The following is a 72089-nucleotide window of genomic DNA, read 5'->3' as shown; positions in this document are numbered from 1 at the left end:
ATACCACCCACGCATGATTTCAAAAAGTTAGTGTAGAATGTGGAACAAGTTGCAAATTAAATTTTGTTCTGAATAATTTTTAGTGTCCTAATTGCCAAAAAGCTTCCACTGACTATATAGGTAGGTTTGAAAACACATCCAATCGTGTATTGCCAACTTTTAACCTTTAAAATAATACATATAAATAATATTATTACGTAATCTGATCGGTTTTGTAGCTATACAAATTATTAATAATAAACCGTAACGCATGTGATGACGTACATGTACGCTACCTGTATTGCCATAAACTTTTAAAATGTAAAAACAAAACAGGTCAACCAAATATTTCAGTGATAAGTTACACGTTTAAACACTTCACTTTCGATGTAATATGTAAAACACGCAATGTATTAATATAAAAACGTATTGTTATTCGTTTGAAAATCATAATAATTAACACATTTAAAGCAAAAAACATTATTTAGAGCTTTTAATTTAATAATAATGATAATTCATGATGAAATAATTGTACACAATTAATACTATTACTATAATATTGTCTATTTCTTATACGGAAAAAAGGATTTAATTTTTTTATTAGAAAACCTAACGGTATTATTTAACTCATATGTTTTATAAGTTATGCTATTATTCTTCTTTTTTATATTATTCATTGACCATTGTACCTAAGTCGATTCAAAAATTATAAAAACTATTTTACTAAAAAGATTTTGAATATTTATGTACAATCAATAATATTACCAAAATAACTATAATATCAATAAGCGGTCACAATGAATTATTTAAACATCAAAATAAACACTCTATAAACATTAAAAACTCGTTGATGACATTTGTAGAGTCAAGTGTTTGAATTTACGCGCATAAATAATTGACATATTATAAACTGAAAATAGATGATGGTCATGACAATTGACTATTATAATTATCCTTGACCCTTTCATTTCGAGTAGGGCCTGGTTACAAATTAGATTTGAAATCAATATTGATATTTTAGTAAATATTTACAACGTTATTCGTTCCTGCCAATATATTAAAACATAGATATATACATTTATACCCTTGGTTGCCATGATGACGTTATTACTGAGCTACACAATAAATTACTTGTATACATTTTACCATAAAATATATTATTATATTCAAAATAAGCTTAGACTTAATTTAAGATCTGCTCACAATCTAAAAATGATACATATCAGACGTGGATCTAGAAATCTGAAATTAAGGGATGGCTACATTATTTACAGAAAATATACAATTATAATTTTAGTATTAATGGATTATAATATATAACTTTATAGATATAATTTAATAACAATATAGGTTATTCACAATTTTATTTGTTTTAAATTGATGGATTATGAGGCATATGAACTACCTACTTATAATATAAATAAATTCATTATATTATGTAACATGCCCAAAGGTCCCCACGGGCAAAGCCCCTTAGTCCTCCCCCTAAAAGATCCGTGGCTGGTACTTATCATATAGATAACAATTAATGCATTTTTTTATACTATCAGAATTGAGTATGCAAGCTTAATGTGAATGAATAAGTAGTAGATATTGATCTATGAAAATAATTATTTGTTTAGTTAAAAACAAAAATTTAATTTTAACTGACAAAAGTGGATTATTTTAGATATATAAACGGTTCAGCAAGCAACCTATAAGTTTCTATTTAATTTTTTTCAACGCGGCTTAAGGAGGTTGATGGATTACTTTGAAAGTTTCACATATCCAGCTCGCTATAAATTGGAAATTGGACGCAGATGGTATTTTATTGAAGTAGTATTTTTCAATAAAACTGAAAAAACTGCAGTTACCCAGTATTGTAATTAAGATTATGAATAATAATAATCCTAGATGTCTAGATATTTCAAATTTCTGGACGAATACTAAAGATAGCATTTCACAGATTTAATAAAATGCTTAAAACTGTCAATAATGTTATTTTTATTTATAAAGTTTGTTCAAATAATTTTTTATCGGTAATAATAAAAACCTTTGATTAGATATATTTAAAAGATCTCATTTAAATCAATAAAAATGTAATTAGTCTTATTGAAACCTTAATTGTTAACTGTACCTTATTCAAATTAAAGGTATTTTTAAAATAATATAATCCTTGGTTTTTTATGATCACTTGACATTTTAAATACAACACTGAACATATACATTAAATACAGTATACTTAGATACTGTACAAAGTAACTACTCAGTTAAGAATCATTTTTCCGAATGCGATGATTATCATTGCTTTTAAATTATAAATAACAATTATAATACGACATCACTATCCTTACTGAAGTACGCACTGAAAGCGTAACGAATGCTCAATACCCACTCGGAAGCCTACCCTTATAATTTATTATTCATGTACTATTTATGCAATGCATAACATAAATATAAAACAATGTGCAATAATATCATTCCGTTACTTTTAATCGATCAAAATTAATATTTAAATGTATTATATTATAAAGTTTTACATAGGTATTCTTCTGTATTAGTTGTTAGTTATTACCTACATATCAAAATTCAAAAGTATTATTAACGAAGTAATATTTCCATTAGAATAATTTATCTTTTGTTAATTATTTTTAAACGATGTTTTTGTATCAAAGTGAAGAGAAAATAATTGTTCGTATTAATGTAATCCCGCATTTTTTCTGTTCCTATACAAATATCGATTCAATATTATGTTTTCAGTCGAGTTTTTAACTTGGTTAAACAGCTGAAGTATTAAATACGAAACATTTGAAAAACGGATCAAAGGGATAAGATACAACGTATTTTTGTATATTATATTATAACATTATAATATTGCTTTATACTTAAGCTGGGCATATATTTTGTATACAGACTATTACAGTGTAATAGTGATCTATACGTGTTAGTTTTCATCTATAATAGTGCCATAAAGTAAATGTGCGCACGTAGGGTGGTGGGAATAAAATTCAAAAATATACCTGTTGGTTTATTCGTGACTGAGTTGCAAGCACACAGGTCATCGGCCATCGGAATACATTTATTTTCGATGATGCTGATTTTGGAGTCTGTGAAAGGCTGGCAATATAATAATTATTATTATCAATTAGGCAATTGCGAGTGTCGTCTAAAACCGATTATCCCTGCGGAGTGGATGACCGGACAGCCGCTGTATCTATATCATTCATCTGAATGTATATAGTAGATACTCATGTCCCATATTCATATATATATATAATGCATTATTAGTGTAGGTACCCTACCCTCAACATGTCCTCATATTAATAAAATATTCTACCTATTCTAGCAGTTCGGATTCACATTAAACGGAATATATTAGTTATACTATATTTACCTATATACTAGGAGTAGCGTATAACATTATAATATATTATTTTGTTACGTTACAACGGCAATCAGTCTGTCGATGATATTATAGTAAAATCGAGTTTGGTAAATTAAAACTTAAAATACTTGTACTTTGCATTATTTTACAATTTTTAACAGTCTTAGATTTAATGATTTAAAAAACCTTGTGACCTGAATGTGGTCTTACTCTGACTCAAGAATACTTCAGAAATGTCGTGATTCCAACCCCTTATTATCTTTAATCTGCACGACCCAAAACAACAACCCTCGCCAATAAAATGTTTTTTAAGTTTTAAAGTGTTTTCTAATGACAAGTTTCCAATTAAGATTACTCCAGTAGTTACAGAGTTTTAGAGTAATACCGTCAGCGTAGTTAGAATTTAGTAGGGCCAAGGTTATCGTCATTAAAATGTAATCACTCTGTGCTCTTTCACTTTAGATTTTTTTTTTGCAGAATCGAGGAAATTCCTTGGTGTTTAAAATATATTATAATATAGTTGTTTTATGATGAATTTTACGCAGACTTGTTACGTTGATTGTTGTTATTTATTTAACTATGTACTCTTATTATAAGCTATAGTAAAGTCTGGAACAATATATTATGAAACGTACCTACGTCCTACACGATCCATTCTACCACAGTGTCAAAATATTTTATTATAACCCATTAATAACGCGTAAAACCGGTCGTTAGATTTTTCAACTTACGCCATTATATTGGGAATCATAATTGAGTCAATCCGCTAATAAAAAAATGTAACTCATTATTTCAGTTTTATCTTGTCTGTTTTTTTAAGTCATAAATATGAAATTTGTTGATATTTATCGCTCATTAAAATTTCTGCTAGGGGGGGGGGGGGGGGGGTCGTTGACTTCTCTGAATTCGGTGCCGGCATAACAGCCGCAAAGCGGTACACTATCCGATTCCGCGATGGTACCGTAATAATATTATTATACCTATCTAATATTTTTATCTTTGAATTGCGAAAATCGATCCCGATTCCGGCGGCGCACGGGTCAACAACGTATACGGTCCGGATGGGTCTAGGGGTGGAGTCAGTGGGTGGGCAACGGCGGCGGGGTGGTCGTTCGGCGAGGAAACGAAAATCACTTTTAAACGGGAAATTATCTGACAATTTTGCGCGCGATGACGGCCAATTAGCAGAGTACTATAGCCACTATACAGTGGTAGTGGTGGCCTGTGCGTGCGTGCGTGTGTTTGACGTCGGTTTAAAAACCTTCGTCGTTGTCGTCGTGAATTTTACACCCACACATACGCACATATTTATATACATCTACACGCAGTTTACACACTCACACACAGGCGCGTGCGCGCACAGCCCGAAGCCGAACGATGCGTTAAATCCATTATATGGCCACTGCGTTATTTACACCCAACCCTTCGGCCGACGTCTGTATGCACACAAACACACACACACGCATGTATATATATATATTTATATATAGCTTTATTATTATTGTTATTATCATTACCGCCGTCGGATATTACTTACTGCAGTGCCAGCCGATATTTACCGACCAGCTCCGCCGCCGTCACAATGAACCACTCGTGATGTATAACGCGGCGTATTATTATTGTCCGCCGGACGAAAAAAAAAAAATCGGTCTGCGCCCGGAAAAAAATATATATAATATTATATTATGTACAGTGTAATGTGGAGTCGCGACACGCGCCTTGTAATTATGCGGCCACGTGACCGACGTGCACGACGGACATATGGTGGTGTGCGCGACTTGCCCCCGCGTGTGTCTGTGCCGATGGCAGGCCATCATCATTAATAATAATAATAAAATAACGCGTCGTGTATTATACTATGCACTGCAGTACACACACACGTATATGTATTATATTATTATTATTATTATAAATGTAGAGAAAACGGCAATAATACTTGAAATTTACTTCTCCTCCTCCCCCCCCCCCCCCCCCGAAATCACGACCCCCGCGAAAATAAACACGTACGTGTACACACACACACATACGCAGGCGCGTGTACGACGTATCAACGGTTATAGACGTTTATTCGTGTTCCCCGGCCGAATGTGCACAATGAAATCTACACACTTATGTAGGATATTAATATTATAATACGGTACGGCATTTTATTTTATTTTTTTTTTTTTCCACCGGGTGATGGTTAATATTATGTATCGTACGCGTCATTTACATCATAAATGCGAATCGTGAAAAAAACGCATTATAATCGATTGCGATTAATCGCCCGAAAATGGCAATGATGCTACAAAAGCGATTCAAAGTCACTACGATTAATTATACGTATACCTACCGTTGAGGAGATCTATTGATTTTATTTTTGAATAATACATTTGTATGCACGATTATAGCACACCTCTCGTACAATTTGTATTCCCCTGGTTCTATGGACAAATTGGGGCCCCTAAATATAATATAATATATTTTTTTTTTTCCATTTTTATTGTTATTTCTTAACATAACTATAATATGAAATAAGATAATTTTAGAGCTTAAAATATAAACAAAATTATATGATTTACTCTCTACTGAGAAATGATTAATATTTAACACTTATTTATGAGGTACTTAATAAGAATGTTATTAGTACTTATTACTAATTATCAACAGTATTCGTCCCTTCGTTTACGCTTTAATTAAAGACAACCGTGTTGCTAACTACACGTAGACCATTGGCGGAAATCAGGAAGGCTTGAGAGGGCATATACCCCCCCCCCCCTCCCCAAAAAAAAGTCCATCAAGCCCCTTCTTTTTTAGTTTTGTAGGATCGAAGCCCCCCCCTGAAATTGTAATAGATTTCCACTTATGAATAGTACTTACCTTTGTGTCTATAAACACAATAATAATCCTACAAATACAATAAATTCGCTTCTTAACAACACCTAATAAATAGTATAATACTGATTATTATCTATTATAAATTATAATGTATACATATTCGATTTATTTTGTATAAAAACAGTATATTTATTTTAATGTTAAGTTTTTATTTACTATTTATAATTTTTTATCACGGTACTGTGATGTTGACTGTTTGTTTATAATTTTTTTTCGGGCCTTCCCACAGTCCCTTCGAGGGAAGAGGGCCCCAGGACCAAAGGCTACACTTCCTCCCCTTTGTATTACTCTGTGCACGATAGTTAATTATTATTATTTATCGATGATAATTCATCACTGTCAAATTAATATTTTTGTATCTATATGAATAAAATGTATCAAACCAATCTTAAAATATTGTGTTATGAAAAAATATACACAATGTACCTAAAATGGGATTTTTAAAATTAATTATCTAAAAATAGGATTACTATTATGTTTACAATTGTATGATAATAATTATATTGTAAGTTATAACTTAAAATAATAGAATATTACAATGATTGTTAATTGTTATTCGATCAAATTATAAATTAATTTTTTCATCTACCCATTAAACGTTTGTCACATAATTCGTTAGTGTGATTGGTCGTTTGTTGACAATTTAGTGACTTGAATACTCTAAAACTTAAAAAGTTATAATACTTAGTTTCAGAAAATGTACTTGAGATTACGGTTTATGTTGCATACACGATACACTGTGATACATTTATAAATATTATGATAATATAATATTTTATATAGTAATATCTTTAAAATTAAAATGTACTGAATATATCTTATGCTAATAATGTAGAAACACGATTTTCCGTATAATTCAAATAATCCACAGTAGTATAATATATGTATAGTTTCAAAAACAAAAATCTTTGTAAGGCAAATACGTACCCTACCTACTCAAGAATATAAATCAAAATAATATTTTGATGTCATTATTGTTTGGTATTCAACGAGTTTCAGTTTTATGTTTTACGAAACCCTAAAAATATAAAGAACTTGAACGTATAGATAAAAACATTCTTAACGACACTTTTGTGTGCCGATAAAAGAATGTCACCGTAGACGTTCCAAATAATATGTCATGGTGTAGTAACAATTGAACAGTGGTAGAACCGTATAGAACTATAATGATATACAAGAAAGCATATTATAAGATTATACCCCGACAAGTAGCACGCACTTCGAATTCAATATTATGTTTTCAACGATTTCGCTCAAGTACTTTTCGGAGCTGTATAGGTACATGCTAACTGATTAAATTGTACTGTTCGAGGTTTATCGGACGGTGACATCTCTCAACAATGGCCACAGTAGCATTTCTCCTTTTTTTTCATCCTTATAATAATGGGTACCTACCGTTTTTGTTGATGACTGGATATAGTTATCGAAATAATATAACCAGCCAGATAATATCTATTATCATTATTACTATTATTATTTTTTTTATTACTCTTTCCTCAAAAAAACGGCCAATGACGACTATTTCATTGACGACGACGACGACGACGACGACAACGACGAAGATTTTCCGATAGTAGTATTGCAGTCTACATGATGGGCGCCGAAGGCTTTTGTTTTGCGCGAAAAGGAAGGGTTGTGGGAAACAAACAAAAAAATACAAAACACAAAAAACTTCATTATATCTACCCTAGTGGATGGATTATATAAAAAATATCCAATATTAGCGCAGTCAGTGTTGTATTATAAATGTATATACAATATACATATATAATATGTAGGTACCAGTGTGCAGCTATCATACGCTAAATATAATGACGTGCACGGTTGCGGTTTTGTTGCGATAGATATATATTATTATATACACATACGCTGTCAGATGCTGCGGGCCGATAATATGGAGGGATGAAACTAATCGTGTTTGAAAGGAGGCCCCCAGGTAAACACGAAAATAATAATATAATGTCTCGTCAGCGAGGTTTTTTGGCATTTTTTTTCCTACCGATCACCTACCGCCGAGGCCGTCTGTCGACAATGGAAACGTTTTCAGGGAGGTAAAATCGAGTGTTAACCAAAGTAAAAAATGTTTCCATGCACGTTTTATATACATTGTATATATGTGCATCGCATACTTATATGCACACACGTCACATATTGTTTGCCAAGAGGGCTTATAACCTATGCCACTACTTGCGCCGTCCACAACCCTTCTAAATGCATTATCGTCCCAATACTGAACAGTGTAAACTGTAAAGTATATGATATTAAAGTAGCGCAGCCGAACCGAATTTCGTCGTGAATGACGTGAGCATACTATACATACTTACAATAAATTGGTGTGTACGGGAGGCGCGGGGAAATACATTGCTCATGTCAGGACCCCAATAAACAATAATATAGCATGTTTGAAATCAGTCCGTCCGGTTTCGTGTACAAAAACATATTGTGTTCTAAAATAATAAACAAATTATTTACGTATCGTGTAACCTACCTATATTATTTGTTCATACACAAAAGTGCTTGGAGTTTTGTCCCAATAATTTAAAAATATGATATAGGTATGTGATTGAATTAAAAATTATAACGGTCAAAATTATGATACGGTTTGTTTCACTTTCTGGATCCTGCGTGACAGGAGTGTCCTTGGTTAATGATTGAGGAACGGGGAAGAATTTAAAAAAATGCAAATATGATAATTTGAAACGAATATACTATGTATAATATTATCTTATATTCTTATATAGGAAAATGTTATTAAATTTTAATTATTTAACCCTATCTGTCATATTTAAATATGATAATAAATATTACAATTGATATATGTTTGAATGTACAAAACAAAACTCAATCAGCTATAAAAAAAAGACCCATAAAGTACGATCACTCAGTCATCATTCTTTACGACTCCTTTTTTGCGTGGACATATTTTTCAGCCTCAGTGAAATGATTACTGATATAATTAGTTAGAAGACCAAGCAACATATTTCTATATCATTCATTACATAATAAAATGAATATAATACTAAAAACTAACATTAAAAATATTTGGCTTTAAATTAACATTAACTGTATAAATATAAGAAATATATTGATTAGGTATTAAAAATATAATGAAATAGGTATATTACGATTTTAAATGTAACATAATAATATCATATTATACTAGGTAGGTAGATAAATTACATTTACTTACAAGCCTTTAAAACAAAACCCTCATAATTGGCTTTAAAATTAATCCTAAAAATGTAAATTAATAATTAGCTAACTAGTTAACAAATATTTTCATTCATTTTTCATAATTTATGATGTAGAATTCATCATTAAACAATTTTTAATTTGTATAGAAGATAAATATTATATTAATTAATAGTTAATTATATTAAATTTCTGTATATGAACTCTCTAAATTCTAAAGTTTACCTGTTGCCAAAAAAAGTTTAATTAGAGTCTTTTGTAATACTTGACACATACGTCTTAATAATTCATATATCAAATACCACGTATTTTAAATAAATAAATAACATCCTTGTTCAAGAATGAACTGGATAAAATACCGGATATTAATATTGTTTTTTTAGCCTTTAGGTTATAGATTTCTAGATTTAAAGCACCAACTGTTATAAGTTTTTTTAAAATTGAACATTAGGTAACAATTAACTTATGACACTTGTTGTCAAAAAATATGAAATTCTTAAACGGTTTATATAACTAAAGAAAATGTTAAACATTAAAATTTAATCTATCAATTTAGTATGTAAAATATAAAATCAAAATAGAATACATTAAGAAGCTTATGTTTATACTCTAAGATGAGGTTTTAAATTTAATAATACAACTGATTGTGAATGGTGCGGTACACTTTTAATTTTATAAATTGAAGAAGATTGAATCTGTTTTGAATTATAACGGCAGAGAAAAATAATTCGGACACCAAATGTTGATGAAGCAAATGTTCTTAAAAGCTTATCACAATACTGAGAAAATGGCATTTACGAAATAAAAAAAAATAAGGATGCTAAATTAAGTCAATATTTTTTTAAAGAATTATCCTACCCGAACGTTTTGTTTATGTAAATTTTCAAGAAAATCTAAAAAAAAAATATTTTTATTTGGTTCAATACTATAGTTTTTAATATCAAAATACATACATTTTTAAAAATAATTCAATATCAAAGAGTTTTAAATTAAATATTAATACAAAATTAATCACGTATGAATACTATATTATTAGTGGATTGTTACATTGTACCTACACGATTACTTTTTATAGGACCTATGAGCTCATTGTCATATTACCATTTTTTTTATGTATTATACATACTAAAAAATTATGATTTTTTCCATTCATATAATACGCAAAATAAAATTATTCAATTTAATTATCTAGAAAATGTACCTGTTTGTTGATTATAATATTATATTAGTATGTAACATTATATTTACCTAATTAAAAATTAAAAGATGTACATTCCAACCTTTGTTATTAAATCACATTTTTTTTTTAAATATAGATTTATTTTAATTTTAAGATCTGTTTCTTCAGTTTTTCCTTATTGTAATAATAATATTATATATTAGGTATATATGTATTATGTATGATGTATCATAAGAAAATATTTATGGTTTTTATCATTTAATTTAAAACTGAATGCATGTGTATACGCTTCAGAACTTTAATAAATATTTAATAAGTTAGTTACTAACTTATTACATATAATGGATATGGCCATAAAAGACGATAGTTTTTATGTTATTTTTCATTTAATGGATCACAGACCGTATTCAAACCACGTAGTAATATTTTCTTTCTAGGACTGTGCATTTCTCTGTATGGTACCTATCATAAAAATAATAACATTTTGCGAATTGGAATCTTTTTAGAGAAGATATAGGTATGTAAATCATGTCCCTTGAATAGTTTTGATATCTGATGAGTCCTTGTAGAGAAATAAATTAAATCTATTTTTGAGGTTGTATAATTTTTTTATTCCATTCGTAGTTTTTTATTCCCTAAGCATTAATAAAATATGTGTATGCGACAAAAGGTATTTTTTGTCAATCCTTAAATTTTACAGAATTTTTATTCCGAATATTATAAAATAGGCTATATACAGGGCCTGTAGAGTAATTTAAATTACGTATCTTTTGGTAACTAAAATCAGTTAAAATCTTGTTATAGTTTTGAATATTTTATAAAGCACTAATAAGTTAATATCACTTTTATGAGAAAATAAATAATTAATTGAAAAATTAACTGGCAATTTCAGATGAGAAGTATCTCGTTTGCATTTAAAAGTAAATGTAAAAATGTATCTTGCTAAATATGTCAATTAATTAAAACGAACTCAACTTTGGTCTCCTTTATAAATAAATAAATATACCTAAAAATAGTTTTTATTTTTTTTATTTGGTTAGTTGTGTATAATATCCATGCAAATATAATATAACAAGATTGTAAAATAATTTAGCAGATTTTTTTCTGATGTGAAAATTTAGTTAAAAATGGGGTTGGTAGAAATAATCAAATTTACTTGTAAAATAAAAGTAAAACATCGAACACAAACCGTAGACTTTTTAATGCCATTACAACATATCTCAGTTTGGTTGTGCAATAAACCTACATTTACTAATTAGATTTTTTGGTACCCAAGTCATGAGGCATGTGTGACTTTTTCAACCGTAAAAGCCCGTCTTAATCAAATTTCCCATATAATTGTGTAAATAGTTCATCCAGTGCGTGTCTTGTGTCTTCGAGAACATTTCCACCCCATTCACGTACCTCGAAAATACGTTACTCGGAAATCCTATAGGTACGAATAGAATTTAGCGCTAAAAGCATACATCGAGACATCGAGTTGCTTTTAATCATCGGCAAACAGTTATTATCGTAAATGGTTGGATTCAGTGATTACACTGATTCCCTTGCGCGTTTCGTGATTTTCAATTTTCAATTACAATCATATTGGAAAATCTATATACTTTTTGAAACAATGCAATAAGAACAAAAAATTAGCTTAATGAATACCTGAGATTGTTCGTGATAAAAAAGCCCTCTCTCTATTTGTGGACACGTTTGATTGGGACGAATGCATCATTATAGAAACGAAAAAAGTAAGTGTAGGTTTTTCGCATTATTATTATTATTTGTTTGGCCGTATAGAGTGTCGGTCTCTCTTTCTATCCCTTCTTCTCCCACCACCAACAAAATGATTAATTCCACTCGTAGCCGTTCTCGTGTCGTCGTTTGTATGTCATTTTAATAAAATGTATACCTAATAATACGCCGCGGCGTTATTGTTGTCGACATTTACAAGGGGGGTTCGGACGATGACGATAATCGGTCGGCGAGGATGACACTAATAAAAACCGGTCATCTCGCGGAGAGCGTCGCGCGATCTATTATGCACACCGGGCCCAAGCCGCCACTGGTATCTAATATTATATTATATTATTATTGTACCTACTGTATGTATCGTCGTCGTATTTCGTCACGCAAATTTCGTTGAGCAACTATAATAATAATAATAATAATAATAATAATACTAACCTAACCCTACATCGGCGGCGACTATGTTTTCTGCTGCCGGTAGTGGCGGCGGCAGTATAGCGGCAAAGGCCCAGGGGCGCAATAATATTGAACGCTTTCGAGTGCCGCTGCGGCGTGTATAATTGCTTGTTACCGCTTTTCGAGTACTACTACTACCAATACTACTACAACAGCTACTAACTCTCCGCGGTGGACCCCTGCTGCAGCAACGACCCGCGAAAAACATTCACTTCGATCCCCCTCGGAAGCCACACCGGCCCGTGTATTTGTAAATAATTCACGATAATTTCACACTTGTCACGGGGTGAGCAGCTTTTTTTTTCGATTTTTTTTTTCTTTCGTTTTTTTTCCGTCCCATTCCGTTTTATTTCATTTCCTTTTATTACATTATATCATTATATTATATACCACCGTCGTCCCATTATTTGTCACCCGTCCTATATGTGTGTACTACAATAATATACAATACATTATAATATATATATATATACACATACTATATACGCTAAGCGTCGACTGCAGCTCGAATCGGTGTTATGTGTGCGCCAGCGATTACCCGCTGAGATTTTTCTGGTCAACGTCTCCGCACGCACGCACGCGAACACGTGCACTTAGGTCCACGGAAAACGCCTTTGGCACGCCTCGTTTGGCACGCACAATGTAAACGTCGTCGCAGCAGCAGCACCGCCACCACGGTTGCGGTCATGGTTTTAAGTCGTTTCGAGGTTTTTTTTTTTTTCCGTTAAACTGTCTCGACACTCCCCCCCCCCCCCCTCATCGCCTATATTTTTGGTCCTATATACTTGCACCCCGACGAGGTCCTATGTACGCTCGCCTCTCGTCGGGAGATTCCCCGTGTAAACCGCAATAAAATATTTGTCTCGAGCACGCTCGCCGTTCGACGACCGAATCGAACCAGCCACGGTGCACTTGAGACGCGCCTCGCATAGTAGTTAGGTGCCTAACACGCCACGACGTATTTATATTGTTGGTGTACAATTGTATGCGTGCTCGTCTGAGATATATTATTATTGTGCTGTACGCATTATAATAATAATATATTACGTTTAGGCGCAGTCGTAACGAGTTTCTTTGTGTTACCGATTTTATTTCAAACTTTAATTCGCACGGACATGACCGATCGAATCCATCTGCATTCTTCCACATTGTACTCGTGTATGCCTACGTGACGGGGATTTTCATATTATTTTAAACGATATCTACTAATAAGAGTACAATATGATAATATTGTTGAAATATTTCGTTGTCGAGGAAATAAGTAACAGTTTTTAAATTTAAAGTAATCGATCGTGACAACAAATTGCGGATTTATATTTTATACGGATCTTCAGGCGAGGTTTTCGGCCAAAAGCTACCATTTTGTTTCCACCCCAACGAGTTGCTGTAGCTAGAGTTTTCGAGTTTTGTTCCATAAAATGTTTTATTAGTTTTGATACATTATTTTATACTAATATATTTTATTGAGTGTTTATCTTTACTCCTATTCTGTAGGTACATAATGGTATTAGTAAATACTATTCAAACATAAATAATTCTATTAAAATAATATAAAATAACATCTTCATAACGTTCGACTAAATTTGACATAATGTATTTAGGTATAGGTATATGTATATTATATTATATAATAGTTATTATAGCATTATATTGGGGCGAGGTTGTGGTAATATATTTACGGGTTTAAGTATTAAAAATTGTCAATTATATTATTTTGTGAAATAATAATTGTGTATAAATAGAATATTACAAATAAAAACAAGTTGTTGTATGAAAAAATAAATTCATTTTTAAATTAAAATGGGTAATTAAACAAATGAAACACTTTAACAAATAACATTTTTATGGTTGAAACTTTAAATCCAAATACTGTTTTATCTACTTTTACCGTATTTCGTTAGGGTCAAAACAAAATGGTAGGTTGGGTCAAAACAGGTGCATTTAAATTAATTTCTGTTTCATGATATGGGTTTCGTCTGAAAATGTTACCTATATAGTGTATTAGTGTCCGGATAAATGACTTTGGTCGGCCGGTAACACCTTTCCCGTACTCTTTTTTGAAAATACGACAAAACACATTGGTTGCTATAATATTATGATATGCGTGATAACGGAATAAATGCTGTAACATAGTAATGAATAGGTACCTAAATGTGAAAAATGTGTAAAAACGCAAGTACTTGTGACTTGTGAGTTGTCAGTTGCGAATAGCAAGAGTTAAAAGTGTTTGAAACCTATATACCGTGGATAAATTAATATATAAAAAGAAAATGTGATACCTATTATAGTAGCGTAAGTCTTCTGGAAATACGATTTCTTGAACAATACCCCACACGGTGCTGCTAACGTACACAGGCTATATATTTCTACATTATATTATTCCATATACAGTTACTTAACTACGACGAACTAAACGGATTGTACAGAATTCAGAAATGAAGGTAATAATATATACTCGGTATATTATAATACATATGCGCACATAATATTATCATGCTATATGCATAAACCTCCTTCGCAGTCTTAACTCGCGGAATCGCAGTCTTGAATAAGACGATAAAGAATTCAAAGACATTACCGTGAAACGTTGGTAGGTATCTGGTATATATACACTGTGCTGTAAAAACTTCATAAGAATTTTCATCGAATATCGTTTTGTGGTTTTTTTTTTTTAAGGGTTAGAACGCGGTTTTAAAGTAGGATTTATTTTATAAGTAGCCGCATATAGTGAGTTTGTTTTTTTAAAATTTGTGTCGTATTCGTAAACCTCGCCGTTTCCCAACTACAGATTAACATTTTAGTGATTTTATTTAATTTTAATTTCTTACAAACGAAAAACAATGATTGGTAAGGTAATTTAAATCCGCCCTTTTAGATAAATTAAAAGTACTATATATGATAGTTTTTTTAACTTTTCACCGTAACACATATAGTACGTTATTATATTTTCTAATCGCCATAAATGCAATTTCGTACTATAAAAAAAAAGTTAGTAATTATTTAAATAGCTTATACTTTATTTTGAATTTTGTTTTGATAGTCGCTTTCTATAACATCTATAGCTAATTTTAGATTCTGAGCGAAGCGATGAATGTATTGATTTTACAATGATGTGTGTTTTTTTTTTTATTTTTTTTTTTTTGTGTCTGTCATCACCTTTTAGGACAGTAAAAGTGCTTGGATTTTCTTCAATAGTAACTTTTCTGATAGGAAAGTGAATCTAATTGGTACTTTGGGGGGTCAAAAGTAAAAATTTCCCAGTAGTTTTCACAAGCGATGTGAAAAACAAAAGAAAAATTAAGGAAAAACGGCAATTTTTACGCAAAATCTGTTTTCGAGAAAATCGATTTTGGTTTTTGGTGTAACTCTAAAACAAATGACCGTAGGGACATGAAATTTTGACTGAATGTTTATATTAGCATTTTCTATACACCATACAATTTACAAAATATTTTGACTCTTTTTGAGCTGTTTACGGCCATTGTCAGTTTTCAATTTTTTTAGTTTTTTTTTCTATAAATATCAATAAAATTTTATCTGTTGAATAAAAAAGCTTGAAAATTTAATAGAAGGCGCCTAGGTTATTGTTTCAAAGGCAGATGAAAAAAATTAAAAATCCTTAGTCACAGTTTTTATTTATAAGCATTTAAAGTTCAAATTTTGACAAAATACGGAAAAATCACGACAAATAGCAAATTATTTTGAGTTGAGAATTCATAAAAATTTTTCTTTTTAAATCTAAAATTTGAAAATGTAATATAAAATTACTCATAAGTTTGTCTACCTTTATCAAAAAAAAAATGTCTAGAAGAAACTAAAATTAAATTTTTATGAGCGTCTGAAATTTATATTTTTACAACATTTGATATTTACTCGATTTCTCATGTAACAATTTTCTTATTTTATTGTAATTAAAAAACGAATGACTGTAGATACTTGAAAATTTCACTGAATGTTTATATTAGCATTTTCTATACACCATAAAATGTTGAAAATATTTTGACTCTTTTTGAGCTGTTTACGGACATTGTCAGTTTTCAATTTTTTTAGTTTTTTTTTCTATAAATATCAATAAATTTATATTTGTTGGGTAAAAAAGCGTGAAAATTTAATATAAGGCTCCTAATATATCGTTCTAATAGCAGTTGAAAAATATTAAAAATACATATGCACAATTTTTTTTTATAAGCATTTAAAGTTCAAATTTTGACAACATTTATCAAATTTATAATTTATAAATTATTTTGTAGTTAAAAATATATAACTTTTATGGCTAAGGATTGAAAATTTAAAACAAGGCTCCACGTAAATAGGTTATATATAAATTACTTTATTCACAATAATATCATCAAATATACTTGGTAAAATCATAGGCTGACTGACCGTTTTCGCTCAGAATCGTTTTTCTTATACAATGATATTATATCATTGAATTCAAATTTGACACCATCCATTACAGTGACCCACTTGTATTCTACTGTACAGCAGAGCGACATCCACTTATCCACCTTTTTTATAAATACATTTTTATAGTATTATGTTTATATACAATACATTTATATAGGTTACAACTAGTGTCGATCAAATTACATAATTTAATTGTAATTGCTGACTACAACGCCTACACAGCACACGCAGAGCGAATTTCATTTAAGTATATCCAATCTGCACTGATCAGTTATCGTGTCACACGCACATTTGACGTATTAACATTTGTTTCTAATATTCAAAGCATTATGTTCGCTTTGATTGTTCAGAAAATGTTCGGTCGACTAACAATATTAAGTTATAATATTCTACTACTCTCGTCTGCCGTTTGTGGAAACTGTAAAATGTCGTGTCAAATTACATAATTTAATTGTAATTGTTGACTATAACGTCTACACAGTACACGCTAAGTGAATTACATGCAGCAACTCTGCAACGGATAGTAGCGATAGGATTAAGGTATTGAAACCAAGATTTTATGCAAATCCCATTTCTTTATAATATTGTTTTATGATATGTATATTAATATTTAATATAGATAAATAAATAATACATCAATGCATAAAAACAAAATATTAAAATTAAAACGTATATTATTGTGGTAGGCAGTGTACCTGATCGTTAAAATTAGACACAATAATAATGTTGGTAATGTTTGATGAATTCACTTTAATAGTATCGTCCTATTTAACAATCATAAAAATGTAACTATAAATAATATGTAGCTAATAGCTATGTATAAACACTAATTATAATTCAATACCTAGAAAATTAAACAAATATCAAAGCAATCATCAAGGTATGTGGGTACTTTTTGGTTTCGTATTGCGATGAATGCAATTGAAGTTTAGACTATAATATTATGCTTTCGTTTGATCTTGATATTGAATAATATTATATTAAAATATGGTAAATAACAGGACCCTCAGGTCAGATATCAAGTGATATCTGGTTATTATTGAATATGCGAGTTTAGTTGATATTTTTTATTATATTTTATTAAAAATATATTTATAAACAACACCTCTGTTTAATATTTATTGTAGAATTTTTGTTTTTGTCTAAGACCCAATGAGCTTGGCGCCTTTCTCTTCTAGTTTTAATGACAGAGGCTGACTGTGAAACCAAGCTTCATCCAAAACGGACTCTGGATCGGTTTCCAAAGCCGGGTGCACAGTGTTCGGCAGAGCCACGTTGTAGCCCGGGAACCAAGTGGGAGGCGTAGACCCCCTAAGCACAGCCGCCGATTGATGGGGCTCTCGAGTTTCCAACAACAAATTGTGGGGCGCCTCCTGGTCGTCGGTCGTGGACGCCTGTTTGTCGGGAAAACTCCCGCCTAGCAATACCTGCAAATCGTCGACATTATCTATTGTCGTCGCTTCCGCCAAGGACACGTTAATCCTGGGAATAATAGTGTCCAGGCGTGAGCCTGGTTCCATTTCCGGATCCTTTACGTTTATGACGGTCGGAGGTGTATGAGGTACGACCATATCCTACACGTAAAACAATTATTATTGTAAATATTGATATGTATGAAGCGTTGAATAGCGAGTGGGTATAATGTGAACCGCCTTACTTCGGTTGATATGGCTGCTGTAGGACCGATTCCTACGAGAGGAGCCTCGACATTTCCTTTGGCAAACAGGTGTTCGTACACTTGGATCGGATCAGTTTTCATGCTTAGTCCGTTCTCGATTGATCTCATTATATAAGCTAAATACTGTGGATCTACGTTGGTTTCCTTAAATATCGGTAATAAATATCGCCAGATGAGTAAATATTTAACACAATCTACAGTGGACAAGACAATGATAATATAAATCCCTTACGGTGTCCTCTCGGTTTTCTTTGGACGTGGCGTCGTACATGTCGATTATTTTCTTTTTCGGTCTTCGTTCATCCAGTATCGTGATGCCACCCAAAACTTCAGACAGTTCAATATCCTTGTTTTCTGCTTCGACCAACTTTTGTACAGTTTGTAAAGTTACTTTGCATTTTTCAGCGGGACATGGGCATGGGCAACAAGGCGTAGGACGGGCAGCTTTGGCTTCAGCGGGCTTTTTAGATGGATTGCCGTAGCATCGACAATCGTCAATTTTATATCCCTGCGCAATAAGTAATATATTATAAAAACATATCGTAAGTATTATTTATTTTCTTTTAATCAATTTATACTCACGGTTTCCATTTTAATTATTTTTAATATTTTTTTTGATAAAATTAAATATAAGAACAAATGAGCCTTTATATATTTATTTAAACTAGATTTCGGATTATCTATTATAAGTATATAATAATACTTCTGAAACTAATGAAAAATAAAATAATATATAAATTGTTTTGTTTATTATTTTTAAATAATAAATGTTGGTGACAGATAAATACATTTGAACTCCATTGCAACCAAATATAACTGTGTAGCAAATAACTTTTGAACCAGCGTATAAATATGACAATTCGAAAAATAAATTGAACAGAACAAAAAATTACCTTGAAACTAAAACCATTCACACAATTTATATATAATATTTTCAGTCTAAGAATAATAATAATATTACGTTTGAAACAAGGCATATTTTGTTTTTATTAAATAAACATTAAATGTTTTAATGTTATATAACTAGTATAATATAATAATATATATTCTATCGTATGTTTTTGTATATAATACAATATTACCTGCAGGTTTATTATCTTATTTATCAAACTGTTTATAATATCATAGTTGTACTATTTATCATCATGTTATTTTTTATATAGATCACAAATAAATTAATAATTTCAGAAAATATTTTTTTGAGCATATTCTATACAATAATTTATGCATGTTATTCGATTACGGATTACAACGATTGATTTAATATTTTAATATAGGTAAGTAGCATTGTAATATTACAAAATCCCTACTCCTCGTGTTCTTAAAAGGATATATTTGTTTTATTGTTTTTACTTTCTGGTGCAATTGTCTAAACATTTAGTACAAACCTGTGTTCACGTGTTTGTGCCCCGATAAACTTAAATCGTGTCGGTTCCGTTTTATCGAACCGACTTACACAAGTTTTTTTTGTTCACATACCAGCTACACACACAAATACATTTCTTAGTAGGATTTTAGTCTAAATAACGTTTTTCCATTGCGTTTAAGAGTTAAGACTGTAAAGCGTGTAATTCTCAGTCTGCCAGTTTTTATGCTCTTAACATCACGCGATGTTAAAACGTCGTCATTTGTATTTATTCGCAGGTATTTGCGTCCATTTGTCATCACTTGATATTCATGGTTGTCGTTATTGATGTTATCATCAGGCACTAGTCTAGAGAATCATAAAGAACGGCAATACGTCAGAAGGTTTTAGTAAGTGTATTTACAAAGGGCCGTCCCTAACGCAGGGCAAGCGGGGCCTTCACCCCAGGTTTCGCATTTTTGACATATTATACATATTATGCAATATATACTCCTATACAATCTAATTGTCAACCTTGTAGTATTTAGAAATATTTTAACCTAATTATAATTATTCAACATTTACATAGTTATAAGTTAATACAAATTGAATATTTAGTGTTCAAATATTATTTTGATCATCGCATTGGAAATCATATTTATTTAGAGGACGTCATACTCGCATGAGCTATCTCCGTTTTACTAATGCATACAACATTGCATATTTTTTTTCTAAAGTCATGAATCATAATAGAGAACACTCGTCCATCTAATACTTGTAGTAACTTAGTAAGGAATAAAATAAAATAATAAACATTTTATTAGCATCAAAACATAGTATGTGATATCATTCACAATGTTCTAATCGAATCAAAATACAATAAACAAGTAGTTGACATTAAAAATAAATCTAATATTTTATTTTTAATTATTCGAAATCAATTGTACGTCAAAAAAAAATATATAATTTTATCGTTGATTAAGTAGTAATAAATAACCAAGTATAAACTAAATGAAGTCTACGTAATCGTGTATGTATATATATACGAGTATAATGTTTAAATTTAAATTTAAAATATATAATGAAAAGTTTGCAAATGACTTGAGAGTCGTAGGAAATGATCGCAGAAAATAATTAATTGTGATAGTTGTCGGAATAAACTTTTTTTATTTATATAATCGTAAATCTTTTTGTCGATTTGAAGGTACCTAAGATTTGCGTATGTCTAAAAATAATAAATGACTGTCGGTGCTCCATCGGTTATCCTGTCACAAAAACAGTTTTTTTTAACCTGGATTTTAATGAATCTAAAAAAAATCATTGAATAAATAAAACTACGATCTGCAAAGAAATAGACAATTTTATACACAGTTCATAATGTATCATGAATATAATATAATGACACAGTTTCTTATGAACATAAACATTTTTAATGTTTTGCAAACTCTAATTATGAAAACTGTTTGATCATTATCTACCCTTTTTTCTAAACAATGCAATTCTTATGGGTACAGCTATTATATACCTACCATTACAAAGATATCACATACCTATATTTGACATAAGTATATTTTTGAGTAGTACAATTGTGAATTCTTAATTTTTAGTGTAATCAAATTATAGTAAATATAAATTTATTAATTTTAATGATATTGAATGGTTTAAATATGGAATTAGAATTTATGTCATAAAATTGAAAATAATATTTATACATTAACTTCTTATAAACACCACAAGTTTACTGAAACCAAATCAAAAATTACATTAAAAAAGTTTTATTCTATGGAGTATGGGTTGTTTCTGGTGGAAAATTGATCTTGTTATCATTTTGAGGAGTAAAAAATACATCTCTGTACTTTTAAAATTGACAGGAAGGACAAAAAAAATTAAGGAAAAACCAGAATTTGTACGTAAAACCAGTTTTTGGTCAAATTGATTTTGTTTGTTTTTTTGTCGTTTTAAAACTGATAACTGTAGAGAAATTAATTTGATTAATTTTTATTAGAATTACAAAGTTAATCATAGTATTCAAAGTATCCAGTTAAAAAATATTAATCAGATATAGTCACAATTTTACATTATAATCGTTTAAAGTTAAAATATATACGAGATTCATCAAAATCACAACAATTTGCAAATTATTTTTTTGTTAAAAACGCATAACATTTTCTATTTTAACACCTAAAGTTAAAAAATGAAATACATAAATCCTCATAACCTTTTTTACTTAATATTAAAAAAAAGTTTAGCGTTAAGCCACATAAATAGTTTATGAGCGATTTAAGTTCAAATTTTCACGATATTTTATACCATTCAAAAATGTAATAACAACTTATCCTCTAAAAGTCTAAAATTGTTTGTTATTTTGTTATTATTCAAAAAATATTAATCGTAGAAACTTTAAAATTTATTTTTAATAAAGAATGAAATTTTCAAAATATTTAGACTAATTTTAAGCTATTATAAAAGTAATAATTTTAAGTTCAAATTATGAGAATAATTGTTGATATTAATTTTTAGTCTTGAGCAATAAGCTTGAAAACTTGATACAAGATTCCACATAAGTTAATATAGCAATTTAAAACAAAATGGGAATATGGGCCGATGTTTATTGAAAAATAAATATTTAAGTTAATTTGTTGTATATCAAAAAATATTATTCGCGGGGACTTACAAGTTACATCTTTTAGTTATTATATGTATATTATTTCTTAGTGTTTACCATACACAATGCATTTTTCGAAGTATTTAGATTAACTTTAAGGTTTATGAATCATAAAACTTTTCGCGCTGTTAATACGTGGTAAATCGGTATATTGGCTTATAAGTTAATAACAGCTAATAATATCAAATAATATTATAATACAACTGACCGTATTATTAATAGAAAAATAAATTACTAATAGGTAGTAATATCTTCTTTTTATTCTTCACCCTTCACTCCCAACTATATATGTGTCACCTTTGTCCTATACCACTAATCTCTATATAGCTCAGTCCCCTACATCTCATTTACTTACACTGGATATTTTCATATAATTTCCTATTATATTTATCCATCACTTCTTTGGTCTTTTTCTCTCTATCTTTCCTTCAACATTTATTTCCTTGATCACTTTTTCAACCTCTTCTTATAATATTACCAAACCATATAACCATACCAACCTATTTCCCTCATTTTAATAACAATATAAAATGTATAATATATAATAATAATATTATATCCTTAGAGATGTAGACTGACACACAGTCTCCACCATAGCGTAATTACTCTATGGTCTTCACTCAGATTCGTTTTTCGTATGCAATGATTTATCATTGAATTCAAATTCAACACATCCATTACCTATTCAATCACGAGGTACACTCGACATCAACTATAAAGTTAACAGCAATTTAATTACCCAGTAACTTACTCGAGTTCTTTACATTTTTATTTTAAGTTTATAATGGTATAATATAATATGTATATTTACAATTATAAATATTCTATAAAATGTATAGAGTTTTTAAATAAATTCATGTTTTATATACGATATATACCCACGTCCCACATTAAAACATTTTATTTTTATTTTATTATATCGATTTGAATTAAAATGTTATATTAGTTAACAGTTTTATACGACATATATTAAATATTAATCAAACAGTCTAAATAATGACCATATATAATATTGGAGGAAATATTTTAACATTAAATTACGTAACTATCGCATAATCACATGATTCAAATTTGAAATTCACTGTAAATTTGTTTAATTTTGATCTAAAAATTGTAATTCTTATCATAATAATTCATAACCGTCCTTATGTAGGTACTTAATTAAAAATATGAAAACGCAAAGTCATCAAAACATTATTTGTGTCAAAAATCTGATAGTTTGAAATGTTTGAATAATTAAATGATGTTTTTTTTATTGCGAATGACTTATTGATGATAATAGTGGTTAATGATATTAGTATAGAGTAATTAAATGTTTACAAGTTATTTATATAAATATTATACTGATACTCAGTGTTGGGATTAGATAAGTACTTTTTTATCTAGATAAAGATAAAGATAACAGGACAAAAATGTATCTAGATAAAGATAAAAGATAACACAATTCAAATTTATCTAGATAAAGATAAAAGATAAATACATTTTTATCTAGATAAAAAAAAGATAATTTTTTTTAACACATTGAAATCAAAAACATTTTAAGACTACACCTTTCATACTACTTAGTACTTCAATATTATATAAGCACCAGCTATATGTTTAAATTAATGTTAGCAGTAGCCAGTAGACATTATATATTAATCAATAACTAAGTTATAACTGAAAAAACATTTTTAATATTAAGTATAAATATCAAGAAAAAACTACCTTTTTTACACGACTCGTCACTGTCAATTTTAATTAGTATAAACATTCACAATAGTTTTAGTATATATATACATTTTTTTAATAAATAAAAAGTTATTTTTACCAGGTTTAGGTTAGGTACTAATACCATGATACTATGTACATTGTATAAGTATTTACTATACAATAAATAAAAGAATATTTATTTTATGTTATGCTCATGACATAATGATATAATTATATAATAAAATTATAAATATAATATTAATAACATTAAAGATACAACAAAGATTAATATACTATATTTTATTACATCAATATATTATTTATTCAAACACCTACAACACAACAACATTTCAAATGTTTTGTCAGTAAGACGGTTTCTTCTTGGAGTCAATATTTGGGAACCGCTGCTAAACAATCTTTCTACCGGTGCGGATGATGGTAGGGTTGTATTGTATTTGAGGAAAACTTTTTTAACAATGGGTAACATATCTAAAATATTTAAATCTTTTTTTTTTGTATCAAAATAAGAAAGCGCTTGTACACTTGCTAGATTTGTACTTTTAGCATTACTTTTTAATTTTAAAGGTCTAACATCTTGAACAGAGCCATCTCCACTAAGAATGTCATAAAACTCATGGTCACTACAATCACTATCATCAGATTCATTACTCATATCAAAATTATTTTCAGTTATATTTAATACATTACATTCTGACAAAAATAATTTTTTGCACATTTCTAAATGCCTTGCTGGTACCCACCCAAGTTTGAATTTTGGGAGACTAATAGCCGATAAAATAAATGGTTTGCTTTTAGAAAGCTCTAAATCAAACAAATAATTGAATCTTTTTTCAAGACTAAGAACAATTGAAAATGCTAATGGCTTGCAATAAACTAAATGCGTTGCTTGAATTAATTTCAATCTTAAAGCAATTATAGTGGGTGCAACATACCCTAAAAAACATGTTTTTTCACCTTGTAACAGATCAAGTGATGTGGCTAGAGGCTCCATAACAGAACAATATTCCTCAAGAAAACTCCACTCCAAAGTTTTGATTTTTTTTAATTTTAGGTTATCAAAGGCAACACCCAATTTTTCCTTATTAGCCACAACTTTTCTGACTGCATGGAACATTGAGTTCCACCTAGTTATAATTGGTACGGGGAACTTACAATGGCATATCTCATATACTTTATCCGACGCAACTGAGCTTCTACTTAAGAGGTTCCAAAATAAATTTAATTTTGCAAATATAGCCTTGGAGATATTATTATATGACTTGTCTGCAATTTTTGCCACATCAGTAGTAGCGATTAAACTTAATGTATGAGCAGAGCAGGTCAAATGGTTTGGCAAAGTTAAGTCATCTTCAAAATCGATTGAATTAGACGGTATAAAATTGGAAATTAATTTTGTTACATCAACAACTTCAACCTCAGCACTTGTATCATCAACCTCGTCATCAGTATCACTTTTTTCACTACTTGATGATTCATCACTAGTACCGTTAAACCAGTTACTATTAGTAGTACTATCCTGATTATTATTTTCAATTGTGGGGGTGGAAAAAATTCTGAATGCTTTTCCAAAATTTGTGGCATTGTCAGTCACAGTATGTGAAATTTTAGAATTATTTATTTGAAATGTTTGGGTAATTGTACTAAAAACTTGAGCTATATTTATATATGTATGACTACCTTTTATTCGCCGACAACCTAGTATGTATGAGTGCCTGATAAAAGTATTCTCATCAAGAAAATGGCATGTCATTCCTAGGTAGCTTTTGTTGTTACACGACCATATATCAGCTGTTGTGCATATATATGTTTGTTTTGATATTAAGTCCGTCAACATTGTAACATAAGAATTATACCTTAAATGTAATTCTTTACTTATAACTTTTGTGTTGGGAAGTAAAGCAGAATCAGTTATTCCAGCAAGGCCCATGATAAGTCTTCTGAAGGATGGTTTTTGGCAGGTTGCGAGTGGTCTCATCTCTTGTACTATGTAGTCAAAGACTAGGTCAGTAATCTAAAACCAAAAATTAATTAATATATATAACTAAATAAGCAATCAACATAAACCAAAATTGTATAAATTGAATATTACAACTTTATTTCTCAAAACAGTAATATAAGAAAAAACACCTTTCAAACTTTGTAAACTTGATAACTTTCAGTTATACAAAATAATATTTAAAAAAATGTATACTTTAAATTGTTTTATTTACTTTTTTAATTACTAATTACTATTACTGTTTCTAAGAACTTTATTATTTTCATAGTAAGTAATTGTTGTATAAGGTATAACTGATCTATTAATTATTATTATATAAGTATTAAGTAGGTTCATAATATAGTATATACAACATTAAAAAATACCTATTTAATATTTTACTTATATGTATAAGTATAATGTACCTACACAGTACTTATATTAAATAATAGGTATATCAATTGAACATTATAAATTATTATACCTATGTCCTTGACTTTAATAAAATAAAAAAGTTTTTAAATAATTTATTAATATTTATTATTAGTTATTCAACACTAATTAACTCACTTTATTTTTTGATATCTTCTTTGACTGGCAAAATTGTAGTTGAATTTGTGACTGGCGATTTGATGATGTTACATCTACAAATATTAATAGGTATGTTGTAAATTATCATGCGGTTAATACAAAGATAAAAGATTATGATTAAGATATAGGTACAATTAATTTACTCACTTGAATCTGATATGGTAATGTTTGATTTCTTTTTCTCTTTGCTCTTTTGTAATTTTGTCAATATTGATGAATGCTTATACTAAAACAGCCAACAGATATAACAGGTATTTTATTACATTACTTAAGTATTATCTGAATAAATCTGATACTATCAGTATTCAGTAGTAATGAATACCTATAAACTTTTATTTTATGTTTTGTTCAGTTTCTCGCAATGACTATTAGTTATTAATTATTACTTATAAGGTACCTAGTATTGGTTATTGAGTATTATAATATTATATTTTTATTTGTTTGATAAATAAATTATAGGTTTACTGTATACACGGTGACACCAAACTCAACTTAAAATGGGGTGGCAAACTAGTAAAAAATTACCAAATACCCACCCATCCAGAACCGTTAAATTAAACATATGCGGCTATACCTCAACGTTATCATCAGACACTTTTGATTCCTAGTACTAATTTATTATGAAACACTCAGTATCTATCCGTCAAATACATATTATAGGTAGGTATGGTAATAGGTACTTACCTTAATATGACTTAAAAAATTCCCTGTTGAATTGATTTGACCCTGTATGGTTTTGGAACATGTTTGACATTCAGCCGTTAGTCTTTTCTCATCAACTTGTAAAACTTTATAAAACTGTCCATCAAATAAATAGTGGTTTGAAAATAATACATCAACATCAGTCGTATTTTTCTTTTGATCAATCTTGATAATATCGGTAGTTGTAGGCGTTTTAGCTGATGTAGGATCGTCAATAATCTCGTTGTTTAGTACAACAGTGGCATTCGAACTTGATAGATTATCATTTTTCTTATTTGGATAATTCACTGAACTTGTTAGAAATCGCTTCATAATTGTAACACACGATAAACAGACAGTGTAAATAAATACTTGAAATAATAATATTTTAAACTTAAAATACACAAAGACAAACACGTGTCAATAGTTGTCGACTAACTAACGGAGTTTGGACAATTTCTGATTCGTCAGTTGGATGACGACCGCACTCGCTACAGACTGTGGTTATATTATTATTTATATCTTTGTTTATACATTTATCGAACCGGACGATTTATAACCACTGCGGGTGTAATCGGACAATGTGTTCGCGCTCTTAAAGCTATATCCACTGTAATCAATTTTTTAAATAACAGTAATTACTATTTATAGATTTTTGAACCCAACTGTTGTGGATAAGTTTGATAAATGACAAAATGTGCAGAATTCCGGGTAAACAATGTACCTACACTGTTACAAATATAATGTAATGTGCTTACTTATTAGTTATTAGTTTATTACTGATAAAATAATAATTACGTAAAGTCCGTAAAGATTTATAATAATATCAACATGGCTTCGATTACATAAAATACTAATCATACCCAAACCCAATTAAAAATTCAAGACCCATGTCCCATTGCAGTTGGTTGCCGCAGTTGACCCGCATCGGTACAATACTCGTCGGGACTAGGAAAACACAATTAAATAGGTGGTATATAGCTCTTACTCTTCCTAAAAATAACTTATAAGACAGTAATCATTTACTGTTTACGAGTCACCAATACAAGATAACGATGCAATGTAGGTATATTTAAGTACCGTTTCCGGGCCCCTAACGAAAATATCAATAATAAAATATAATACCTACCTAATAAACAATATTATTATGAACATAATTTTTTTTTACTGAGATGACTCGACAATTCAAATTTAAAGTATTGGGTAATTATCATAAAAATAAATTGACAATCAAAATGAGTATTTTAATTTTTTGTTTAGAGATGAATTTATCTAGATAAATTTATCTAGATGGATAAATTATTTATCTTAGATAATTATTTAGATAAAATGCAACTATTTATCTAGATAAGATAAAAGATAACTAAATAATTATCTAGATAATTTATCTAGATAAATTTATCTAGATAAGTCTCAACACTGCTGATACTTCTTTCTGAAGCAAAGCTTAATCTTCTTATATGTATTTACAATAATGTATCCTGCAGTTGATATAATGATATAGATATTGAAATTTATTATAAGTGATGATAGATATATTTTTTTGCTATACCATTCGGCATTCAATTATTTTATGTTCGTGTATTATTTTATACAACATGTATTACTCAAGTAAAGTTAAAATGCATTTATTTATGATAACTATACTAAAGTAATTTTCGTTTATAACCATTTGAGATACTCTTAATATATAAATAGTATGTTGCACATTACCTAACGTCCTAACCTACCATATTATGTAACTGACTTAAGTCCAAAAAAAATGCATTAAGGTTGGTAGTATAAATTAAATATGCCTACACACTTAAAAATTAATGAAAATCGTTTTAAGCATCAAAACTTTATATGGTACCTATATATATTTAAAATATGTTGTTAGTATTCTTAATATTCTTAATGTAAATTAAATTGAATCTTAAAATCATAATATTATGTGTGTTAATGATAGGTATTAGGTATTGTATCATAATGTCTTCATTCAAACGAGTGGAATATACATAAAAATAAATAAACAAAGAAATGTATTCATTAGACAAAAACCACTATTGTATATTATTTGAATAGGTTTATATACGATCAGTAAGTGTGATGGTGATTAAAAATTATAATGTATACATATATATTATATTATTATATAATATGTATAAATGGTACCATGTTTGTTATTTATTTGATCCGTTGATACTGTATAATATAATTTGCAGTGGTCACATTGATTCCATATATTAATATATAGGTTCTCGTTAGTGCTTTTAATAATAGATAAGTAATGTTTAGTTTATTATATTATATATTATTTAATACACATTCTGTACTATATGTAGTGTATTACTTAATGCCACGAGTCATAAGAGTATATTTTTATTTTACTTTTGTTTTAATGTGTAAAAAAATAGAATTTTAAAAGTATTTATGACGAGATCTAAAAAATGAAAATAATAAATATTTCCGACTCTGCCGTATTTTATATGAGAATCGTATTTACAATAAAATTGTATGCAACTATGCAAGTCATTGATGTGGCATCCCCACATGGGTAATTAAATTAATAAAATGCATTCTAACGGTTGGTAAATGGGCACAATGCGCCTAGTTAGAGTGGTGTTGAATTTTAAATGAATAATTATTATAGTGTTCGTATACGGGGGAAGCGGAATACGTATATATATAATATAAATTCAACGAGCACCCCTAAAGTAATACGTATAAAAATTGCTTGTACAAAGAAATGTCAATTGTTAAACAACCCCAAAGAATTCAACCTATTGAAACGACGATGTTTAATTAAAACTTTGAAACGTTTAAATGCATTCGAAACGATATGGTGACGTCAACATGAAAAAAAAATACTGTGACTAAAAGAACTGTGAAGTTGTCATTAAAAGGCTTAGGTTTGTATAATAAAGAATTTCGAACGGGATTTATTGACCGTGAAGACTGCAGCTGCAAAAAGTTATTTGTAATCCCGTGCATTGACAATTAAAAAATATACTAGCTGTATCGGATGCTCAACTACTAATTTTCCATGGATATTCATCCTATCCTCCTTCAAATATAGCTGCAATAGTAAATAAATTGAATTATATAGATGTAATAAACATATCAAAATAAGCTTAACATAAAATGCAAAATGCAAATTCAAAATGCTTCATGTTATAAAGAAAGTAACAATATTTGTTGCTACTTCTATACCAAACCATGCATACTCAGAATTTAGATCAAACTCAGTTTATATTTTATGACAGATACTTGTATTATGCAAAATACTACATTCATACGTGTATGATTTTTTTTCAATCAAAATAAATTGCCTAAATAGTAAAATATATAGGTACATAATATTATATTAAATAACTAATTGGATTTTTTATGACTACAAAATAGTATAATGGCAGCCGGAATGTGAGTTGTAGAGTACACTGTATATATGAACATTAAGTCATATTCCAATCACACATCTTTCTTTAAGTTCATTTTTGCTTAATAATAATATATAATATTCACGGTGATCAGAATATCGTGTTACAAAAATGATTGTAGGTCATAACAATTATAATATATGCATATTTTATGACCAGTGGTCGCTCTGTATATATGTATACTGCAGTATACAAGTACCTATTCCAAAAAAGCTTACAAATGTAGAAGTGGTTGGAAGAAAAACGTATTATTTGACGTTGTTCGCTTATTTCCTTGCTTGTCTATTACGTTTGAATCAATTAAATACGTACAATGTCGAAATTATTTCACAAAATATAACTATTTAAGTAAGTAATAATAATAATAAATAAATAATAGGTTATTTTTTGTTAATATTTGGAATTAGCAGTTTGAACCATTTATTACTTAAAATTACTGCTTATAACAGCTGTATGCAGTAAATAATAAATATTATATATTTATCAAATTAGTAATATTATAATATGTCAATGTTAATGAGTAGTAGAAATTAATATTATAATTTAAGAAATGTACTTATTGTAACTATTAAAACAAACTCATAATTTCATTCTGCATAAAAGTAGCATAAATAGCATTTTTATAAAATAACTTATTCATTATTAACTTTGACGTTTTTAGTTTATTTATTGATGAAAAATAAATTATACACTATTCTTTTGGATCCAATTCCCATATTATCAGTTATCACCACATATCATAACCACGTCTGTGTAACAAAGGCCAAAGCACAACATTATTATTAAATAAATGAAAGACAAATAATTGTTTTATCCCGACACTGAAGTTCAAATTCCCCACTGTTTTGAATCAAATATTTATGCATATCGACGACTTATATAAAAGACGTATCATAATATAGTTTTGGAAATTATCATATGCATAGGTACTATACGGGTATTACGCCGAGTAGGTACCTAATTTTATAATACACTTAAACAGACTCTGTAAAACAAATATTATATAATATTATTATATCTTGTCGTTGTACACTTGCATACGGGATGTGTTCGTATGTTTATGTTACGAGGACGATGCGAATACTACTCGAACGAGCCTCGTGCACGCATTGGACTGCTTATACTGCAGGCATATTAGACAATATTTAGTAGGTATACAAAGATATATTGTATGTGAATATTAATATTATGTATGATGCATAATTAATAATATATGTTACGCAATAACTTCACGATCAGTTTTTTTCTCCGTTTGTTTTTCAGCCACCCTTTGGCGGTGGTGCGCGTGCGCGCGTGGTGATGATTTGCAGAAATTTACATTCTCAAATTACCTCTTGATCGAACAACAATATATGGTGACTAACGTGGGGAGCTCGGTGAGGGGGGCACTATACAATATGCAAATTTCAAAATCAGCCTGTAGCCTACAAGCCGGCGGCGGGGTGTGTGCGCGTGTGAGACGGATAGACGCGAGTAGGTATGTATACGGTACATGGAACGGGCAGAATTAATAAGGCTCATGCAGGACCACGGCGGCCGAATGAATTAGTAGATATTATGGTATAGAGCCGGGAAGAGACGGAGAGACAGACACACCGCCGCCGATATAATCGACGTCACCGTGACTCATCGCGAAATCTCGTTATAAACACACCTGCGTCGTGTGCCTATATATCCAGCGGCCGATTCGCACACTTCGTTAACCATTAAATCAAACATACGTGTAAATCGTATGTGATATATATTTAATATAATATACACACACACAGTATATCTTATATTATATTACACGTAAAACATACATATTTTGGAAATTTGGAATTATGGCGTAAGAGTCCTGTGCCGAGTACCGACTGTAAACTTTTTCCACGATGGAGTGCGTATAATATCATTATAACAATAATTGTGTTATTGCAGTTGCACAGCCCCCCGTATAAACCTAAGTCGAATATTGGCTGCAGGCACAATTAATTGAAGAAATTCGAATTAGTAAAAGGATTATTGTACAACACCAACAAAATTAGTGTTTTCGTAACAACGCCTTCTGCATTCAACTTACACATACAAACTTACACATGTCGAATTAGCAATGGATTAATTTTGAGTTCTAAAGGTTTCCTCACTATTCATTGGAAATACTGAGAGCCAATGGATACTTAAAATATGTTTGTAGAAAATTATTTTATTTTAGTTAATTACGAATCCAATTCGTCTTTAACATTTTAATAAGTCTACTGACTTAACACGAATTGTACGTAACCGATGAATAATATAAGTACAGAACTTTTGAATTTTCACATTGCAAAGTAGTTGGCACATATAGTACATAACCTATTATAATAATGCTGGTAAAATATTATAATAAGTTTAATAATATTTATAGCAATTACCGGTACATATGGATAAGGATAAAAAAGATATTTTAGTACATTCATAAATCAACGCAATAACTAAAAATATTATACCTAACTATGAAATTCGAATTAAGAATAAATATTTCTATTAAAAATATTGCCTCCGGGAAATCTACTTTGAAACATGGGTACTTCAGTACTTATGCCTATACGAGTACACCAGTACATTTACACTACAATAAATAATTGTCATTCTTTGTAATACTTACCAGTTACCACGTCCATAACAATAACGTTAATCGTCATACTGATGCATTGTAGTGCATTGTTGTTATGTTATTGTAATATTGTGGTTCAAAATATTTGCAATATCATTCACCAATCGGACGCTTGATTTTTTCTTCCTTAACATTATAATTTATCAAACAAACAGTTACGACCTCTGTTATATTTGATTTTAATATAATACGCAAGTAATTTAATGGCATATATGAAAACAATATATTATTATTACCTAGTTAGAGTCCGATGGCGACGGAGATTTGTTTAACATGTATTTTATATTTATATATAGTATTTATTAGCAGTGTTGGGTAATTGTAAATAACATAATATTGTTTGGCAATGAACCGAGTTTATTTTTATTTTAATAAATTATATCATGCTGTCAATGACTTTTTAGTACCAACTCAAGAAAATTTATTTGACAAATCGTTTGGCAACGCAACGGCCATTTTAATAAAGTAAACATCATAAAGAAAATATTACCCAAGCAAACTGCTTATAAATAATTCAATAAATAAATAGTGTTTGTAATAGTAATAATAATACATTGACTTTTTTTGGCAAAGGTGTGAAAGTATTCACTATTCTTTCGATTGCAAATTAATTGGTACTTTTAAGTAATAGGTTTTCATATTTGCTTAGTAGTTTTCATAAGCATATTACAGAAAAATTACAAATAAATGTTGAATAAACGAAGAGTTAATCTTAAACCGAGCTCCACTTAAAAACATTTTAAAACGTTATATTATAGAACTCGAATATAACATATCTGACCTAGAAGCCTACCCAACATCCCAAATCCTAGTTTTCTTTTGGAATTGGAGATTGAAAAGCTGCAATCTTCAGTTCTATATTGTAAGTTATTTAACCATGAAATTCAATTAATATAATATAAACGGTACCTAGATCATATTTGTTGGATAGTGGTGAATTTACGGGTCCACCAAAGAATTACATAATATATATTTAGCTCCAAGTTACTATATTTCATTACGTCTTGTGTACTAGCTCCTAGAGGTAAACCTACCCCCGTGTTAGATGTATTATTAAAAACATTTTTGAACTAGATTATACATAGTGCATAGGTTACAAATACATTTTATGGTAGTATAAAATATATTAATATTATTATGTATGCTATAATCAAAAGTATTATTTTATATGATAGGTTCTATCAATCCTGGATTAACAGGGGGCAGGAGGGGGGCATGACCCCGGGACCCCAATGGATATCAAATAATAGTAGCCCCAGGAGTCAAATTGTATTTACGGTGTTTTGTACGAAAGGTTGTACAGTCGTCAGGTGAAGTTATATACGCATAGGTATAACTGGGTTAGTGTTTTGTTTTACAGATATAAGTATTGAATACGTATATAATTAATGTTATAACATCCAAATCTTTTTTATCACTGAAATATTATTGCTTGTGGGTCACCAATATTTTAACTTTATTGTTTATAGGCACTTATAATTGTTTGGACCCGGGCCCAAAATTATCTTAATCCAGGCTTGGATTTTATTTTAATAGAAACACCAAGCTCTAATAATCTGCCAGAAATTGGGACTGAATATTGACATTGTATGTTGTTTTGTACAGCAGCATAGTAATAGCCAATATATCTGAATAGTTGACGACTAAACGGTGTATCGATAATTATTTAATATAGATGGTAGTAACGATGAAGTACTGAAAAATTATAAATATGTTATGAAAACGGATCGTGTGCGTATTTCAATTGAAAAGGCCATTAAGATGTGTATACAGTCGTGGCCGACCACGGACGACACTCGGACACAAACACGGGCTTAGGAAAAGAGCCTTTAGGATATAATGATATTATGTACTACATGGACAAATCACGTACTTGTACAGAAGTAAATAAGGACTTGTTTGATAAAGAGTACGCATACTCTAGCTCGATTACTCTGTATATTATTATAATAATAGAGAAGAGATTACCATTGTATGGACAATTCCTATTAAGACTTAGATTTCTTTGAAAGTTTTGGACTGTATTTACTATCTACTCAAGAATATACATAAATATTTTTTTGTACTAAAATGTATAATTCTACATTGTATAGACATATCTTTAATTTGTCCTCCATGGACAAGCATATATAAAATAAACACAGAATTGAATACTCTACGTAAAGAAAACACGCCTCCACTTATATACAAAAACCTTCTGAAAAATACTCTAGAGAACCAAAATGAATTTCAAGAACTATATACAGATGCCTCCAAAAATGACGAAGGGGTAGGAATAGCCATAATAAAAAACAATTCACAGACATCATTCAAACTACCATCGACATGTTCCATATATACAGCCGAAGCACTTGCTATATTGCTAGCCATAAAATATATAAACAAAAAGGAAAACCAAAAACATATCATTCTAAGCGACTCGTTAAGTACACTAATTAGTGTAAAAAATAAATTCAATCCGAGCGACATAGCAATTCAAATTCAGAATAGACTAGAGGAAGCAAACCAAAAGAACAACAATATAAAATTAATCTGGATACCTGGACACATTGGAATAATCGGCAACGAAAGGGCAGACAAACAAGCTAAATTAGCAATCAATTCACCGAATTCACAATATATTAACATTTCATCATACTCTGACATAAGAAAACAAATTCAAAGAGACACCACTATAATATGGCAAAATATATGGAACATCCAAAACACCAAATTAAACCAAGTTAAACAAACGGTCCAAAGATGGAGAAGAAATCCCAATATTAGTACCACAAATGAAAAAAAACTAAATAGGGCCAGAATTGGCCACACAAGACTAACTCATGAGTACATAATGATCCACCAATATGCCAATCATGTGGCACAACAATTACAATAAAACACATATTCGAAGAATGTAGAATTTACGTACAACAAAGAGAGGAGCTCAATATAAGCCACCAAATTGGAGCAAGTCTAGGCCCAAATCCTGAAAATGAGATCAACACCATCGAATTCTTTAAGACAACCAAATTACTCAAGCTACTCTAGTCAACCCCTTTTCAATGTACAAATTACTAAACGAACTAATCTAAAACTGTTTCTATTGTATCTTTTTGTATTTAATTCTTAGATCTGTTACCCACTATAAATATTATGTATCTATTATTTATAGTAACATGCTAATGACCAAGTTGTCGAAGCAGAAATTTTATAGATTTCAAGACCAATAAAAAAAAAAAAAAAAAAAAAAAAAAAAAAAGACATATCTTATTTGTCTGAATAGTAATATATCCCACACCATTATATAATTTATAAAATTAATTTAAAGTGATTTTTATTTCACTACTTTTATAACTTATACTTTTATAAACGAAAGATAATTATTAAATATCTATAATTATGATTCAATTTTTTTTTTTTTTTTTCATAACAATTAGGCAATATTATATTTTTTTTGTAAAATCAATGTATAACCGAAGTTGTAAATAAATAAAATAAATAAAATAAAACAAATAACAGGTACCTATAACCCATATATATAGTTAATAATTATAATTAAAAATTGTATTAAATATAATTGATAATTTGTATTATATTTTAAAACAATATACTACTTAGTGTAGATTGTGTTGGTTGATCATTTTGCAATCAAAACCTCTTCTAATATAACTAATTGTTGTTGATTGTTGTACCTACGCTTAGTGGCGTCTTAGGGGGGGGGGGGGGGGGTAGTTTACCTCCCCGCTATTACTTTTTTGCCCTAATAAATGTATTATATATATACAACAACTATAATAAACTTAGTTTAATTAGTTAAAAATGTTTATAAAATACTTAATAGTACGATTTTTTCTTGAAAAAAATTGCCTTCACTACACTTTGAAAATTAAATATATTATTAGGTAGAAAAATGTCTTTATTTATTACTTATTAATTTTTAAATGAAGACTTATTTATTATTTTATGTATACATTTTTTAAATATTATTTAATTATTTAATTATTAAAAGGAGTAGTTACAAATACTTCAAGGTAATTAACTACTAGATCAAAATTTGATGTATTTGTATTTCAATTCTCAAAATAATATTCATCTTTGGAATATAAAATAAAAATGTATGCTTACATTAAAAATAGTATTTACATAAAAATGCAGTAAAAAATATTGTCAAGTAATGATTATTAATTACGTATAAAAGATATTTCAAAAAACGTTATTACTTTTTGTGAAAATGAGTTTACCTTTAAAATAATCCCCTTGTATATCTGAATAAAATATTTTTTTAAATAAAATGTGTGTACCGAATGTCAACAAATACAAATTAGTTTTTATGGCGTAAAATATTTAGTTAGAATATAATATATTATAGTACATAATATTATACACTGTACCTAGCCGAATTTTAATTACTATAAAATCATACATTTTATTACAATCATAGAACAATAATAAAACATTATTTAAGTGTAAGTCTAATACTGAAAAATACTGTTTCCATTCAATTAAATACTCCCCATACTATTGTGAAAATTAGCTCTGCGGGGAATTCGCTTGATGGGAATAAATGTAGATAAAGACCTATAACATATTTTATTATATACATTTTATATTTTATATTTTATTAGAATAATTTTTCTATTTTCATTTGGATTTATAAATTAAATAGTATAATTATTTTTTCTTACAATTCTCTAAATTGTATATTCTATACCTAATTAATTCTAAATAATGTGAATTTATTAGTTTTATAAAACTTAATTCAAATCTTTATTTTATAATTTTCAATTGGTACCTATAAAATACAAATAATATTAAATTGGATCCGACAAAAATAAAAATAATAATTTTTTGTTAAAATAACAACAAGAAATAATTTATATTTATTACAATCATGGTCGTCCTCTGTTGTAGTTGGTTGTCTTATTGACCTGGAATAATACTCTGGAAAATAAATGTTTATTAATCAGTTTCATTAAGGTAATTACCACAAACAGTTATTTTTCATATGTCCCTCTTCTCTATCCTCTTGTGAAATTGTTACGGTAGCAATATAATTCCATTAATATAGTTATAACTTATAACTAAACTTAAATATAAAACATTGAATTAGCTTAGCAAACTACTTTATTATAATTTTAGGTGAGTACCTATGCTAATTCGTTTTTGATGAAATTCGGATAATGAAATGGTATTACGATAACTTACTACCTCAGAAAAAAAACAATTAGGTTTTATTGTTTTAGTCATTAAATAGGTTTAGCAATTTTACAATATAATACTCGTTCAGGAATTTTTTTGAATTTTTTAAATTATTAACAAACTTAATATGAACTTCGTGTAAGACCAGAAGTGATCTACATATATATTCAAATTAAATACTATTAGATTAGATAAACTGTGTATTATATATATAATATAAATTATTTTATATTATGTTACCATACTTCTCATATTGAACTTTTAAACTAAACTACAATGAGATTAAACAGAAGAACGTCTAATAAATATTGTAAGACTTCAAAATACGTTGTTGTGCATCAATTCTCGTGCTTGTGGCTAATGGGGTCACACTTAGCGCACATTACCAGAATGTGTTGTGTAAATTGCGGTGAGAATGACTCCCTGCGATGAGAGCATAAATGACTGGAGTAGTTTGGATCAATGTGTGTTAGCAATGTAACGGCAGCCTTAAGGATTGTTAATTGCTATTTATTTGAACCTTTTGCAAACAAAAGACGAACTAATAATCCATCAAGCTCAAGAGTACTAAAGCATTAGTTCGTTTAAATTCAAATCATTCAAATATTCATATGTTCTGTCCAACTTCAATGGGATTACCAATCTTGAACTCTCGTTATACCTTTTCTTCTATTCGATCAACACAATATTAATTCATTATTTCGTTTTAAATACATTGTGATGTTTTATAAAAATAATATGCATTTAAGTTCAAAGGAGTAGGTACATTTAAATATTTAAAATATTTAAGTTATAATTTATACCAATAAACTTCAAAACATAAAATATGAACATAACTTATTTATTATAATATTAAAAAAAAAATGCTAATAAACACAGTTTTAAATTTACGGCTCAGTTAAAAATATGTACAACGTAAATTCATGACGTCACAACGTGAATTGTTAATTTTCACTAACTGTGAATGAAACTTGTATTATTCAATAAATATCATAAATTATACAACATATTAAATATTGTATAATGCTGAGTTATTTTGAAAATAATTGTAGCAGAAAATATGAGTAAGCAAATCGAACAGATGTTAAAAATATTATGTTTAAGATGGGACTAAATTTAACTGGTGAAGTGATCAGAATACGTATTGACTTGCAGAGCCCGATTGACCTAAGGAAGATATACATTTTAAATCATGGGGAATATGATTATCTTGGACATAAGCGTCGCCAATGGACAACGCTAACATACAATTATTGAAATTGAAAATAAACATTTAAAAAAAAAAAATGGTTAAACTGAAAATACCATATACACTTTACAGAATTTGATAAAATGTAGTTTATTATAATTAGCTGGTTACCTAATATTGTTAGATTTAACAATATGTTAGATGCATGCACTTCCCCAGGATTAATTAATAAAATATGGAACACTGCTGTACTGTTTGTTTTACAACAAACCCCATACAAAATATATTAATCGTTTACCGCATGTGCCTCATTAAATTGCTCACGTATTGTTGACATGTTGTTGTAAACGCACCGGAAACAACTAACAAGAACACTAAACAACGGCAACAAGACAAAAGCAATAATAATCTGGCATAAGTGCCGTGCGACACGCCACTTAAAAATCCGGGGACACTGCTATTTTCAGGTGAACCTTATGAGTTATGACGTATGTGACTCAAATTCAGTTAATTTTGTAGTGTTTAAAAAGAACATCAGAAAGATTGAGTGTAAAATAAAATAAAACCCAACTTATTAATCACTTACCACTCACATACATCTTTTTGTGTACCAATACTATGGGAAAAGTCACCACCTCCATCGTTTAGTTAGCTATGAGTAATGAGTTATAATTGTCGATCTATTTTTCTTACCCATAATATTATTTGCTTAATTTTATGTAAGTTATATTTATATAGCCAACACAAAATAGTAAAATATATTTTTTGTATTGTTATTTTTTCACTGTTTAATCAAAAAAAGTAATACAGTGTTTTCCAACCTATGGGTCCCTATCGTAAACTAATAACAATAGGAAAATAAAAAGTAAATTTAAATTTAAAAATAAACTCTATATTTTAGCAGAATTTCATTATTCAGTATTGCAAATATTGCAATATATTAATACAATTAAATGGCTTGTAATAAAAATGATTATTAATATTAATATATTATACCAATATAGAATAATATTTTCATTTTTTTTTTTTGTTTGAAATTTTCTAAAAATAACCATAGCACGGTACTCGATATTTTTCCTTTACAAGGGAAGTCTATGAATCATATTATATATGTTTTTGTTAATAAGTAACTACGACAACGAAATCATGAATAAAAATCAGTTAGAAAAATAAAATATCTGTAACCACCCCCAAAAACATATACAGAGTGATTCATTAAGCGTAAAACACTCATTATCTCAAAAAGTATTAATGTTTTTGAAAATATTTTTTTACATAGTTTCAAGTTATTAAAAATTCATATTTTTTAATGTTTTTTTTAAGTTTTTACTTTTTTGAATGACAACATAGAGTTTTAATTTCATATTCCAAAACAAAATATTTTTCTTAGTATTTTGATTCATAAAAATCGAATTTAGGGCGAGTAGTTTATGAGTTATAAGTATTTAAAGTTTAGATAGACGGAGTGGAGTGGTATGGGGTTACTCCGCAAAATGTTTGTCCACTACTCCGTTTGTCTAAACTTTAAATACTTATAACTCATAAACTACACGTCCTAAATTCGATTTTTATGTATCAAAAAACTTGGAAAAATATTTTGCTTGGATAATTACATTTTTTTACAGTTGTCATTCAAAAAAGTAAAAAACTTAAAAAAATATGATTTTTTAATAAAAACGTTGTTTTTTAACAATTTGAAACTATGTAAAAAAATATTTTCAAAAACATTAATACTTTTTGAGATAATGAGTGTTTTACGCTTAATTAATCACCCTGTATATCAATATGTTAAAAAGTATATTTTGTGGGTGGCCAGAACAAAAAGATTGGGAAACACTACTAAAGTATATAGTATAATATGCTGCTCGGTGTAAACTCTAAAAACTGTAAATAAATAAATAAATAAATAAATAATTTTTAGAAAACTAAGTTACGCCATCATCGTACCTACCAAATCATATTTTTAGTAGGTTGTTATTTTTGTAGATCTTGTGACGTGCATTATATAATCGACTTAAATAATGATTTGTGCGATTGTGCACATAGGTAATTTAAGTAACACGGATTTCTGAATAATATTCAAAACAAATCAACTCATTTATTGATAATAAAATAAAATAAATTCCTGGATATTAAATATTTAAAATTAGTATAATTTTTGATTAACATTTTATTTGCGAATAATTAAATTGTCGACTGTGAGGAAGCAAACTATTAGATTTATATTATATTTGGGCTTTTTTCGTAACAATTGACATGGTGAATTAATTATATCGTATACATTTTGATTTATGATTTATCTTAAATATCTTATAACATAAACACTATTTTTAACATCAAATGACGTTTGTAGTTTTCTACAATTCCCATAACATTATTATAAAATATTTGAGAATCATGGTACGTACTACGTATGTACGAGTGCCGAGTGTAAATAGTCTGATAAAAATATACGAATTCATAACAGAATAATCGTTCTTCCCACACGATATTATGGTCAAGACCAAATATCTAAACAATTTTCATCACAATTATACATTATACAGTAAATACTATTCAGTGAATTTTGCGGTTCACCGCTACCTCAAAGGCATGCTTCATGGAGTTCCTATAAAATTGAATTTTTAAATGAGCTTCGATGTTGCTGTGGTGACCTTTTCCTTATTCAGAAGTTTCACATCCAGGTACCTACTATTGTATTGACCCTCCCCGACTCCCTCCCAACCATCTGATATTAATAAATTTCAATATTTTATTATTAAGGTTCGGCATTGCACTCGTGATATCATTAACGGTTCCATGATTTGTAGATACGTAGAAGCAAGACGAATAAATAAAGTGTTTTCCAAGAAAATTACAATATTCGTTAAACAAAAAATTATAAACGCAAATACGACGATAACAAGACTCGTTTCTACGAGATGTTGTTGCACTGCACAATACTTTATGAACTCGTGAAAACGGTTTGATCGAAAATCGATAAAACAGTGCCGGCAGACGCGGAGAAAAAGGACGTCGACCGCAATTTCTTCAGATTAACTAACTAACCAACGACGTGGAAATCATCACGGTTAGGTTACCGCCCGCGAGAAAATACTACCATAGAAAATATCACGGTCACCTACTCGATTGTGGGTAACGTTAAGCATATGAAAGACATGGTAATCTCGATCAGGGTATAATTTTGGTGACCACGGTCCACATTATACACCTATAGTTACGGTACTATCGCGATCGGGTAACCACAATCATTTCCGGGTAGTCAGTTACGTATACGTGCATTTGACCGGATCCGCTCGCTATGAACGGTCTCCCAAATGTTTCTCATCGGTTAAGATGGATTAGATCGGTTAGGATTGGTGACATATTAGTTACCTCATATATTCTTACGTTATTAAGGCGGGTTCACAACTGCCCGTGTCGTGTTGTGTCGTGTATTTATGCAATCATCGAGGACGTTCCTAATCAGGACGTTACCAATTAGGTAATCATAAATTCTAATATGGTACCACGGTACAATGGTTATAACATTTTCATGCGGGTTATTTTATCTTTGTTTATTTAAATACAAATATACAATATACAAAATTTTTGATTGAATATATAATATTATTTAATAAAATTTAATAAATTATTAAATAAATTTATATTTTTTACATTTTTTTCTTATCAAAATATAATAGATAACAGTAAACCGCACTACCACAGCGTGAACATTGTGACCAGCACGATCAAAAGTTGAATATATTCAACTTCATGGTATTCGCGGTATCGTGTTGGTCGACACGATCATATTTTTACAATCACATTTTGGTAAGCCAATCAGAAAAAAGTATTTTACACGACACAACACGGACGGGCAGTTGTGAACCCGCCATTAGTATTGTTATCAAAGTAGAGCCATCTACACGAAATAGTTGAAGTAGATCCAACTTCATGGTTTCATGGTTAAACGCGTGGTACGAACGTATAAACATTCTGGTATACCAAAAGCTTACCATGTATACCAACCAATCATAGAAAAGTATTTTTATGAACGTACACGTATGTAGGGGAAATCCACCTTTTGTCAGTCAGAAGAAAACGCTGCCGTTGCCGGCCTTTTTGAATTTTGTGTTGCGGCCGGTATGGCCACGGGTTTAATTTATAGTACAGACTACCGATAACATTAAACGATGCATAGATGTGGTTGTATGTAGTCGTTCAATAGTTGTTGTCAGTTAGTGCAATGCACAATAAATATTCAGGACGGCCAACAATGTTAAACGTGATTCGGTACCGAATATCGATTAGACACGATGCTACAATGTCGCAAAAGACGTATACCTAGTTCATTCTTCCTACACCAGCGGTGGTAAGTTTTTGTGCTTCGTGCTGTGGAAGTATTATTTAATTTAATTCTGTACGACCGCTTACAAAATATGATCTGCTGAATTCAGGATTCTCTGAGCCATATCCGTCGGTCCAATCAAGCTGAGTTAACCCATTTTACCGAGCCGCGTATAGATTTGAATATTATATAAAATTTGTGTAGGTCACGTGTTCTACCAATATTTTGTAACCTACGTATTATTGAATACACTGAAATTTGCTCGACGTAGTATAGTATGAATCAAGCTTTAATGTTGAAAACAAATGATAAATAATAGTTAATAATTTATAAAATACCTATGATACGGATACAATTTAATATCTAATGGGAATTAAACCATTGTTGACTAATATTTGGGAGGACAATTTTGGACATGGAAGCTATAATCTTCACCTTATTGACGTATTATTAGACTAAATTTTAACGATAAGTATGAAATCATTTTTTAACGTTGAAACCTGGACCTAAAAACCTTGCTTGAGTTTCATTATTTCTATTTAATTTTTACTTAGTAATGTTTGTTTTCAATTGTTATAACTGTAATTATTATATAGGTAACATGTAACTTAAGGCATATTCTTGATTATTATCGTTAAAAATATCTGTTGTACAATCGCTAAGTGAACAGATAAACCAAATACGCTTATTTGGATTTCTCATCCGTATATATATAAATGTTATAATAATGTGCAGAAATGTGATATTCTGCTATAATGGACCAATAACGAACGTTGATAGTTGATGAGACTCCGTCATAATTTAGTCATGGCGTTCTATTAATGTAAGTTACCATTAAATGTTCACAACCATAACTTCTGTATATGTATTTATGTATATTTGGCTACGTTTCAACATTAAAATATGGGCTTCCTTTTAAATTCAGGGTTATTAAAAACAATTACATAATGTCAATGCACCTAAATTATTGATGATGCAATTACTTTGAAAATGTAAGCTATTAATGAGATATTGCGATTCCATTATGAATGTAATATCGAGTGGTAATACCTATTTATTTAATTAATTTTAGCTTATTTCCAGTATCACACAAGAGCTTGTTTGATATCTTAACACACGATATTTAACGCGTACCTATAGGTTGCCTACTTGTTTGTTAGATGTATACTCAAGTGAACTGTAAAAATGGTAAGTTATACTGTTTTTTTTTTTAACAGAGGCTTTTATTCATTGCCCTTTAGGTGTAGAGTATCTTTATCTGCATTACGTGGGCTTGCTATAAAGTTGATATTTTGATATCGTTGACAAAGTATGGTAATAGCCAGTAGGGGTATAAGACTAGATGGATCGTGACCAGGTGCGTGCTTGGGTTAAGTGCTATAGAAAAATAAAAACAAGTAATTTTCAAGGTGCAAAACGTTCGTGCAGAATTCCTATTCGAAATCGGAAAAACGTAATTTTACCCTGGTGACACGTTGACATTTGCTATAAGTACTCGTATTAATTCGGTAAAGGGGTTTAAATAATTGGATAGCAGCTGGTAAATAAATTCGAGACTCATTAAGCGCTACGTCGCTAATGCACTACGAAGCGAACACATACAAACACTACAGGCGAATGATTTTCATATTGATCCTCAGAGTTATTGTAGAAAACTATTTTTAGGGTTATGAGAGAAAAACTAAAACAGCCATAAAAGTAGGCGTACTTATAATATCCTCTCAAAAAAAACCATCTGCTACACCAACAGTATTAATCTGATTGATTTCAATACATGTTTTTGATGTAGTATAACGTTTCAATACACTCCATTAAGTCAGTTGTGTTTATAGAATTTATTTTGTCTATTTAATTCACTTACAACATGATTTATCTTCCTATATACTAACATTTTACATTAAATTACCAAATATTATTGTCATGGACATAATTATTGTATTCGATTTCAAATTGTAGTTAACTAACTCAGACATTCTAGTATCTTACAGTTTTTACGTCGAATTATACAAAATACATTTTTAATTAGATAAAATATGATTATATAAATATATATGATTTATATATTAGATTTGTTATTAAATTATGCTTTTTTTTTTAACAAAATGGTTTAGTTTGTGGATAAAACATTGCTTTGAAACTATTTTTGTTGTACAGTTCAGGAAGGAATTATTCCGTAAAGTATTATTGTTGATAATAAACATTAGATCAATACCCATTTGCATTATTTATTAATGCAAATATAAAACACTTTTTAAGTTTTATATCAGAGTAAATCTTGAATACGAAAGTTTTACGACTACCACAATACCCGACCCACATTTCATTTATACGAATAATATTAAAAATATATAAAAGTATTATGAATATTTATTTTCATTAAAATATAATATTGTCATTTTTATAATTTTTTATAATAATTATATAGTTTACAATATTTTTTTAGCGAACACATGGTTTGCATACCTATTATAGTTGATGTTGTACAAAGGCAGATTAAACAAAGAATAAGTTTGTGTGCTTCAACTAATGACGTCGCAATAAATAACAGTAAGTTTTGACCTAAAACCATATATTGTAACTATTATATACCAACGACGTATCTATTATTTTTTTCATGATAGAGACTTGAATTTCATATGATATGTTGAAAAACTTAAGTTCATAGTATGTACGAGTACTTATGATTAGTATTTGTGATTTTTAGCATTTTATTTTTTTAATTTTCAATGATTTTTTAAATGTTATAAACATTTTTTATATTGCAACCCAGATAGTATATTATACCTTGTTACCTATATTAACCTTGTAACTATTATATACCAACGACGTATCTATTATTTTTTTCATGATAGAGACTTGAATTTCATATGATATGTTGAAAAACTTAAGTTTATAGTATGTACGAGTACTTATGATTAGTATTTGTGATTTTTAGCATTTTCTTTTTTTAATTTTCAATGATTTTTTAAATGTTATAAACATTTTTTATATTGCAACCCAGATAGTATATTATACCTTGTTACCTATATTAAATTTAATAATAATTCATATTTAATTTATGTAATAACAATTATACAAAATATAATAATATAATTATGTATTATTATTGAAATAAAAAAATTGTTTTAAATTTAAAACTGTCCAAACTTTCTATAACTCAAATTTGACGAACGTCGATTAAAAAAACTAATCGAAGTCACAAAGCAAGAAAAGTTAGAAAAGTACTGAAGATTGTAGCCTATTAGTCTCAATAAAATATAAATTTATATTTTTTAACGTAATTGAAGTAGATATTTTTTATTTTAAAATTTCATTCCTGTGCTTACCTGATTTAAACACAGTTTAGTTTGTATTAGTAAGCTCTTTTAAAGCTCTTCAGTCTTATAGTAAATCTAACTTTTTTTCACGAACCTGTTTACACATTCTCCTCAAGCTTTTTATATATAATCCTCTACTATTTTTACTGTTTACTTATATTTTATTCGTTTTTCTTAACATTTCTTACATTTTTATAAGAAATACTATAATAACACTGTTTTTGTGCATATATATAAATTATTTATTATAAGGTTTTTTACCCAACGTATAAAACAGATTTTACTATTATTAATTTGATCATCTAAAATAGTAATTACACCATCAAACATTGGTGATTATTCTATTTTATGTGATTATTAAATATTTTATATATTCCAATAACATTATTTTGAATATAATTTATTATGTTTTATGCAAGTAGAATCTGTTTTATTTTTGTAGTAATCCTATTGCTTAAATTACTTTACACAGTTATTTTAGATTCTGAGCGAAGCGATAAATGTATTGATTTTACAATGATGTGTTTTTTTTTTATTCATGTCTGTATACACGGAAAGTAGTATAAGAAATGTATAAGAAACTTCGAGGGTGGTTTCTGATAGAAAGTTGGATCTAGTTTGCGGTCAGAATGCGAGTGGACAAAATTGAATATTCTCAGTACTTTTTAACATAATTGGGCAAAAAACAAATGGTAATTTTTAGTTTTTACACATAACTAGTATTTGACAAAAATAACAATGTTGGATATTTTGTTGTAATTCAAAAACATTATTTACGGGGACTAATACAATTATACATTTTATTATACGCAATAACATTTTTAAAACGTTTGGATTAATTTCAAGCTATTATACCTACCTACCTATTTATTCCATGATCCTATTCATTGCACTGTTTTACGGTAAGGCTGTATTGACTCAAAAGTTAATAACAATAATAATATAATGTGATTGAAATAATATACACATTTATAATAATATTACAAATTAATTAATGTGGTTTGGTATACGGTGCGGTGGTTGCTTTCAGTCACGAAACATGTTCTGAGTGTAAGCACCAGCCGGTATCACTATTAATTAATATAAAAAATGAAATGTTGAAGGCAAACATTAATCAACCTATTGCAATACTAATAGTAAGTTAAGTTACTTATAGGTAGCAATATAAAAATAATATCATACAATTTACTTGATATAGGCTGATGGACCATCTCCGCTCAGAATCGTTTTTTGTATGCAATGGTATAATATAATGGAATTAAAATGTAATACATCCATTACAGTTACCCACCCGCCAGCTAATGTACATCAGAGCGGTACTAACTTGCCCACTTTAATTTTAATAAAATATTTTTTTAACACAGTATAAATAATAGCATTTGGTATACGTATAACATTATTGAAATTTAAAAAAATATTCGCACTGTTTATTGAAATATAAAATTGAATAAACAAAAAAATTGTATAGTAATTAGTAAGTAATAATATAGGTATGCAATAATGAAAAATGTTGAATCCCAAAAAATAATATTTCTTGAATTACGTGAAAATAACTAAAATCGTCATTGTTCAAATAACCAATTTTCTCAAAAATTAAAAAAAAAATCCTGCGAGGGACCTTCGTTGCTGTATAGTACGTGTAAATTTTAACTGATCATTATGATAGATATTATGTTAAATTTGAATTCAATGATAAACCGTTATATACAAATTATACGTTGAAACCGATTCTAAGCGGAGACGGTTAGTTTATTTTTTTAATTTGTTTTATTTTATATGTATACTGCTATTAGTACATAGTTTATTTTTCTATTAATTATTTGGTAGGTTGGAATAATTTTTACCAAATAAAATTATATAAACCACACATATTATATAGTAATTATTATAATACTATGAGTTATTATTAACTTATAAGTCAATACTGACATATCTAGTACCGCTAGTATAACATCAATAGATTCATGGTAATATTTTCTAACCTTAGATATTGAAATAAAAAAATATACATTTTTAACTACCAAAATTATTTGTTAATTTTCATTTTTTTGACGAATTTTGTTAACATTTGAACTTTAATGGCTTAAAAAAAAATCGTGACTGTATATTCCATATTTTAATCGCTGTAAGAATATAATATTATGAAAATCTTATAATTTATTTTGAAAAATTTTCAATCAAAAATTAACATTTATCATACATAAATCAAAAATATACTAAACGATGTAGAAAATTAAAAATATTTATATCTAGCACAAAAAGTTCCAAAATAGTTTGAAAGGTTTATCATCTATTACATAATGATATTATAAATATTTGGTGAAAATATTGATCAACAGTTAAACATTTTTGAATTACAACAAATAAGTAATTTTGATTTTTTATGAACTGGTTAAGCTTAATATTCCAGTTTTCCTATTTTTTTTCCCCAATTATGTTTAAATTTACTGGGATTTACAATTTAAGACTACTCTAAAGTACTAACTAGATTACACAGAAAAAAACTTATAAATCAATATTTAAATAATCAATAATTCTTTTAGACATTATTACTATTTTAAACATGTTCAAACTGTTTTTATGGCCAAATATATTTATTATTATTATTATTATTATTATTAATACATTCATTGCTCCGTGCATAATCTGAAAATGTTTCTTGCATATAATGTCACAAAATATAATAAATTATTTCAGTTATTTATAACTTATTAAAAAAAGCTAGAAAATACGTATGTATCATTTAGTATTAAAATATTAAAGGATCACTTGAATTGTTATTCATACATAAAAATATAATGCTGATTTTAGGACACCTGTTGTGTAATCTCCTTTTTATAAACCTATATAACATATCAAATTCAGGAGTTCCAATTTTGTGTTGTTTGCTTTAAGAGGATGTCACACCCGCATATGTTGTTTCCGTCTTACAAAATATGTACAATATATCAAAAACTATTTTGCGCGGGACAACTTTTCTCACACTATATTTGTTGTAGAACTACCAAATTTTCACAACACGTAAAGAAGAACTTTATCTGTAGCACAGCGTGCTTTTTTTTAATAGCATTATCCAATTATTTTTTATAAGCAAATGAAAAAAACAAAAAAACTAAATGTTTAGAAGCAAATAACTTTTATTGTATTTATGTTATCTAAAATATGGGCACGCTGTTGCATGGATTATTTTCCACACTATATGTTCAGAAATTTTGAAGCCACTACTACAAACACAGGAAGATAAAAGTTGTCCTGTGCAAAATAGTTTTTGCTATGTTGTACATTTGTAAGACGGAGACAACACATGCGGGTGTAACATCCTTTAAATATTTGAGTGAATTTATCTATTATCAAACTTAAAGGTAAAAATATTATCTGTGTTCCCTCGTTGGTATTTTTTATATTACAATTTTTAAGCAAGTTATGAGTACTTATATAAAATATTAAAATTAAAAAAGGTGGGTAAGTGGATGTCGCTCTGGTGTACAGTAGGTGACAAGTGGGTCACTGTAATGGATGGTGTTAAATTTGAATTCAATGATATAATATCATTGTATAAGAAAAACGATTATGAGCGAAAACGGTCAGTCAGCCTATGATATTACCAAGTATATTTAATGATATTATTGTGAATAAAGTAATTTTATAACCTATTTATGTGGAACCTTGTTTTCAATTTTCAATCCTTAGCTATAAAAGTTGAACATTTTATACATTTTCAACTACAAAATAACTATTAAATTTTGTCAAAATTCGAACTTTAAATGCTTATAAAAAAAAATTGGGGGACAGAGTGGCCGAGCGGACTAAGGCATCGGCTGCGACGCAGTCGACCCGAGTTCAATTCCTCGGCCATGGGCGGCATTTTTCTTCGGACAAGTCACGGTGTCCGGAGAACAAGTGTCACCATCCCCGACCCGGGCATGGCAGATACCTACGGGTGCCCAATTAAAAATTCTGCCAAACAAAACACATTCGTGTTCCTCCCCCTACCGACTTAATAACCTACAGTAAAAAACTAAAAATAGCTAATGGCTTCAGCTGTCGGGTTCAAGATCAATTAAAAAAAAAAAAAAAATTGTGCCTATGTATTTTTAATGTTTTTCAACTGGTATTGTAACATTATATCAGAAGCCTTGCATTACATTTTCACGCTTTTTTACCTAACAAATAAAATTTTATTCATATATATAGAAGAAAAAACTAAAAAAATTGAAAACTGACTATGTCTGTAAACAGCTCAAAAAGAGTCAAATTATTTTATAAATTTTATCGTGTATAGAAAATGTTAATATAAACATTCAGTAAAATTTTCAAGCATCTATACAGTCATTCGTTTTTTAATCACAATAAAATAAGAAAATCGTTACATGAGAAATGGAGTGAATATCAAATGTTGTAAAAATATAAATTACAAACGATCATAAAAATTTAATTTGACTTTCTTGTAGACATTTTTTTTTGATAAAGGTAGACAAACTTACGACGAATCTTGTATTACATTTTCAAATCTTAGATTTAAAAAGAAAATTTTCTATGAATTTCTAAATCAAAATAATTTGCAAATTTTCGTGATTTTTCAGTATTTTGTCAATATTTGAACTTCAAATGCTTATAAACAAAAATTGTGACTAAGGATTTTTAATTTTTTTCATCTGCCTTTGAAACACTAACCTAGGAGCCTTCTATTAAATTTTCGAGCTTTTTTAACCAACGAATAATATTTTATTGATATTTATAGCAAAAAAAGCTAAAAAAAAATGGAAACTGAAAATGTCCGTAAACAGCTCAAAATAAATCAAAATATTTGGAAAATGTTATGGTGTATAGAGAATGCTAATATAAACATACAGTCAAAATTGCATGTACCTACGGTCATTTGTTTCAAAGTTGCACCAAAAACAGATTTTGCGTAAAAATTGCCGTTTTTCCTTAATTTTTCTTTTGTTTTTCGTCGGTTTTGAAAACTACTAGGAAATTTTTACTTTTGACCCCCCAAAGTACCAATTTGATTCACTTTCCTATCAGAAAAGTTACTGTTGAAGAAAATCCAAGCACTTTTACTATCCTAAAAGGTGATGACAGACACAAAAAAAATTTTAAAAAAAACACATCATTGTAAAATCAATATACATTCATCGACGCGAAGCGCTTAGAATCTAAAATGATCAAAACTCCCTTAAAAATTATAATATAGTAAAAAACCCAACGAGAAAACACAGATAATTTTCTAACTTTAAGGTATATAATATGTCAATTATTAAGCTGTCAAATATTTTTCTAACGATACAAAATTAAAACAGCTGAACGAAAATTTCTTATGCTAAAAGAGATAACACATGTGGACGTGATGTTTTCTTTAAAAAATAAAATTGTAACAATGTAAACATAGTATTATACTATGCATTAATTTTAGTTTTTTTACAAACAGTTATACACCTTTAGGCTTCAGATGGGGTTTATTCATTTTAATAATATAATGTTTTTATATGTATAATATCTTAAATTTTAATTGAACGAAAACAGTTTCATTTATTGATAATAATATATTTTGAACATGATCTTATATTATGAACCTATTGAGCATAATAGATGATGGATACATTTGGAATTAAAATTAGGATACATGCTGTGCTATGTGCATTGTGCACACAGCTATAGTATTATGATGATGACAACTCTGTTAACGAGATTAATTTGTATCTGATCGTCCCAAATAGTGTTAATAGTTTAAGTCAATTAAAGTAACAACAGTATACGGGTTAAAATACTGGTATGATAAAAAAATAATAGTGACAATATCAATAAAAATAATAACAGTTAAAGCTACAAATTAAAGTATAAATGAAAACAAGGTCGTGTATATTCGTGTATAAGGTCGTGTAGTTTCAAAATGTATTATAATATATTAGTTTGTTACAAAATAATATTTCAATAACAATTAACTATTAACTAACTAACCAATTTGTACACATATTATATTGTTATACATAGGTAACTATAAATACAAAATGTAACTTCATAAACTGATACATGAACTTGACAAACAATATATTGTTTTGTACAGTTTTTCTAAAAAACGTTTTAACCCAAAGATGTAAATGGTCACCTAAGGGTTTACCAAGGATATAAATTTCCTAGAAATATTATTCTGGGGATAAGATCTCCCTTTTTCCGTAGTAACATTTTGGTTCAAAGTTTTTAAAAAATATACTATAATACATTTTTATTTTACATGACTATTGACTATATTATATTTTTTTATTATAATAATTATTAGTAACTGAATAATTAGTAGGCTGGAGTACGACAAGTAACGTTATGATATAGCTTCAATACGCGAGTTAAAAGTAGACATGTGTATATCTATATTTGTGCTATAAATTAAAATAAATAAATAAACTAATTAATTTATATTAAAACAAAATAAGTATTTGTTTAAAGAATACTTTGTAAAAATGCATTAAAAAAAATCAATTTGACATTTATAATTATGTAAATTAGTTGACATAATAAATAAACCAATAAATTATGTTTGACATTTTAAATGGTAATTTATTTGATCACAATTTCTATACGTGTTCAATCAATTCAGGTATGAGTACCTAGTACCTAACTATACATCAAATCACGAAACAATGTCTAGGTTTTCTTCTTTTACCTAACATTTAGTACACGTTATTCCACACCGAATTACGTAGTCCAGTCTACGAATGTATGTTGTGTAATTTATGTGAATTTCTTTGGGGGTTCTCTATATATTAATGTCTTATAGGCTATAAATCAGTATTTCATTGTAGAGTTACGCTTTCAATTATACTGAATATATTAACACAAATTAATTTTGTAAAATATTTGCACTGACGAACAGGTTTTAAAGCAAATTTCCTGGGAAAGCATAATATTATATTAAATTCACTATACGGGTTGGAAAAGTTTTAACGAAATAAAAAATGTAATAGTAGGTAAAATATTACATTCCACTTCGTCCACGTCGTAATACAATGTATAATAAATTGTATATACTATATACCTACTCTGAAGTTTGATGGACTGGTTGGTGATTTCGGTCTTATTTTATATTTTTTGACGTGTAAATGTATAGTAATAGTATGATATGATTTTAATTATTTGAAACAAAAATACAATTTTTAGTTCAATAAAAATAATTTTTAGCAAAGACTATAGAGTAAAGTTATGGATAAGTTGACGCTCCGTAGTTATTTTCAATAACTGAAATATACTGTAGCTATATTACTTTATATAGTTATATATATGCAGTACACATACGTGATACGTATTGTACACAATTATAATTTATTAAAGTAATAAATATAATAAATTAATCGTACCAATAATCGTTGCGGTACGCCGGTATCCGAGATAATATTATGAAGCGTTCATCTACAGTCTACATTTATATAGATATGCCTATAATATGGTTAAAATAAATTGATTAACATAAAATATTATAAAAATTAATTTTTTCTTATAACTGACGTCTGACACATAGGATATCAGGTAAATCAACCTGTTATATTATCGTTATCCATGCAATATTAGGAAGACAATGTCATTGAATGTTATACAATTTTTATGTAATTAGATATTTATACGAAAAATAAAGACTTTTTATTAAAAAATGTGGTTATTTTGTTAAGATTCAAAAAATCATTAACCAAAGAATATTGGAACATTCTACATTAACTTAAATTATCATATTTTTATTTTCTATATTAATTTTCAACGTAATTTCTCGGTAAAAATTTTGAAAGCTTGAATATAATGTTTCTTATAAGTTTTATAAGCATTTACAGTTTAAATTCGGACAAACCAAAATATTAAAACAAAGTACACCGATTTTAGTTTTTTGTTGTAATTCAAAAATATGTATCGTGGGGATTTTAAACTTGTATGTACATTATTATATTTTATATAGGTCAAAATTACTTTTTAATAACATTTAGATTAATTGTATGCAATTTTCTATTGGCTACCTATTTATACCACAAGCCTATTCACACCGTTATATGGTAAGTGAGTATTGTCGTATTGACTTATGACTTATACGTTAATAATAATAATATAATTATGATGCTTATAAAATATTTACTATTATAATAATTATATACCAATAGTTTAATAAATGCAATGTTTTTGTCGAAAATTAATTTGACTTACATATATAAATAACTAACATTAAATAATTATATTATAAATATATCATAAAATATAAATAGGATGATAGATCGTCTTTACTCAGAATCGTTTTCCGTATGCAATGATTTATCATTATATTTAAATTTCACACGTACTTACATAATAGTGACTTACACAAAATAAACGTTAACGTATAAAATATCACATACAATAAATATTAATACAGTAATTTATTTTAATTAAACATATATGAACACAAAAAAGGTGGACAAGTGGGTACAATTATGCTGTATAATGAATAAGTTGTCGAGTATGTCATTGTAACGGATATGTAAGACTCGAATTCAATGATAAATCTTTACATACAAAAACTGAGCATTTTTAGTACCCCAAATATTGATGACAGAAAAATAACACACATCATTGTAAATATAATACATTCATTTATTACGCTCAGAATTTAAAATAAGACGATTATTGTAGTAATAATATTTTGTGGGATTATCTATTTTGAATTGTACATGCTAAGTTTATATTTTTGTATTACACACAGACTTAAGTAAGGTATCACATTTTTATTTTTCAAAGGTTGATATTCCTCGTCGAGGGACATCAATGACTGTGTAATTATTATTTTCAACCAACATTGTCCCGGGAGACGACGACGAAACCGTTTTTCTAAGACGATTTACAACGCAGAATTGTGCTGGGAATTGTCGTACAAAGATACATTTACTCGGATATCTTAACATGTCTTGTACTTGACAGTGATCAATTATAAAGTGAGGGGAAATTTATTCTAAACAGAAATAATTGAAGGATAATACAAATGTTCACTGTTAGAAAAATGTATGATACAAATCTGATAGATACATATTATTAATATGTTATTTATAAGTTGATTTTAGTAGGTACCTTGATTTTCACCATTTTCTGGAAAATCAATAGCGGTTTAAAAATTGAACAACATTTACATGCCATTTATATTGAATTTTCAGTATTAAGACATAATATGTATGAATATCTACAGGCTTGCCTTACTTAAACAATTTATTTAGAAACCTTTGAATTAACAAAGTTGACTGAATATAATAAAATATTATTTTTAACAATAATGTTTTAACCATTTATAATCTTTTAGAACTTTATGTACATTATATACTATATAGTACAGAATATATTGTATTATCTAAATCCCGTATTAATATTTGTGATGGGTTAGAAATGTTTGTTACATTTTAAGTCGCATTAGGTACGTCAGTTTATGAATGTTTCTGTTTTGTTGTGACTTGAACTAGTTATATTATATTATCATTGTGTTTGTGTTTCAGATAAAATGAAAGTTATATTTTATATTAAACCATTAAATAATATATCATGTTGTATTACTATTGTAGTCTTATAATCTTATATGAAATATAACAACCAAATTTTAGTAAAATTATGATATTTTAAATTACAAATCATATTTCAGCATGATATCAACTTAGTTGAACTTACTGTCAAGTAAATATTATTATATATTGCCATACATAACACCTTTGTAGTTTCATTTTCCATAGTCAATTATTTATAACTCCTAATTAAAATATTTATAATATCTATAAAATATTCATAGAGTAAAAAAATTAAATTTACAAATTTCAAATTACATAATATTATGTTTCCTTACTCCTAGGAATTATAATATAATTTTTCTATTCTTCGTGAGCTAAACTATAATAGATATTAAGATGGGTACAGTAATTTTTCTATGAGGGGAGGCGGTAATTTAATTCATACATAATAATAAATAAAAAAGTAGGTCAGCGCATTTAACCTTCGGGCCTCGGACAGGATAGTGTAATTTTACTGTATTCGATTTGAATGCGATGATTGCATTCGATAAAAAACGATTCTGAGCGGACGAAAGAATCTTTTTTATTTAATTTTATTCGTTTCTATGGTGATAAACAAAGCGTTTTAAGAACAGCTTAAGAACGATTTATATAAATAGGTAATTTATATAATTATAATTATAATTTATAATTAGGAAATATCATAAAAATGAAAAAAAATATAAAATAAAAGAAGAAGCTCATAAGTCGCTTTACCATGTCTAGGTAAGGCTAATATAAGTAAACAACCCAAATTTCAAGTTTTTACGAATGTTTTTAACCGAATTACAACAAAAAAACTCCCAAAATTAAAATGTTTATAAATAGCTCTAAAATGGCTAAAATTTTCCGAACTTAAAACCGTAAGAAACAAAATCCAAAATACAACAAAAAATATCTCTTGTTATTTTTCATTTGAAGCAATATTTCTGGTAGAAAACGTCGTCTGTAATTATTTAATATTATAAAATCGTGAAATCGTACGTTTTTTCTCCTTTAACCGCTTTTATTTCGAGTAGCGTTTCGAAAATCGAAAAATGACTACTTTAAAGTACCAGCTCAAGAACATTACCTTTCAGAAAAGATGCTATACTTGATACTTTTGAGCAAGTTTACAGGGAGAAAAAGTGTTTACAGAATAAAAAAGAAAAAGAAATAAACATCATTGTAAAAACTATTACATTCCTCGCTCCTCTCAGAATCTAAAATATAATATTAATTGTTAACTTGGCTTAATAGAATTTGTTATAGTGGCGACTTTTTTTTGGTATAACCACTTTCAATTTTTTATATAATATTTTATCATAATATATTTAATTAAAATGTCCATACAAAACCAGGAGGACTGAATGCCCCTGATCCTCCCCCTTGGGATGCCTGTGCTTACCGTATTGACATACGCATTTTACTGTGGGTAGATAAGTAAGATGATTTTATTTAATTAAACGTTGACGGTTGACGTGCAACACGATAAGATTATAACATGGTATTACATTCATAGACATAAGATTATTTCTCTCCTTAAATTTAAATAACAAAAACAGTATAATGACATTTAAACATGGAATTTATTTAAACAATTTATACAATTCCATATATATGTTCAATGTTATTATTTCCTAATATTTAAAATACTTACACGCTATTATAATATTGTAGTCAAGTGTCTCTGGATGTAAATTTTAATTTAAAAAACGTTCTTTTATTTATTTTTATGAATTAATGTGATTCGTTTATCAACATATTTTACTGAATAATATACGTTATAATAATATTATATTCCACCACAACTGTTGCCCGATCAAATAATTTTGAACTAAATGTTTTTTTTTATTTAAGTTTTTTTTAGATAGTGAATAAAGAATATGTACTACCTATTATGATTTTACTTGTATTCTTCTATGCTACTCGGTGGTTTTAAGTTTTAATATTAATAGGTTATTCGGTTTAAATTTGAGCACGAGAATAGACGGACAACAACCTGTTAAAGTTGTTGATATATTATGATAAAATTCTAATATATTATTAATCTTTCATTGAATTCTCTTTACATCTCGTTCTACACACAATATTTTATATTATCAACAGATTCTTTAGTGTTTTCCACTTAAGTATTCCGCATTTCCACTGATGTCTTTAAATCTGGATTTATCGGAGTTAAATACGATAATTGTATAAAATTTTCTAAATTCTATCAGCTTAAACGGACGACTGTTATAATATCTTGTATAATAGTATCTATAGGAGAACCAAAACTACTTAAACAATTTCTCAATTATTCAATGAATTTTGTTGCAGTTGTACTTCTTCCCAAACTAAAACACTCAATCCATCTCATCTTAATGTGGTTCCACACATGTGAATATGCGATAAGATAACAATATGATATATTATCATAAATGTCATTACTGTTGAGTTCTTTATTATATGCGTAATATAAAAGAATATAATTAATGTTCTGTAAAAATATATGTACTTCATTAAATTTACAACTACTACGTGAGATATTACATACTGAGATGAGCGCTAATACTACATATTATAATAATTTTACATATGATTATAATAATAATTGATAACATAATATAGGTACCTACAATGTACATATTATGTGATATACTAAATAGTAGTTAATACATAACAATAATATACAAAATTAAAAAAAGGTGGGCAAGTGGGTGTCACTCTACTGTACAGTAGGTTACAAGTGGGTCACTGTAATAATGGATGGTGTTAAATTTAAATTCAATGATATAAGTAATAATAATATTATAATTTTATAAGAAATACGATTCTGAGCGAAAAAGGCCTATGATATTATTAAGTATATTTAATGATATTATTGTGAATAAAGTAATTTATATATAGCCTATTTACTTGGGGCCTATTTACTTGGGGCCTTGTAGTAAATTTTCAATCCTTAGCTATACAATTTGAAAATTGTGTACATTTTTAACTACAAAATCATTTTTTAATTTAAATTAAATAAACTTTGTCAAAATTCGAACTTTAAAAGCTTGTTAAAATAATTGTGCTTATTTTTTTTAAAAATATTTTTCAACTGTTATTGTAGCAATATAGCAGGAACCTTGTAATTTTCAAGCTTATTGACCCAACAAATGACATTTTATTAACAATGTTAGAAAAAAAAACTAAAAAAATTGGAAATTGAAAATTGAAAATGTCACTAAACAACTCATCAAAACGAATCAAAATATTTTCAAAATTTTATTAAGTATGGGAATTGATAAAATAAACATATGATATAAATTTCAAGTATCTACGGTCATATGTTTTAGAGTTACACCTAGGCCCGGCTCAAGGGGTAGGCGACATAGGCCCACACCTAGGGTTAGGTAAATAAATTAGAGTTAAAGCTCATTCCATCAGTGTAATGTATAGTTATAATGATTTTAAATTAATCTGAATTATAATGATATAATGCTCAGTTGTATTGATTTAAATTGTAACTCACCGCATAACACGGTAATCATTTTACTTGAAACGTTATTATTTTTGTGGTAACAAATATATCGTCGGTGTTTGGACGTATGGTAATTTTAACGAGCAACCATAGTAAAGCGACGCATACTGAAAATAATTTTGTGAGTAATCTAATATTCAGACGAGACGAGTTGACATTCTCGGGTTGACCATCGTGGCCCTAGGGGACGTATGGCATTTTAGGGTAGGTACCTATCTCATTCGATTCCCGAGCTCTAACAAATCCTAATTCGATTAAAGGCATGGATTTTGATGGCGTTTGAACGGAAACGAGAAAACTCCAAACAAACGATAGTTCTGATGATAATAACAATATACCTAATAACGTAATATTTTAAGATTGAAAACACTTTGTTGTAATACACTCGCGTGCAAATATTTCCTATTTTGATTTCAGATAGAAATTAAAATGTGAATTATACAATATTACAAATACTTGCGATCTAACCTATATAACTAAATAACTTTGTTGATGACTGATTACTATATAATATAATGTTTTACCTACGATATTATAATAATTATAATAATTAATATTACGTACGGCAGACAGTTTGATTGGTCGTTTGAGCATTAACTTTGATGCGTCCATTCTAAATCATCAAACTTCTTGATGTAAATCATGTGTTCTATTTTTTAATAATAATAATCATTATTATTATTTATAACTAACAAAGTACTTAAGTACATACTACATATTACATAAATCTAATGCTTGTATTGCTGTACAGTGTACACCATAGTGTCATACAATAATATAGCTGGTACAGTGGTACCTGCCTAATATTATATCGTAGGTATGTCGTAGGTACCTATAAGCTATAGCCTATATTACACGTTCACCGACGGAAGGAAAAATAGAAAATCGAAGGGGTCGTTGGGGAGAAAAAAATAAATAAACAGAAACTGTGGGCATAAATATTTATTACGTGACCGGCGTACGGGGTCGGGTGCAATAAAACAACAAAACGCGGTGGTGGGCGATTTTCGAGTGTACGGTATCCGTGTACATAATAATAATATATAAAGCCGCGGACGGACGGGAAAATCCCCACAGAAAATGAACAAGGTTTAACGAAGAATCACATAAATCAAACGTCCTTTATACGTTTGGTACATCAGTATATGTATATTTTATATATGTATATAGTATATTATATACGTATATAGTATGTAAAATAACCTTTGCGGCCGGTTTACGTGGACTACCGCTGTCGTCTACCACCACCAGTCACCACCGACGTACCCTCAAAAAACGACAGCGCCGATAATAATATTATTAATATATTATATTGTATTATATAACAGTCGGTCAGACTGTGTCGTGCGGGTTGGTATATTGGAAGGACTGGTACAACGGATGCGTATTGCGTAGGTACCTACCTATTATTTCGATACGTGACTCCTGCAACCTCCCGTGCCGCGTAGGAACGTCCTTTTTACCGAAAAGGGTATCTAAACTTTATTATTGTTTACCCCATTCGCATCAAACAAAACCCTCAACGACGTTTTTATTGGTTTTCAGAAAAGACCACAGGGTTACTCGTACATAATATTATTGGAAATATATAATACATATTATGTGGGTTCAGCGAGTACGTTTTTCTACTCTCAAAAATACGTGTTTATTATAGTTATACGCTATTACCTAATATTATTTAACACACTGCGAATATAAAACAACAAAGTGTCAGAGGTAGTCACTAACCAAAGCATCTACAAAATCGTATTAGATAATAGGTACTCAAATTAACTGTAATGAAAATTAATAATTATAAATAATTGTATACAAATAAAACAGGGAAATCGCTCGGCTATAATAATATAGTTATACGATATGTCATCTGTCGAGTATATCTTGTCATTGACTAGGTCACTGTAATGCATAAGCACAATTTTAATTTTTTTTTCGGGGGAGCTGAACAAATTAAAGCCAATCAGACCCGTAAGGGTACCCACACCCCCTGCATTACCTATACTTACCTTTAATACATTAGCACTTTTTACTGCATATTTTATTGATAAACTGTTAATATTACTCAGATTTCTTCCAACAGTGGGTGCAAGTAGGTGTCACCCTAATTTGCATTTATTCGTTATTTTGACAAATTTTATCATAAATAGAGCTTAAAAGACTTAAAAACAAAAATTGTGAAGTAGTAGTAGATTATTTCAAGCATATATATATTTCTTTACTTCTGTCTTCTACATCATGGTTTATATTTTTTTGAATATATATATATATATAAATAAACCTATAAGCTCTCTTCAATAGCGAAATAGTGGAACAATTTTGAGTGGCCGAGAGTGGCCGGTATTAAGAGGGTTTATAACTGTATCAATATTCATCTATTCACTCAGAATTTAAAAAAAAAATCTGACGGAATACAGAAACCGGAGTTTCGCCCTCATTTTACTAATATAATAAGACTGTCTTATTATAAGTATAATATAAGTTTATTATATACAATTTAAGACCAATAAAAAGTTAAGAAAATATATAATAATGATGATAATATGATACATTTTTAACCAATGGCTTTGTAAAATGTAACAATTTAATATTTATTTTTTTTTGACGAAGCTTATTTTCTTATTTTTGATTTGGATATTTTTATCTAGTAGGTAATTGGATGTGTATAAAATAAAAAATTATTTCACTTGATTTTTAGGAAGAATCAACAATGACAAATTTATTTACAATCTGATTAAAATATTAAAAAAATTAATATACAATAAAAAAAACAATTACACATATAAATATATTTTAGTCATGATGATTTAATAAACATAATATTTATTAAACTATATATAATAATATATTTTGTTCAAACAACGCGTATCAGTTGCGTCTTATTTCATTCAAACCCCGTCAACGCCATTACCGACGATTACTGGTTTATGACGACGCGCAGTACACTGAAAATTCTGTTATTATTTCACCAACTAATTAAATTCGTTACATTTTGAATAACTTAATTAATTCGCGTACACCGTGAACGGTTTAAAAATAAATTCGTGCTACAGTGTTTGATCGATGTCATTCGACCTCCACTCTTCATCACAGCCATTGCTCTTAAGATAATGTTTGTACTTGCCAAGGACGAACAATAAATTACATTATAATATAGCTTGTTCGCCTACACTCACGCCTAGTCAAAACGACCACAACGTTCATCATCATCGCCGCCCTCGGTATCATTTTGTCGACAACCGGACGTACTTCCGACCGCCGTGGACGACTGATGACACGATTTCGGACAGTTGCAGCATGGTGTGCCTGGTTTGGTCGATGACGTGGGTCCGTCTTCTTTTTTGTGCTTAACCCGTCTGTTCTGGAACCAAATTTTCACCTGTTTCTCAGACAACCGCAGACAGTTAGCAATCTCTATGCGCCTCAATCGTGACAAATACATGTTGCTGGAGAATTCTCGTTCTAACTCCAATAGCTGGTTACTGGTAAACGCTGTCCGGATCCTTTTCGAACTTCCGGAATCCGTGTCGCTCTCGCCATTTTCTCGTAGTGGGTCTTCAGTCACAACACAATCTGTATGAAAAAAAAAACAGAAATGTAAGTTGTAATTTTTTTCTAATGTTTTCTTCACATTATACGATTGACCCGAATTAATAGACTATAATGATGGTAATTATATTTATAGTCGCATATAAAACTACAGCACGCTTCTTAAACTATGACCACCGTAGCAAAATATATATTTTTCAAAATATTTAACATTGAGAAAGTAAATATTTCCTGTACAGAATTTTAAAAAAATATACAATTTTTAAAATATATTTACAAACATTATTAAAGAAATATTTATTCTAAATGCTGACTAGAATTACATAAAAAAAATTCAAGTAAGTATAATTATATTTGAGTAATTGAGACAGGGACGAACAGAAAGGAGGTTATGGGTGAGTGACACACTGATACCCCACCACTCTGCAACAATATTAAACATACAGTTGGCAATTCGAAATTTGAAAATTCGGCAATTCAAACTTTATACTCCCCCCTCCCTCCAACAATGGACTATTTTAAGATTGACTTTGATAAGAAAAAAGGAATTATTTTATTGGCATCCTCTTTAAATAACATAATAATATTATATATTATATTAATATTTACTAATTGGAAAGAAATCATTTTTTATAATCTACAATCATTAGTCAGTAATAAATAATAATTAATAAAGTACCTACTTAAAGTAAAGTACTTTCTCTAAAAGTTTCTCTTTACGAACATTTTAAATAATGTAGTTAAAACTAATTTTATTATATTAGATTGTATAAAAAAGTGTTTAAAATATTTCCAAACCTACCTACGCCATAGCCATTAAAGTTGCATCGTGTACCGACTAAGCAACTAATTAAATAACATATATATGGACAAACGATTTTGATTGTAAAATTATTTTTAAAATTTGAAGCTAATATCGAACTAAATTAAATAATATAAATTACATGTATGTGTGATAAGTGCAAAAATAAATTGGTCGTTTTGAATTTCTATAATCGAACTTTTAATACAACACTGCTTCTATAATGGTAATTTATAAACGATGATATTGATAATGAAATTTAAAATAATAACCAATCTTTCCGTTTTTAGTAAATATGAGTTTATCATGTTATACAACTTACCCGGATCGTAAGCCATCATTTCATTTACGGCTCTCTTTTTTGCCGTAGTTTTGGCATGATGTGGTTTATTCTTTTGGCCCGTGTTGGTGGCTACAACGGGAACAGGTTTTACGACCGCCTGCTTTTGGTGGTGGTGGTGTTGGTGATTGTGGTGTTGCTGTTGGTGGTCTTTGACAAATGCACCACTGACACCTCCACTGCTACTGCCACCGACCGGATAACCGAAAAACCGTGGATTAGTAGCTGATGGAAACGCAACAGGCGTCGATGATTGGTATCCGTAGACGGCGGCCGCCGCTGCAGTCCTGTTCAAGAACTGAATGTACTCGTTGAGTTGTGGGTGATAAGATACGGAGGCCGCGGATACAGTGGCTGCAGCGGCTGCAGCAGCCACGGCGGCAGTGGTGGAGGGACGTTTGACGCTGCCTATGAGCGTGTCGATCAGAAATGACCGGGACATGGTCTTCTTGGTCGAGGTCATCGTCACGGGCCAACGAGGACCGTCCATATCGTGGCGGCGGAAACGACTTGGAATTAATAGTAACCCGATCACACGCACGTGACACAACGTCGATATTTTTATAAACAAAGAGGACGGCAGTATAATTTTTTAACACGGTCACGATAATACCATCTGTAATTAAAATAATAACAACGAGATAAATGTATACGGGTTATACGCACGGACACGGTGACGACCAGCGTTGAGGTCTTCGGTAGCGGGGTTGTGTGGTGACTGACTGTCTGCCAGAGGTCTGCATCGCACCAACCCCACCGACCAGCCCCGAGGGTCGTCCCCACCACCAAACTGTGATCCATCTAGCACCGCCTACCCATGTCTTGTACAGCGCGACCCTTTTTTCATCCCTCGAGGGGGCTTCGAGTGCAGCGTATCTGTGTGCATGCGTGTCGCCTCTGCTGCTGTATACAATGGTGTGTTTGTTGACTGTTTTTAAAAACCCATCCCGCTAATTGTCCGTCTGTATACAATTATATATCTGTCCACTGACCAAAAATCAATCCACTCAACCAACACCCTCCCCCTCCAAACGGGGCAGACCGAATTTCCTCGCGATCAAATATCGCACCAGTCCCCATTTATTAATAATGGCCTGATAACTTCTACTGCGACCACTCCGTGTTCTTCTACCGCCCCGTGTATATCATTATTGTAATCCATGATGCACCAGACGCGGAATCGTCATTCTTCGCTGTCAACCGATCGTGACAAACGACAATACGATATAATTCATTCTGTTCGTAAATACGAGGATGAAAATTCATGAGACAACATTTGTATACACGTAGTATGGACTTTAACGCGTTTGTCGTCGAAATATTAACTCCTTCGTATATATGATATGTATACCGCATTGATATGTATTTTATACATTACTGCACGGCACACGCGATTAATATCGACATTATAGACACGGGCGATTATAAACTCTCCCGATTTTAATCACCTGTTGACTCTCCAGATGCCCAATGGTAACTGTTCCGGATCTACTTCAGTATTACCTGACGAATACATAATATATATAAATTCTCCCGAGTCTATATAATAACTTCGTTTATAATAAATATTGTTCTATAAATATTTATAATAAAATAAAATTTTTTTAAATATAATATACATTTGAATTTCATTTAGAAAAAGTCAGTTTATATACATTATTGTACACCCAATTTTTAAATAATAAAAATAATAATAATGTAAATCAATTTCAAATTAAATTTTTATAATAATATGAACCATACATATTTAAAAATAACTTAAGGTGTCTATTTTTTGGTAGTCTATAATTTTACAACAACACGGGAATAGTTTACAGATTTCCTTCAGGATGACCCGGGAGTACGTACATATTTCTTTCAGATAAATATAATGTTGACCCAGGAGAGTTTATCATCGGGGATCGGTATAGTTTAATAATTTTAAAAATCGGGAGAGTTTACCATGCAATCGGAAGAGTTTACAACCGAACAGGAACACTATTACATGCTTGTAGTTGTAGTTACTAGTTTGGTCATATTTTAAGATTAGTCATATTTTACGTTCAACGACAATTGGTACACAATAATATTATATACTATATCATACTGTTATGGGGTAAAATATAAATACAGGGCCCCACAATGTCTGTAAGTCATGTCGTTATCTTTACATATTAAGTAAATTATAAGTGTCTATATTAGTGTTAACTATAACACTCATTATTTTGAAAAGTTTTAATTTTTTTAAATCACAACATATTTTTTGATTTCGTATTCCACACCAACATTTTTTTTTGCTGTAAATAGAATAAATAGTTGTTTAGTTATAATTTTAAAAGTATTTAAAATTTAGATGAGCTGCGAAGAGTAGTATTGGAGTACCTAGCAAAAGTTTATTCCACTATTCACATCTAATCTTTTAATACCTATAGGTAACTAATCAATTTCTAAACTACTCGTTAAAAATTCGACTTTATGCATCAATTCAATTTATATTTTCAAAAAAATTAAGAGTTTTTGAAATAATTAGTGTAGATACTTAAATGGATTTTTATATGTATAGTACTATAGTGTATACCATATTATACATTTATACCTATCTATTTATTATGATGTGTTCATTAAACACATTATATTAAGTGTCATCACCTTCTAGAGATTATTAAATTTAGTACTGTAGATGCCATAAATAATAATGCAATTTAATGGATTAAATATTAAAATAAAATCCAACAAGAAAATCACATTTTTACATTGTACGACATCAGTGACAGCGCCCATATTATAATGATATTATTTAACTATTTCAGTGCTTAACTGACGTTCCATTAATTTTATATGATTTTCTTAGAATTTCAAAATTAATAAAAACTATATTACGAATTATTAATTCTTGATAAATAAAACATGAATATATAATACAAGTAAACTTGAAACTTGTAAACTATATATATTAAGTAGATAATATATTTACCTAATATAAAAAAGAAAAGAAAAATGTTTTTTCGTTAAAATATACCAAAGTGAGTATTGGAGTATTGGATATTATACAGTTTATTTCGTAATTTTATATAAAAAATAATATTTCTTTCTTTATTTATTTCTCCGCAATAAACCCAAAAACTTCTAGACTGTTTTGAAGAAAAGTTATATCAAAAGATATTAGAACATGAAGTCTAGGGTTACGGGTCACAAGCGAGGCAAAAACGTGTTTCTAATTTTCTAGGCTGGCGTATAATTATATTATATTATGACGTAGGTACACATTTAATATAAAGATTATTAATTATTCTGATTAGAACATTTTAACACTTAAACAGTCAGAAAAATTAATTTTGTATTATTATTTAATATAATTTATCTAAATGTATAATCTGTATTACCATATTATGTCCTCATATTTCCTATTTTTTTAGAATATGTAATCAGAAAACTGATCTTTTTGTTACTTAATATACCTATATGTAGTATTTTAGTAATCAAGGGTCCACGAATTCGAATCAATCATGAAAATAATCACGAACCGAAACTAATACCTTTATTTTAAGAAAATTATAATATTCCGGTTTGGACTAATCTGGAATCTATACACCCCTATACATTGTCATTTGATAATTATAATTGTTTTTCACCACTTTTCGTATACAATGACTTTTAAATCGTCAATAGTTTTCACGCAAAAAAAAATTTTTTTCTGTAAATAAATTTGTTTGTTTTTTTTTATTAATTTATAATCAAAATGTATAACAAAGTTGATCATACTTACCAAAACTATAAAACAATTTTATTATTGAGTATCTATAAATAAAATTATATTATGATGAGAATTCATTATAAAATGATGATAATATACGGTCTACGGTTACAATCGCAGCCACTACATAGTATACTTCGCAATACCAATTAAATTGTGTTCTAGTTAATAGCTCAGCTTGGTTGATATGACATTGTAAGGAAGTACTTTGTTTTATTTTAACTATTTTATCTTTATGTTTTTAATTGTACTATTATGTTTATGTTAATAATAGTACAATAATACATCTTATGTAATTTTGTCAATTGCCATTTGGCGTAAAATATATAAAGAATAAAATTAGAACATTAATTCTCAAGTTAAGAATGTGCAGTTTTGTTTAAAAAAAATTAAATTATTATTTATTGTGAAGGAGATTTTTTGTCGAATTACGTTCTATGAAAGTAAGGTTTAAAACCTTATAATTCTTTAAAAGTATTGGTAAATTAAAAAATAAGTTTATATTTTCTAAACTATTATTAGTAGGTGTATATATAGTAACAAAAAGAAAACTTGTATTTTGCAGAAAAGTAATCTACTGAAAAAAAAGAACAAATTACGCAGTGTGCTTTCGTCGTGACCGATTTAAGGAGGATTTTGTATAATCGTGGAACTTGAGCCGCATCGAAGCGAATCGAAGTACGTTTTTAAACCTTTCGATTATTTAAGCCATTCGGTTTAACGAATTGAGCCTGAGCGTATTCGAATAATATTATAGTCGACGTCTAGGACGATTAACGTACGCTTGGAAAAAATAACAATAATATTAATAGGTGAAATATCGGAACTGGTATCACAACTATTAATTTATTTCTTGCTTAGGTACCATCGCCCAAGACTTGTGAGTATAGTCAAACGCTTTGCATATTCCGACTTTATGAAATTGGTCGTAATGTTTTCTACCGTTAGAAATCAAACAAATAAAAATATAGATCATGGATATTATAGTGCTGTCGTTGCGCTAGAGTTGCTATATTTCAAGAAGAAAACTTTTGTCAAATGACTACCTATACGAGTGAAAGTTCAATATACAAGCACGCATGGGATCGTTAACTGTACGTAACTATGATGAATTTACAAGATTACGATATTTTTCAACACTATTGTCATCGTTAGACGTAGCCCATTCGGCTCCCGTTTTACAAAAAGGTCAATTCCCAAACAGCTCCCATCAAAAAAGGTTTTACGAACAACAACTCCGGTTTTTACAACACAAATTCCTTCCCACTTCATACATACTTCTGACTTAGGACTGTCTCAAAATAGGTGTGGTTAAAAATTTGTTGGTGTTTTTTTTAAGGGTATATTCTAATAAATTATAAAAACTATATACAAAATCATATACCTATAGTGAATTAAATGTTATTAAAATAACACTACATTTTAGCGTTAAAAAGTAGAAAAAATCCTAAACAACTGTGTATATATGCAAAAATGAAAAATAAAAATAAATTAATGTAAGTACATTATGTACATTTTTAAAGCACGATTTCTTTATATAATCCGTACGTGTTATTTCATTAGTTGAAAATTCGTCAATAATGTTTCCAATGAGCCCCTGTTTTTTTCAAATTAGGTGTATTCTTAACTCATATATATATTTTCTCAATTCAAATGGTATATTAAGCAACGGTATACAGTACCTATACCGGTATATGGTATATCGGTATATTGATCTCAAATCGGTATACCGGTATTATCGTCAGCCGTTTGGAAATTTACCTGTTTGTAATACCTTTTTCGATGGGAGCCTTTTGGGAATTTACCTGTTTGTAAAACCTTTTTCGATGGGACCTTTCCCAAACGGAATAAGCAAACAACGGGACGGGAGCCGTTTGGGATGCGCCGCTATCGTTGTCAATATACTTCTAATTTTAAGTAATAAACCAATTTAATAGTCTTGATAGTATTAATAGAAGTAACCTATTTTGTGTAAAATTATTTCTTTATCAAAGCTACTCTATACCTGTAACCGTCGTGTTACCGGGCGTATAATATTATATAGTTTCTAAGTATTTATTGTTATTACGGAAATTGGGTGGACGATGGTCGCCTGGTGTTGAGTTCTTCCTGATACCATCTCCAGTCTCTACTCCCCTCACCAACCAAACGACAAAAAATACGATGACAGGGACGGGCGGGTCGGCCGTTATTACGATTACTATTTAGACGGGTCACTGTAGTACGCACTATATAAGTATATAATAAGTAATAACTAATGTCTAATATAATAATATTATATAATTTTACACATCCAGCCACCGAATGAGGAATATAAAATCGTTTACAACTGTTACCCCTTCACGACACTACTGGTTATTATTATTATCTATTTCTTTTCATTGAGCTGGTGTGTTTATTGGACGAAACCGTCTGTGCAAGGGCGGAGTAACCGACACTGGGGATGGTAGTATTGCCGCCGCGGGAAATAAAAAAGGGTAACAAACGGCCGTGGTGGGACGAGGGGCTAGACGATAACAATACGAATCGTTTAATCGTCTGTCATATCCGGTTCTAAACAGTGACGATAATATAATATTGTACGAGTGGATAGTTGTTGCGATAGGTGGATCGTAGATGACAATAATTATTATATTGAGCGGTGTTCCCGACATAATAAGTGAGTACTGATCTAATTGATAAAAATAAAAAGTGTAATCGAGAGATGAATCAAACACAATTAACAATAATTTCTTCTAACAAACGG

General features: G+C 29.0%; 3 protein-coding genes across 3 annotated transcripts; all 3 read right to left on the bottom strand.

The window, feature by feature from the left end:
* Positions 1–18330: 18330 nt before the first annotated feature.
* On the bottom strand, positions 18331–19458 carry LOC132940568 (uncharacterized). Its single transcript, XM_061008299.1, has 4 exons — positions 19450–19458; positions 19100–19390; positions 18847–19011; positions 18331–18763 (listed from the first exon to the last, which is right to left on the bottom strand). The coding sequence occupies exons 1-4, from the start codon at positions 19456–19458 to the stop codon at positions 18332–18334; spliced, it is 897 nt and encodes a 298-aa protein (XP_060864282.1). The 3' UTR covers position 18331.
* Positions 19459–24854: 5396 nt separating this feature from the next.
* On the bottom strand, positions 24855–28269 carry LOC132941894 (uncharacterized). The gene is made up of 4 exons (XM_061010124.1): positions 27841–28269; positions 27304–27382; positions 27136–27209; positions 24855–26601 (listed from the first exon to the last, which is right to left on the bottom strand). Exons 1-4 carry the CDS (start codon positions 28168–28170, stop codon positions 24886–24888), a joined length of 2199 nt encoding a protein of 732 aa, XP_060866107.1. The 5' UTR covers positions 28171–28269; the 3' UTR covers positions 24855–24885.
* A 35271-nt stretch (positions 28270–63540) lies between these two features.
* On the bottom strand, positions 63541–66354 carry LOC132940965 (GS homeobox 2-like). Its single transcript, XM_061008790.1, has 2 exons — positions 65593–66354; positions 63541–64492 (listed from the first exon to the last, which is right to left on the bottom strand). The coding sequence occupies exons 1-2, from the start codon at positions 66098–66100 to the stop codon at positions 64098–64100; spliced, it is 903 nt and encodes a 300-aa protein (XP_060864773.1). The 5' UTR covers positions 66101–66354; the 3' UTR covers positions 63541–64097.
* Between the last annotated feature and the right edge of the window lie 5735 nt (positions 66355–72089).

This window comes from Metopolophium dirhodum, chromosome 3, assembly GCF_019925205.1.
Source record: "Metopolophium dirhodum isolate CAU chromosome 3, ASM1992520v1, whole genome shotgun sequence".
NCBI lineage: Eukaryota > Metazoa > Arthropoda > Insecta > Hemiptera > Aphididae > Metopolophium > Metopolophium dirhodum.
This window is presented reverse-complemented; position numbering and strand designations above follow the sequence as displayed.

Coding starts and splice junctions, on each gene's coding strand:
- LOC132940568 (XM_061008299.1), bottom strand. Junction 19,012..19,099: donor AAGAAAACCGAGAGGACACC/GTAAGGGATTTA, acceptor CCGATATTTAAG/GAAACCAACGTAGATCCACA. Junction 18,764..18,846: donor CAGCAGCCATATCAACCGAA/GTAAGGCGGTTC, acceptor TTTTACGTGTAG/GATATGGTCGTACCTCATAC.
- LOC132941894 (XM_061010124.1), bottom strand. CDS start 28,170: ATGAAGCGATTTCTAACAAGTTCAGTGAATTATCCAAATAAGAAAAAT. Junction 27,383..27,840: donor ATTTTTTAAGTCATATTAAG/GTAAGTACCTAT, acceptor TGGCTGTTTTAG/TATAAGCATTCATCAATATT. Junction 27,210..27,303: donor CATTACCATATCAGATTCAA/GTGAGTAAATTA, acceptor TAATATTTGTAG/ATGTAACATCATCAAATCGC.
- LOC132940965 (XM_061008790.1), bottom strand. CDS start 66,100: ATGGACGGTCCTCGTTGGCCCGTGACGATGACCTCGACCAAGAAGACC. Junction 64,493..65,592: donor AATGATGGCTTACGATCCGG/GTAAGTTGTATA, acceptor TTTTTCATACAG/ATTGTGTTGTGACTGAAGAC.